Raw genomic sequence first — 55692 nt, 5'->3', positions numbered from 1 at the left:
CTGAACCAGTATCTGAGGTGAGAAGAGGAGTAACATTGCATTGTAAATAATGTGGCATTGCATAGTCTAAGAATTGTGGGATACAGGAATAAAGGTTGAACCAATAAGAGGATTTATTCTGCTTCACTTTTGAATTTCCTTGTTCTATTTCTAGATTCTGTAGCTAAACTAATTCAGAAGCAAGTGAAATCAAATGAAAGTTTGAAACTTGTGCACGTGTCACAGAATGCAATTATTTCCCCAAGACTCTTCTCTTCTTTATTTGATGTTTTCTTCTTCTCCCTTCAGGCCCAATTAAAATATCTCCAGTGCATTGCGATTTCTTGTCCTTGCAGCACAAACCAGTGGAGAGGACGAGGTCTGCATGTTTCATTTTCAACACACTAAAAGTTGTTCATGTTTCCAGGTCTTTCAACAACTTGGGCGTAATGAAGAAGCGTTAACTTGTTTACCCCAAGTAACAAGGGCTCCTGGATGAGCATTCTGCTTCCCACAGACGTGTTTAACCTTGTCAGATCCCCTCACCATACAGAGAAGCACACACAGCACTGTGTAGGACGTTGGCTTCTTTATTTTTTAAATTTTTAAATTTTTTTACAGGTAATCCCATTGGTGCAGACACTGGTGGTGCAGAGCAGCTGTAAATGCTCTCCAGCCGAGATCTTGAGAATGGAAAGAATTATCCTGGATGAGCTTCAGCAGGATCTTTACACAACACCACCAATGGATTCCTTAAACACTGTAAGCACTATGTTTTGCAACTTTTTTCTTTAAAGAAACAACTCCTTATCAAATAAGACTAGAAAACACAGATGCACACACACACACACACACACACACACATCCTTCCCAAGATGCTCTGCAAACTACCTGTTCCTACCTATCTGCAAGTCTTTTAAAGAATATTGCAGTAATTTTCTTTTAAAATTAATTTTTAAAATTTTCTACTATTTAAAACCTTTCTTTTTGCTGAAAAAAATTTACTCCTGTCTTTAAAGGACAACTAAAATGGACATTAAAAAGATTCTCATAATGCACAACTCTATGCCATTTTTATTTTTTTAAATACACGCTGCAAAAATATTTCTAACTATTTCCCTTCTATTAATACTGTACATAGAAAGCTGTCAGAGTTTTGCTACATTTCACACACAGGTTTTTCCTTAAATCATTTTCCTTTTCATCCCACTAATTATTTATGCAATGAGACTACCCCGATCTGGCACTTAGTTCACATTGCAGTTACTGAACATTTGATAGAAACAATTAAACTTTATCTTCAAGAAACGATCATGTGCTGGTAAGGCAAAATTCATGTGATACAAACACATCCTGGATCCCTTTTTTAAGGTTATGTGCAAATATCGAGCCATTAGAGGCTGCTGATTGTGAAAACTGCCTTTTGCAGGTGCTTGTTTCCTCGGGAAATTCAGAGTGCAGTTGGAATTACTGGTTTTGCTGGATTTGGAGCTGCTGGCCTGAACTGAATCTCCTGGGCAGCAATCTGGATAACGTAGAAACTTCAGAGATTGTTAGGAAACACAGACCCTGTACATTCATTATCAGTTCAATGATTGGCAAGTACAAACACAAAACACAAAGAAAAAGGTGGGGGAAGCCTTCGGGTTTCCTGCTATGAGATGAAATTCATCTGTACTTCTGGGTGATGATATATGAAAACATATCAACTTCACTGACCTCTGCTTTTCTTTGTATATATATTCATATATATATATATATGTACACTCTCTCTTCTCTCCAGTCCCATGCCATGTGGTGTCCTGCTGGCCCCATCTCCCCCAGCTGCCTCAGAGGAATCCTTCCCTCCACGTCGCGCTCTTCACCAGGCAGCTGCAGCACTGGATGGCCTCCCACCAGCTCGTGCAGTTCAGGGGCTCCACGCTGGTCTTGGTGATCATCACCTTGGAGCTGGAGAGGCAGACTCCTGGCTGGCTTTGTGTTACTACTGACCTGCTAAAAAAGCACAGGTAGGAAGCAAAATGGCCTTTGGTCACAAATGCTGAGGGCAGGACACGGTAAGTGAATAAAGGTGTGTGTATTAACAGCCTGCACTGCACTTCAGCAGCTCCTGAGACTCGTGCCTGTGTTCTGCCTGTGCTGCAGACCCTGCTGGTGCTAACAAAAGGGAACAAAACTGCAACTCAGGGGTGGGACTGGGGAGAGGGACATCCCTTTGGCAGAGAAGGGAGGTTTCCAAATTCTTGGCCACAGATCCTGAGCCAGGAGAGATTCTTCCATGATGAGAGAGTCTGAGAGCACCTAGAAACCTGCCCAGTGTCCCCAGCCTCCCACTGAACACTGCAAAAAGTACAGTCTAAGCACAGACACTGCTTGTAAAATATAATCAGTTTGACTTCTAATGACCAAAGGCAAGATCAATTTTTTCATGGATTTTTTTCTACAGCTTTACCCCAGTTTTGTAAAACACATAAAACTGTCAGCTTACTGTCCACCCATTTTGTGGTCTAGAATTTATGAGAAATAACCTGGCCTCCTGCTGTCCTGTCCCTCCTGCCTGTTGTCTCCTAAAGAGAGGGAGCACTTGCCCACCTTCTCTGTGGTAATTCCTGGTTAAGTGTTTTGCATCAGGACCAACAGCATATTGCTGCTATGCCTTTACTGGGGCATTCAGCCTGCCCCTGCCCTCCCCCTAATTACAGTGACAGCAGCAGTGGCCAGACAAGGAAGCAATTTATCCTGAACTTACAAAAATCTGCATCTTTCCTTACAGGTGAACAGTGCTGAATTCATCCAGAAAGAGCCTGTGGATCAAGAGCTAACGTGCCTGCAGCCACCCAGTGCTGTTTGTGTTTTCTATCCCATCAGCCAAGCTGTCCAGGGCCATCCCAAGGCAAGGCTGCCCTGCCACCACCCTTCTGCATGGAAGAATTCCCATCAGGGGAGGTTGAGGGTCACTGTAAGCCAGGCTGTTTCAGCACCTTTCCCACCTACTAATCCCGAATTCCTGATGAAGCCATGGAGACTGATGAGTGCTGGGATGGCCCCCCCTGCCCAGTGGGGATGGGAGGCATGGGTGGCTTGTGCCCTCAGCTGCCCATGGCCTCCCTTACAGCCACTCCACAGGCTCTGGTGGAGAACTACTGCCTTGGCAGGACCCAGCAAAGAGAGCAGCCAAAACAACAGGGGAAAAGCATCACTGTGCTTCTCAGAGGATAAAGACAGTTGGTATTACCTGTCTGTTTTTATGTCCCTCCTAAGCAGTGTGTGTTCCCCTCAGTTTTAATGTCATTAGATACAACGAGCTGGGGAGAGGAGGGACTCAGTCACAATCAGAGCTCAGACTCAGAGCTCCAGCTGGCAGGCAGCTACACACTGCAGGGAGAACCAAATGCCTCCGTTTATTTTTAAAATAGCCATGATGAAGTTTGACAGATGGAGCCTTTCATCCAGCTCACACCATTGTTCTCTCATTAGAGCTGATCTGGCTCACCCCGTGGGAGCCTGAGCAGGAGCTGCTCTCGAGGAACAGGGAGTCCCCACTGCTGCCTCTGGAACAGCTCTGGGGTGGAACCAAGGTTTTGGGTCAGCAGTGAGAAGCCTCAGTCAAACCTCCAGTTTTCCTAAGGCCTCACCCTGGAACCCAGGGGTCTAGAGTCTGTGCTTCTTCCTGGTTAAACCATTAAAGACCCAATCACAGTTCCTTATGATATGTCTCCTTGTCCACAACCCCCATTGCCCTGGGCCCTCACCAACCAGCACATGCTGGTCAGTGTTTTTTAAATTTGTTCTGTCTTAGCAGACTGGGCAATACAAAATGCCTTTAATTAATTCCTCTCAACCACATTATTTCTTATTAACTGCTAATCTTCACAGCAAAACAGTTTCACAAAGGTCAGATTAAACCTCTCTTAGACTTTTAAAAACCAGCTTCACACATTGTTTTCAAACAAACGGGATTTTGGTTTTGTTTTAAATAATAGGGCCAGTGTTTTGAGGTGGTTGTTACCCTACTTAGAAGGTGTAATCCAGCCAGTACAGGATGGATACCACCACACCTGCAACCCTGTCACAGAATGGGAAGGGGTTCCACATGGACTGGCACAGGCTAAATACTGGGCAGGTGTCTCATGTAATGACATGGGACAAATAATTTGGGGACAGGGATGGGACAGGAGCAAGGAGACCCTCATGCTGTGTAACAGCAGAATTCATCAGTGGAGGGAGAAAGTTTCTGGCCTTCCTCCCCTTCCTCATTGTCTTACCTTGCAGGAGAGGAATTCCTGACCAGCAGCCTTGCAGGACTGATTGCTGAGAGCTGTTCACGCTTTCTGAAGTGTTAAATCTGCCAGAGCTCACTCTGAGAACACAGAGAGCTCTGTGTGTGTGCAGGGAGAAAGCCACACTGCTCTTCCAACTGCCAAGAGAGTGCCAAGTGTTCCAGAAACATCCAGTGCTGGAGACAGTGCAAACAACACGTGTGGAGAGACACGACTGGAACCAGCAGTGGAACCCAGGGAATTCCCACGAGCCAAGTCAAAGCTGCTGCAGGCTGTGACTGTGAATGCTGCCCTGAGGGGGCTCTGCCCAGGCCAGGGGTGCTGCAGGAGCAGGACTCGGGGTGCTGGGTTAGACCAGACGAGGGTCCCGAGGTCCCCGCACACCCAGGCCAGGCAGCACCACGTCTGGGACACGGGATTTATTCATCCTACCCCAGGGAAGGTGGTCATTTCATGGTAGGGCTCCTCCCCCTGAGCAGCACCTTCCTTTTCTCCAACAAGCCGTGACTTGACTGCCTGTCTTTTGGAAGGAGGCAAGTTGTCTTTTGGAGTTTCCATGAAATAAAATGTAAGCTTGGTCTGCACCTGGAATAGCCCAGCCAAAAGGTGATGCCCACGTGGATCACTGCAGGAAACAGGGCTGTGACTGGCTCTGCTTCCCTCCCATCCCTTTGCTCTGTCTCAGGATTCACCAGCTGTGTTAACCCATGGAAATGCCAGCAGAAAAATCCCACACACAGTAATTAACATGCTGTAACTTTATCCCACAACAATCACAACCTCGTGTTTTCCCCCAGCTTTGAGCCTAGGGGTGTAGTTTCTTGCCCATGAGCTGGATAACATCTTAAAACCCATGAACAAACCTGCTTTTCAAAACCTCTGCAGATCTCTATGATCAACATTCAAAAGCTAGCACCAATGTGAGTTAACTCTAAAAGACAAAGCCAGTGCTGAAAGGCCCATCAGGGCCCCTTGTTCCCAGTTGGGGTAAGATGCCATAGTGGGATGGGGACAGTTCACCTGGAGCCTGCCTGCTCTCCCAGGACATGCTGTGTGTTAAATTCAATTTGAACAGTACTTACAGTTCGATTCTGCAGGAAGGCAGAGGGTGCACTGAGATGGAGCGAGGCATTAACTCCTGGCAGGTCCCAGAGCTCCCCCTGTTCCTCCTCAGCAAGGTGTGCAACTGCAACCCCGCTGTGACCGAAGCATAGCCACGACAAACAGAACTTAATCAACCCTTCTGAGCAATTTGGAAAAAGAACAAAATGCTTTTATTCCCAATTCACCTACCCAGCTGGAATCTGACTCGACAATAGCTCCAAACCGGATGAAAGCTCTGCCAAAGAAATTAGACTGGTTGGCCTCAAAAGAGAACACAGGCAAGTTTAAAAGTCATCAAAGCAGCAGCAAAGGCTGTTTCGAGGCACAGCTCAGCTCACACGGGGCTCCAGCTGCCCCCTGCTCTGTGCAGGGCACCACAGATGTGCAGACAGACAGAGCCCTCCAAGAGGACCTGCAGCTCTGAGTTCACAGCCCCCAGGACACAGCTGGGTCAGAGCCTGGTGCTTCCCACCCGGTCCCACTGCCCCTGGCACACGTGGGGCCTCATCCCTGCCTGTGGCAGCAGGGCCAGGAGGCCCCAGACCTTCTCCATGGGCCCAGCTTGGGCATCTTCAGGCCACAGAGCTGTGATAGCTGAGATTTATTTCCAAGTTCTAATTTATGCCAAGGGCCTCCAGAGTTTGAGTAGCTGTCAGTACCACCCCCTGGGCACAGGGCTCAGTGCACCAGCCTCTCCACCTCGGCAAACTCCTGGTCACAGAGACACAACTGCCCTGGTAGCCTGGGGGACTCCTGCCACACTCACCCACCCCTGTTCCTGCTGCTCCTCACCCCACTGCAGCCTCACCCTCCAACACGAGGCAGGGGCACAGGGAGCTCCCTTCAAACCTCCTGCTCAGGACTGGCTTTGGGCTGCTCCCACCCCTGAGCCCCAGGGACAGCAGGGACAGCAGCAGCCTGGGGAAGGGCAGGAGGCTGGGGCAGCAGCTGCCCCGACACGAGGCTGCACAGGGGACATCTCACTTCAGTCACAGGGCAGCAGGGTTAATGAAGGGACACTGGGATCATGTGAGGGTTGTGAATCTGGCCAGAGCACGTTGTTGTTGCAGTGGTTACACCTGCATACAAACCATGGTTTTAACAGATGTTTGTTAAACAAGTCAGTTTTGTTTTTATTAAACCCAACTTTGGTACAAGTAGGTCATTCCTGAGATTCGTTTACAAGGTTGTTTAAAACAAAGATAAACTGGGGCCTCTCCCTGTTCCTGTGTGAAGTTACTGAGGCACAGACATCACACTTTGTTTTTCCCCCTTCCTTTTTTTTTAAACAAGTATTTGTGTAAGGGGAAGTCAGTCTGTAACAAACACAGAACTCACATCAGGAACACTGAGATCCAGCTTTAACCATCCCCCCTCTGTTAATATGTAACATTTAGTTGTCCTTTAAAAGGGTTCCCTTCTCACCCATCCCATCCCAGTGGGATGAGTGGAGCCCAGGCAGGTGGGAGGTGGGCAGGGGGCTCTGGGAAAGGGGTTCCAGTGTGAGACAGCACGTGCTGCCCTCAGAAAACTCAACAGAGGGAGGTTGGGGGGGTTTGGTTACAAAATCTGTAAGCAGACAGAAGAAAGCTGCACAGAGGAGTTATTGCTATGATAGGTGAGAATCCAGCTGAAAGATTAAGGAGTCAGGCTATAGGTGTCAGGTTAGGGACATCAGGTTCTCCAGTTACACCCCAAAACCAGACAGGAGAGGACCCGTGGGACCCTGTTACTGTGGCAGCTCAAGCAGCAAAGCCAAAAGCCCCTCACACTACCCCAGCTTTGTCCCTCATCTCCCTGCAGTCAGTCAGTGTTAACTGCTTTGGAGGGGCTGTCACTCCAAAATTAGCATTCTGGTTTTAGTGCCAGCCATGCAGCAGCCTGAATTAGCAGTTTACCTTTTGGCAAATATCTTGGATTTCAACTTTACCAAGAAACCTGATCAAGCAAACTGTTCCCCGTCAAAAGACACGGCGCATCTTAGTCCTTGCTACATATTCTCTTCTGTGCAATGTATTGCAAGCTTAAAGGTGAAAGCACCAATTAATTTCTTCTGCATGAGATGTTTTGGCCTTAATAAATCTTCTAATTAATATCTTCCTGTTGTTATGGAGTAGGCACTGGGAAGACTAAAGAAGCTACAGAAAGAACAAAAGAGAATCAGTGTTTAAGTTTCAGTTATTTACATTGAGTAAAGACAGCATGAAAGGTCAAAGCCCCACTCTAATGTAGCTGGGGCTGGGCACAGACACTGAACTTGGAGAAGCTCTCCCAGCTGCCAACATCTTCTTCGGAACTGGTAATCAGGGGATTGATTTAAGTTTTCCTGAGGAAAGGCTGCTGATGGAACACCTGAGAAGTCCCATGGGATGGAGAGCTGGGATGGGAGAGCTGAGGAGCTGTTCCCAGCCTGGCCAGGACTGCAGGCACTGCCAGCCACACAGAGCTGGGCACACAGAGCTGGGGCAGTGGCTTTGCAGCCCCCTTGCCTGGAGCCATCTCTCCCAGCTGCACAGTCCCCATGGAGCAGCCGAGGACAAGGAGACCAGGCAGGGCTTGGGTTGTGTCCTGAGGGAAAGCACCAGCACATCCCAGGGCCTTGGCTCTGGGACTGTAACACACGGGCAGCACCCACCTCACTGCTGAGCTGCTGCCCCAGCAAACCCGTCTGGTTTTGTTCCTCACCTGGGGCTGCAGAACAAGCTCCCAGAGAAGCAGCACTGGGGCAAAGGCTGCCTCAGCCCAGCTCCCCGTGCCAGCCGTGTCTGAGCACAGCACCCACCTCAGTCCAGCACCAAAAACAGCCCAGGGGGCCCAAAGTCACCTGCACACAACTTTGTGTGTAGCACTGACCCCGAGAACAGAGAACAGGCCTTTGGGTAAAGTTGCAGCTCTCTCTGAAGGCAGAACCCCAGACCAACACTGTGCTCCTTTGTTGGCCTCACCCTAAGCACAGGATGTGCTTCTTCAGAAAAGGACACAGCTCTGGAAGTGCCCCCTGGAAACCCTCCAGCTCTGCTCCCTTCTCATCCTACCTTCCAATCACCTTTTTGCCACCATCACATCAGCAAAGCTGCTGGTAGAACCTGCTCAGCCACCAGACCCCACAAAGCAGATGTACCAACAAGCTTCAAGGCTCCTGCCCAAACAGGGATGGCTTTGGAATTAATATCTTAGAATTTCTCCCCAGATTACAGATGAGGTGCATTTCTGCATACTCTATGATTAGCTAGTTGTTAATTAATTAGCTAATTATATTTTTGAATGTTCCCAATAGTCACAAGACAGCCTGTGACTGGTAAGATTTGCAATCATGACACAGTATTATTTTGACAGATAATACAGATAATGACTGGATAGCACAGAAAATGCACCACCAAATAAACGACACCACAAAAACTCAAAATACATGTGAGATTTAATAAAAGAAAAAAAGTACAAAGTGAGTGGAAAGAAATGAAAGTAAAAAAAACCAAAGCCACGAACCCAAACACGCTGGGAATGACAAAGCAAAGGGATGCAGCACGTCCCAGAGGGTTGTGTCCCCCAGGCAAGTCCCCAGGAGCCTCCACGACCCCAAACCACCCACCCCATCTCCACTCTGGGGCACCCACCACAGCCAGGTGTGTACCCCCCTCAGAGACCCACAAAACACAATTTAAATTAGAAAGCAGACAACATACACAATGGTAAATGTTTAAATGATAAAAACATGGATAGTTTTTCCCATTAATACCAATCTTTTACAGATAAATGTATAAAACAGCCAAAGGACGTGTAACTGAATGGTTTCAGTCATTTCTGAAGGGTTTTCTTTCACTTCTTCTACCCTACCAGATGTAAGTCTTCAGACTGGATGAGATTAGAATCACCACATATTTGTAACTTGTTAAATAAAAATAAGATACAGAACTACCCTATATACCACAATATTTAAATCTTGTCTCAGCCAAAGGACAAAAGACCAGTACTGGGGAAAAATATATGACTGAGTCCCACTGGGGAGAGTGTGATGTTGAACAAGCAACTACAAGGACAAGGACTGTCCACCACAACATAAAGTCAAAGTAATATAATAATCATAGTCATTAAAATATTCTTACATACATTCTGAATGTCATCTTCAGAAAAAGCTGTAAATTTCTCTGCAATGCCCATGGATTTGAAGGTTTTTTACTCTTTCTTTGTAATCATCACTTTTCTTAACTACCTGTTATTCTAGGAAAAAAGAATTGATCTCTGATGAGCCAGGGCAGAGAGAAATCATTTGCATAGATCTTGCTGGCTGCAGCATGAGATCAGGAGAGAACTATCGACTGGGGACACACTGGTGAGGCAGCTGGGGGCACACCAGTACCACCAGTCACTGTTTCATGCCAGCATTGGCCTTGAGAAGCAAAACACTGAACCAAAGAGTGCTGCTTGCTCAGGCAATTAGTGCACCAGAGTTTCTCTCATTAGCAAAAATCAATAACAAATCATTTGCTACATGATTGGACTGCAGTCAGAGGTGAGGTGGAATTGTCTTCTTGCACGAAACAGAGGGTTGGGTTCCTTGTCTGGGTTTGAGAAAACCACACTAACCCTCCCAACGTTTGACAGTTACTGTTTAAAACACATCTAACCTGGAGGCACAGCCTTAATAATTAAATGTTCAGCTTTCAGCAGACTCCCAACAAGTGCAGAATTTTTACTCTGAAGAACAGCCTGTTCTAAAAGGTACCGTGAGGTCTTGGTGAGGTTCTTTCCTACGAGCATCAAGTAACACTGACAGGACTGTCAGAATATCCATGGGAAAGGCCAATGTCCATAGGAAAACAGTTTAACACCTGAGCATGTATTCAGAAAGGAAAAACAAGCTGCTTTAATGGGATATGCGAGGTAAAGAACCTCAGAGTGCAGCAAAGCCCCTGGACAGTCGGGCCCAGGCCCTGCCCCTCCTTCTGCACGGCACGGCAGGAGTTTGCTGACAGCCCAAAGACAAGTCTGCAGTAAAAACCACATCAGAAAAATCCTGCAACATTAATAACTAAATAAAAACACACACACTCACAACTAACACTTAGCCAGCCAGTGTTTTTATAAACTCTAAAGACACTATGTGAGGGTTAATATAAAATATTTCCTTTTGTTTAGCCTGGGATCTGATGGATGGATGGAATTGGGTCCAGCTATTTTTCCATGACAACATAGCTAGTAACTCTGTTCAGTTATTGTCCTGCCTAGTCACAAAATGGTTTGAGTGGAAAAAATTAATATTGATCCTAATTATTCCTCTAAGCTCAGTTGCCCAGGAAAACAAGGCTGTGATTTCTAGGCATGAGGAGTGTCAAAGGAAGCCCCTTCTAAGAAGAACAGAGCCTGTCAGCATAAACACAGAGCACAGCTCAGGAGCAGGGGTTCTCCTTATTAGGCACATTGCAAGTTTAAGGTTAAAGAGTAAAAGTAACGATGATGGCTTAAATAGTTTCCACAACAGTAAATACACTGGTAAGTGACAACTGAAAAGTTACACAAATCCTGTAGTTCCACATTATACAACAAACTCTTATGAAAACCTTTCTCTATAAATGTTCTATTTTAGCAGTAAAGAAAATTCAAAACATTGTCCCATGAATTTTATTAACCACTTTCTCTCTCTCTCCTTATATATATATATATTATAAATGATGTAGAAAGTGTTTAGAGTAATTCAGGATTAAATACAGAATTACTGGAATGAGGGTTACTCTAAGATTCCCAGGGCAGGAAGCCTAAGCATTCTGGTTTTTCTATCCATTCTAAAAATTTATTCGAGAATTTTGTTAGAAAAATAAACATTTCAGCATTTTTCATACCACTCCTCTCACTGTGCATGTACTGGGGAAGGTCAATGAGCAGTCACCTTAGCCAATTTAAAAAACTAAATGTAGAAAGCAATTATCAGCTGGTGGGTAAGATGAGTTCAGACAGTTACGGTCAGTTCATACTCAGCTGCTCAGTCGCTGGGTTTGGAACAAAACATCTTAACTTGAGGGATTAGCTGGCTTTGTTTAACAAAATGAACAGGTTAGGTCAGCTCCTGCAAACCTCCTGATAACTCTGCACAGGTGACAGAGGGTCACTGCCACCACCGGAGACGCTCATTGTCACTTTGGTCCACGCACACAGTGTTATGAGAAGGGTCACAGGGTGGGAAACTCAAGCAACTTAACACATGAAAGCACCAAGTCCACTCTTGGCCTGAAAGTCTGTGTGTGATTAACTGAAAGAAACAAGACATAAAAAAAAAAAAGCATGAATTAAAGTTATGAAAATTAAACAAAAGCAAAATGTAGCAAAATATGTTAAAACCAAGGGAGGAGGAGGAGGAGGAGGACAAACACTGCTGGGGCAGCTGAAGGCTTCAGACGAGAGCACCCCCCCAAGGCCCTCTGCACAGCACCAACACTCTGCTTTCCCCCAGCACCTGCAATCCTTCCATCACCACCTTTCAGGTATTGAAGCTGCCAAAACCACTGTCTTGAACCAGGAGATGACAGAGGGTTCAATTAGTTCTCCTAAATCTAGAAGCAAGGAAAAACACCCCTCCTGCAGTCTCACAACACATTCCCAGTTCCTGTGAAGTCCCCACATGTTGATCCCAAACTCCCAAACCTCCATTACCATCCCATCCCATCCCCGGGGGCTCTCCTGGCAGTGATGCCCCCCAAGGACCTCTCTGGGTCCCCCTCCCCTCCCCTCTCTGCCCACAGCCATGGGCACAGCCCCAGCCATGGGCTCGGGGGGGGAAGTTTGGCTGCTGGTACTGGGGGAGAGCACTGCCAGCCACCAGCTCACCAATCCCAGCTACTTCCAGTCTGGTTGGATGGACTGATCCTGGTAAGAAACCTGGCAAAGATATCCCAGATGAAGAGGGGGCCTGGGAAGTCACACCACTGGCAAAGCCAAGGGGAGGCACCTTCCTTTGAAAGTTTTATTACAAACTTTGTTATTTAACTTGAGCAGAAATCCCCAAAAAACACACTAGCTCACAGGTATGCAAAAAAACCCCAATGCAAAGCCATCCTGGCCATGCTGCACCTCCTCCAGCTGCAGAGCCCCAGCAGTGTGCAGGGTCCCCCCTGTGCAGAGCACATGCTGTGGGTGCCCCTCGCACCTCTGCACCCCCCGAGCTGCCTCCTCCTGACCATGGCTGGTGTCCAATCACCAGGCAGCAGAGGAAGGGTCCAGACTCACATCTCCAGGAGGGCTAAACCCAGCAAAGCACAGGAAACCCATTTCTGCTGCAGCCAGAGGGAGCTGAGGGGGAGCTGCAGCGTTTCCTGGCTCACCTGCACAGTCCATGCCCACCACAGTGACAGTGTGTGGCTCAGCGTGCTCACCTTCCCCAGGGCAGCCCTGGGCCCCAGGAGTCAGCCTCTAACTCACCAGTGAGCTTAGCTGGACTAAACCCTATTTTCAGCAAACTATTTGACAAACCATCTGGACTCTGTGAGGTGGGCCATGCCCAGAGCATGTCGAGAGATCTGCAGAGGAGAGCGCTTTGGTTTTAACACATTTACACTCCAAGGAAACACTTAAATAATCTACCCTGTTATCTAACACAGGCAGAAACAAATTACTAGGATGTCAGTACACAGAAGGAGCTCCTCTGGTGCTGCAGTTCACAGCAGGGAAATGACAGAGCACAAGATCTCATCAGCAACGTGAAGCCAAACGCTGTGCTGTCAAGCACAAACTCAGGTGTTGCTACTCTCTGTGGTGTTTTTTTCTCTTGCTATCATTAAGAGGCTCAGAAAGCCTTGTCACCAGTCTGTTCTGGGTTTGACAGAATGCAGTTCAGGCTCTTGAGCTCCTTCATGCAAGGGGAAGTAACAAAAAGTGCTGGAATAGCAGAATTACCAGCTTGTATGATGGTGTATCTCATTTTGCTCCCTGGCCAGTGTTCCTCAGAGACTGGCTTGAATGGAAGCAGGATCACATCCTCCACCTTTTCTTTTAAAATCTGTTCTCCTCCTGCTCTATCATTACACAACCAGGTGGCTGAGCAGCATTATTTACATGCCCTCACTCCTGCTGGCTTCAGCAATGCCAATTAGCTTGCAGCAAGCTAAGATAAGGGTTCTGCCTTTAGGGGAAATGAATTTTCTTGTAATCAGAACTGTGTCTTGGAGCCCCATTTCACATGGAGCCCTAATGAATTGCCAAAGCATCTTTACTCTAAGCTGCTGTTTCCTTCTTTACAGTTCTGCCTCTAAAAATAAAATAAGCACACTCTCTGAAGAGAGCCCACGGCCTGCAGCAAAGCAGTGAGTGATGGGGACTGCATGCAGGAGACATTACAGCTGTGTCAGGGTTGTCCCCACTCCTCTCTGCTGGGCAGAAGATGCAGATTATTTCCAGTCCCCTTCCCACTTGTCTCCAGGAGCAGACAGCTTGCAGGACTGCCTGAGCTGGTTGCCCCAGAGACAAGAGTGAACCCACAGAACCACTGGCCTTCTGACAATGGCCACAAATTGCAAACCCCTCCCACCCGCAGCTGCCCAGGCTTCTCCTGGGCAATGCTGGGGCACAGGAGGGTCCTGTCTCTCCTCTGCTTTAAGCAAAGAGTCAGAAGGGTGGGAATTAGGATTCCAAAATCCCCTTTTCCACGTGCTGTCCAAGCAATTGACCAAACATTAAAGCATCTGAGCAGACCTCCAGCTTCCCAGTGGCAGACTCCAGTTCAGACACTTACTTTTTCTTGTCTTTGTCCTTCTTCAGTGGCTGCTGTGAGGTAGCCTGCAAGGATTGGGACTGCAAGGTTTCCACCGCCACTTTCCGCCTGTTGAAGGCATTCATCTCGTCCTCCAGCTCCCTCCTCTTCTCCTCCACCTTCCTTTTCTCCTCCTGGTGTATCCTTTTCAAGTGCTCAAATTTCTCATGCAGCTGGCAGGAGACAGACCCTCTCAGCACCTCCTCCAGCAGACACTGGGCTGTGCTCCCCTGCCCCAGAGCCCCTGTCACACCTCCCACACGAACCCCCTGCCCCCAGGGTGCTGGCAGGGTCTGGCACCCAGCACCCACCAAAGGCAGGAAGACACAATAAATTCAGCTCTACCTGGTGCCCCACAGCAAAGCAGGAGGAAGTGTGAGCCCTGGAAGGTGCACTGAGGATCCTGGCTCACCTGCAGCCCTGCACGGGGCTGGTGACAGTGGCCTCTGCTGTTCCTCTCTGGTTCTGAGGATGGCCCAGTTAATTCTTCCCCAGTCCCAGCTGCCCCTTTACTCTGCTGTCCAGAGGGCTCAGGGGGGAAGTCTCCCTGACATGGATGCTCCCCTAAGCATCTGCCACTGCCTTTCTCTCACCAGACAGCAGCCAAGCTTCCTGCACATGGCACAGGGCAGGGAAGAGGTTTCTGAGGGACCTAAACCAGGGATACATGTGTGTTTGTGCCTCGGCTGAGGAGTCTCCTCAACAGCTGCATGTGCTTCCAGGACCCAGACACTGCCCAGACCCAGATTCCCTGCTGGCTGTGTTCTGGGCTCCTCACAGTTTTTTGGCACACCCACCTCTCTCTCCTTCTCCTTCAGCTCTGCCTCTGTCTCCTTGACTTTGTTAACAAACATTTGTCTCATTTCTTCCTCTTTCCTCTGGAGCTCGCCCAAGAACTCTTTCCTTTTGGTCTCGTACGTTTCTTGGAGGCTGGGGAAGAAAGCAAATGAAATCCAGACTCTTTGGACACCGATGAGTGAGGGATGGGGAAATGCATGCCTGTCTATGTTGCTATAAGACAGTCAGGGAAGGGAACATCCGAGTCAGCTGCAAAGTTCAAACCCAGTGCTACTATTTTCCAGCTCCGCACTGTGGATACCCCCGACAAAGCTCCCACTTTTTGGGGCTGTCAGTACCAAACTATGGCTCTAAATTGATGCTAGATGTAAAGGCCTCTCACCTGAAGGGCTGGCTGTCTGGGTCTGTGTCCTTGAAGCCCATCTCCTCCAGTTTGCACCTCCTGTACAGCTCGTAGTGGCGGGTGTGGGTCTGCTCCCGCAGATCCTCCATGTTCACCCGGATCAGCATCTCCCGCAGCTTCACAAAGTCACAGTGACTCTCATTCTCCACTGAGGGAAGCGAGGGGACAAGTCAGCAAACTGCAGGCACGGTGGGGGAGCACAAAGGTATGCACAGATTGACTCTCCCATCCCAAGGAATTCTGCTCAGGGCACAACACAGCCCCTTGGCTGGAGGGATTCCCACTGACCTTCCTACCTGCTGGTAGGAATGGGAATTGAAAGGAAAGATTGTCCAACCCTTGAAGGCTGCACAGGATGAATCTGCACTGTTGAGCAGAGCGGCTGGCAGGGCCAGGGCTGGGGTGGGGGTGTGTGAGCACACGGGGTTGGGGTGGGCACCCTCACCTTGCACCACTCCCCACGGGTACTGCCGAGCCCGCACCAGCTTGTTCCCAACCTTCACCTCCTCCGTGCTCCCCACCACGGCAAAGGGCAGATGAGCCTGAAACAGAGCCAAGGCAGGGACTCAGAGCATGGGGCAACCCCCCAGAGATCAGCCTGACCCTGAGACCCCCCTCCCCCAGGCACAGGATGTGCTTCCATGATCCTCTCTCCGAACCTCCCGATCCCTGACACTCGGAGCAGTCGCTGCCATGACCTGGGATGTCGCACCAGGAGCAGTGTGGGGCCACAGCACAGCTCACCAGCAGTGCTGGCTGGGGAAGTGTTGTAGGAACACCATGGTCACTCCTGCTCTCCTCTCTCCCATCTCTCAGGCTGCTCTCGCACGTGCCAGGCGTGGGGCACTCCCTGTCCTGCTGGAAGCACAGCCAAGGACATCCACACACGGGCCTTGGCACAGCTCGGGGTGTGTGGGCACTGCAAGGGATGTGTGCAGCACACAGTGTGTGCCTGCTGCTCTCCAGGTCTGCAAAGCACCAGGCACAGGGAGGAAACAGGGCATCATCCCTGGGATTGCAGGGAAGAGCCATGGAGTGGGTGCTTGGGCAGGGCAAGGCTGACAGAACCCTTCACAACGAAGAAGAAATGGATCCAGAAGGGTGGAACTGGGAGAGAAGTGGCCAAAAATATTTTCATTGGGGAAAGGAAGGAAAAAAAAAAAAAAGCCAAGCAAGCATGACACCAGCTTTTCTCTCCAATGTATACAGCTTGCAATTATTAAAAAAGAGTGAATCCTCCAAATTTTCTATGAATTCAGCAAAAAAGAACTATTACAGTGAAAATATATATATAGATGACCCAGAAATTACCGAATTTAAAAAAAAGGAAAAAAAGGGGGGAGGAGGGTGAAAGAAAAGACAAAGCATTTAATCAGAAACAGCTATGCAGGAAAAAGTTCATTTTGATAAAAAGATGCTTTTGATGTATAAAATTGACATGGAAACATGTCAGCTGTTTCTACTGCAATAGCTGCACTCTAATTTGGGAGACAGGAAGCTTGAAAGTGTTTTGCATGTGCTTCAGCCAGGTCTGAATTTGATCTTTGAATTTCAAAAAAGACAAAATAGAAACTAACAATTTTTCTTCTTTACTTTAAATTGGGTTTTCTCTGCTTAGCCTCCTTAAGTCAGAAGGCTAATATAAAATCTTAACTGTCAAATTTTTATTCAAAACTTCTCCTTCCACAAACATAAAGTAGCCTAAGAGCAGACAGAATGGATTTTGAAGAAAGTATTTTTCAAAAATTCAGTAAAACAAATTCTCTGGAGTTTCTCCAGAGAGCCTCAGATTAAACATGAGCCACATTTTAATTAATTCTGTATGCAACAGCCTTCGGCATCTGTCAGACCCACAGCTCGACTTTCCAACAGATTCAGTGTCTGGACACTCCCAAAGACACTTGCCCTTCAAATGCATCTTTGTGCAGCAATTTAATTTGCCCCAGCTCTTGGCAGCATCACTCACATTCATCACAGAGTTGATCTCAGCCACTGCCTCATCGTCCGTGGGGAACTGGTAGATCTGCACTCCATTGCTCACCAGCTCGCTCATGATCTTGATCTTGAACTTGTGCAGCTCGCTCTTGGAGATGGTGTCTGCCTTGGCAATGATGGGGATGATGTTCACCTGAGCAGGGAGGGAGGAAGGACACACCCCCAGGTGAGCAGCCGTGTCGGGGTGACCCGGGTCCTGCCCCACTGGCTGCTTTACATTTACACTTCCCATTTCCCAAAACCACCGCGGGGCTGTGTTTGCTCAGGAGCTGCAGCCCAGCCCAGCTGAACACTAGAGGGAAGAGTTTTCCAGCACGATCAGGCTACAAGGCTTCAGACAAACCACCCACCCTGCTAAGTGCACAAGAGCAGATCAAAGCTCTGCTCTGCCCATGTATCGTGTTGCACACGTCAGAGACAGGGGAACTGTCACATTCCTGCTGTCACCCCTCCACTCTGGCTGTGCTGACAGGCCCCTTTAGCAGGCAAGCACAAGGCTGAAACGCTGCACTGAGCTGATGGAGCCTGCCCGTGCTGGAGCAGAGAGAGCAGGGACTCCTCAGGTTTCTGGCAGTACCTGTGGATCCTCCCCAGGGACTCCCTGAGCCTCTGGGAGAGAATCACACCTCGGGCACGCTGTGTGGGTTACATGGACCACTCAGGGGAGGTGCAGAGTGCCACACAGCAGACTGGAGATCTGCTTTCATGCTGCTCTTGCTCAGCTTTGGTTTCACATCAGCCAGCAGTCTCCATACCCCACACAGCTTCATCAGCACAGGCTTCAAAGCCACCCACAAGCTGCAGGGTGGGGAGGTCCCCCTGTCCCCAGTACCCACCATGATCAAGAGTAAATGAGGGCCACATCCCACATCCTTCAGGTGGGATGGGGCTCACTGTGGCCTCATGCTTGAGAGAGCTACAGCAGGGCAGGACCTGTCACAGGAACCTCTGTTAGACAATGCTGCTGTGCCCAGAAAAGCCAAGTGTGATACTGCAAACCCCTGCTAAACAAACAACAACAGAACTCCTCTGTCTGAACAGCAGCCAAATTCAGAGCAGTAAAACACAAGAATTCAGACAAATAAGGGGAAAGTCTGATTTGCCATCTAACATTTCCCGACAGCCAACGCTTTTTGTCCTACAGAGCTGAAATTCATAGCAGCCAGCTGGTCTCCAATGGGTGCCCATTAAAATAAACAGCCTCACTTTCCCAGCTCAAGTTCTCTTTGTAGCTCAGTGTTTTTTCCATTCTCCTCGGGTTCCCCACCCCCGGCTCTGCTTTAGCACTCAGAAACACAAGAGCATTTACTTGCTACAAATGAAGATAGTCTCAGTTTGCTCACTGCAAATTTATCTGAGAGACTAAATTCCTTTTTCTCAGCCACTGACCTGGCCTCTTTTACCAAGGACCACAAGCCCCCCAGAACAAGGCCTGCTGCTCACTGCACTGCTCAGCAGGTCGATGTCCTCCTTACAAGGGTAACAGGGCCATGGCCACAGCTGGGTCCCTCGCTGGCCTGCTGAGGGCTGAGCAGGAGCCACATCTCCTGCAGAAAAAGGGTCAGCTCAGGGCTCACGTTTCCCCCGCTCTGGAGTGGGATCTGCCAGGGGACAGGCACTGCCAGGGAGCTGGGCTGGGCACTCTGCAGCCAGCCAGGCACATCCCATCTACCTACAACCACTTCAGAAGATACTTCTGCTCTCTGCCTGTAACTAAATATCCCAAACAACAGCTGGCCATGAGCTCAGCCAAACAGATATTGTTTTACAGTACAATGGAAGATTTTGTTTACAAAACAGCTTTACCCAGAAGGGATTTTGTAAATTTTACACTAAAAGTAAGATTTGTTATTGAAATCATCACACAGATTCAAGAGCCTGCCCAGCACCTGATGCCATGCCACTGGTGGGCTAAAGCAAAGGTGGAACCGAGCCAGGGCCCTCCAAACTCTGTTAAACCAGGCTCAGAGGCTGAGCCAGCAGAGCACAGGCAAAGCATTGCCTCTGATCCACCTTTCACCTCCATGGGCTCTGCTCTTCAGCTGTAGAACAGGGCTACCAGCCACGTGAAGCTGCCCAAGAGGCAGGCCCGGGGTCAGGAGTGTTCCACAGCAGGGCATGTCCCCTCTGCTCAGCCACAGCCACCACTCACTGTCACCACCCAGAGGGGACAGAACTGCCTGGGGGCTGCTGGCACCCCCTGCCCACACTGCCCCAGCACCACTGGGGAGTGCAGGGGGGAAGGGGCACGGGGCTGCCATGCACAAGCCTTTAGGGAGTGCCTGGAAAGCACCCCAGTGACCTGGGATGACACTGGTGCAGAAACGCAACATAAATCCCAAAAATATCAATGGGCTCTACTTGCTCATTCACTTCCACGTGCCCGCCTGTGCGAGGCCACCACAGCAGGAAACCCAGGATGTTCTCATGCCGTGGCAAGAAGGGATAAAATGACTCCTGAGAGGTCTATTTAAGTGGAAGTTTAGAAACATAAAAAGCTTGCGTGTGCACAAAGTTTTCATCTCTGCACAAGTACAAAGGATTTATTTTGGTACTACCCAAGGACCACATTAAAGGCAGCCACAGGGAGATGTGAAAAGTAGGGAATGCAGAAGGAAAAGAAGAGAAATGCTTTGTGGGACCACCAGCACCAAGGGGAATCGTGCAAAAGCTTTCCTCCAAACATATTTCTGGGAACATGTAATGCTGGCACTGCACCAAGAGACAAGAGTTTATTAAGGGAAAGTTTTTGGATTCCTGATGAAGTCAGTGTAACAGGCACTACAGTTACAAACAGCCCACTGCAATGGGAAGCCAGTGCCTGCTCTGGGCTGGGGCCAAGGAAAAGCAGACCTGAGCCCCAGGCAGGGAGGGCAAGGAGCAGGGACTGCAGCAGGGGGAACTCTGCCTGCCAGGAAAGTCCAACAGAGCTGCACACGAACAGCAGCCAGAGAAGAGAGTGCTCCCTCTGTGCAATCCAGGGTCCTGCCCTGCCTGACCTCTGTAGGGTGATCAGCACCTGCCACCTGAAAGGAACCACCTTGCTGCCAAAACACTGCTCTGAAAGACAGGAAACTCTTGAGAAGAAAACAAGAGATGCTGCTGCCACCAGTGACCTTTGAAGCCTCCTGCAGCTCCCTAGAAACCAGCTGGAACACCCAAAAGTGTGTCAGAAACTTGCTCTGAGCTGCAGGAACATCAGCAAGTAGCCAGTTAAATAACCACTGCCCCGCAAGGCAGAACAGCTTATGCACAAAGAAACAACCCCCAGCTAGACCCTCTCATGACCCACTTTTAGGATTCCCATGACCTTGAGAATCCTCACCCTATTTACACTTTCAGAAGACACTGTGATCTCCTATCCAGATCACCTGGAACTGCCAGCAGTGACAGCTCACACACTCCCTGTGCACCAACACACACAAATCTTCTCCTCAGCCCTTGTCTCCTCAGCACTGACCACCACCTTAGGACATCTTCAGTTTTGGTGGCTCCCAGCCCCTCTGTCCCTGCTGACAGGTCAGGACAGCAAAGGTGGCTCCAGTTTCCACAGTTCAGTTGCTGGAGCTGGAAGGCTTCCTCACCTGCACAGCTGATAAAGCTGCAGCTGATGGCTTTATAAATACCAACTAATCTGGGTAAGATTCTTACAGAGAGGGACGCTCTAGAATTTACACAACCAACCTGAAAACAGGTTTTTCCTGACATTCTTCAGAAAAGTCTATGAGAAAACAAGCACAGGACCTCAGCAACCACCAGCAGACAAAGCTTTACCAGAGTCCTAAAAATGGCCCAGCTGCCATGCAGGAGTCCAGCACTTACATGAAAGGAACAAAACCTTCCACGTGACAATCAGGACCAACAGAAGCGTTCCAGAAAGAGAGTCCGTGGTCTCCACTGCCTTACCTTGCTATCCAGCTTCTTCATTGTCACCAGGTCCAAGGACTTGAGCGAGTGCCCCGTGGGGGTGATGAAGTACAGGCAGACGTGGATCCTCGTGTCGTGGTAGTTGAAGAGGGACCGGCGGATCTTCAGCTCCTCTTGCAAATAGTTTTCAAACTGCGTATCAATGTACTCTACGATCGGCCTGTAACTAAAACCAGCCCATTAGCAACCAGAGACTGCAACAGCTTAAGGGCTTCAGGAGTTCTCCTGGACATTCCATGGCGTCACTTAAAGTGGAGTTACGAGACTCAAACAATTTAGCCTTTCAACAGGAAATGTGTGGTGTTTACACACAGACCTCATAATCCAAAGGTTGCTGGAGATTCCTGAGGCTGCACTGCAAAGTCTAAGGACAGTGGGGCATGGAAAGATGACTACTTGCCCAGACCAAACTCTGCCCACATCTCAGGGCTGAGCCATCTGGCTTAGCAATGCAACATGACAAGGAGAGACCTTGGAGTCCCAGAAGCCTTTACCTGGGGCTTGAACAAAACATTTGTGTAATTAAATGAGACAAGTCCAGAAACGCCAAGCACTGCCACAACAGATATTTCCTGACCCTGCACTGAGGACAGCCTGCTAACTGCTCACACTGCTGGAAGACACCATTCCCTGCTGGAAAGACCTCCTACGACCTCTCTTTTCGGCTCTTCACCCAATCCCCTCTACGTCCAGCCCCCAGCCCCAGAGCCAGCACTGCTCTGGTACCAGCAGCAGCTCTGCAGGGCTGCGAGCAGACCCGCGGGCAGCCCGTGGGGAAGCACCAGAGGAAGCCCCTAAAGGCCGAGCAGATGGCACGAGACCTGCCTTTCATCTTTATTGATCTGATCCCCGAATCCGACGGCGTCCACGATGGTGAGCTTCAGGTGCACGTTGCTCTCCTGCAGGTCGTAGGTGCGGGGCCGCAGCCGCACCGCGCTCTCGTAGTGACTCGCCTCCTCCGTCTCAAACGTGGTGTTGAACAGGGTGTTCATCAGGGTGGATTTCCCAATGCCAGTCTCACCTAGGAAGGACAAATCATCGGCTCACTGCAGCATGGGTTCGTCACAGGTACCTCAAAGCACGTTAATTAGAGAGCAGAGTAATTTATACTGTGAAAGGTGGCTACAAATCACTCGTGGACAGACAGGTAATTGTCACACGGGATCTGCCCTCGTGAAGGCCTCCCATGCTCAATGCAAAGCCAGCACAGAACCAGTGAGTATCACAGAGCACAGCAAAACACACCATTTTCCTCTCCGTGTTCCCCGACTTTGCTTGGGACTCTGCACTAGAGAAGCTCCGGAGAGCACAATTTTAGGAGCCATTGAAGGATGCCTGGGATGCATCACAAAAAGCTACATCTCAGAATATTTGGCTGACAAGCTGTTTGTGAGCCAGAAAGGCTTTGAACTGCTGGTCCTCGTAACAAAACCAGACTCTGATCATTTCCAGATTGGCCAACAAGGAACCCCATTTAAACTGCTCCTTCCCTGCACACAGAACCATTGGCCACAGCAGTGAACAGAGGCAAAACCCAAGGAGACAACCTGCTACTCCCTGCTCATTTCCCAGGCAGTCCATCCCGCTACCACTTCAGCAGAGACAGGCACTGCTGAGGAGCCCTACAGCAGATATCCTGCTGGGAAAGCAGGAGGGGGAGCAAAGTTCCGTTCCAGGGAGATGCCACGCCAAGGGCTTTGGATCCTTTCCTTCTTCCAGCACCACAGGCTCTGCTCTTTGCAGGAGGATAAACACCTCACATTGCTCAGAGCAGGGCAGAGGCACATACTGCTTCCTACCAGCTGTGGCTGAGAGTTGTGCAAGAAAACAATGCCAGCTGGTGCTCCAGATTATTCTGAGAGGAGATATATGGAGAATTCACTACTGATGTCAGCTGCATTCTCCTCTTCAGTTGTGGGCACTGTTGGGAGCAGGAACTGGCAAACAGGGTGGAGCTTTTTCTTTCTTGTCCAAAAAAACCCCAAAGGCCAGATGAGAATGTAGGAGTATCCATTCTGGTACCCCCAAGAATGATACTGATTAAAACCATATTGCCCACTGCTGCAGTTACCCTTCTGCTAAAGAACAAGTCTATGAAGTTCAAGACTGTGATTCCAGCCATGCTCTTTACTTGTGGTGTGGATATGCCAGAGTGGCTTGGGTATGGCACAGGCACCTTCTCAAAGCTGTCAGGTTGCCACTGAACAGTTGACACAAAGCCACAGGAGCTGCTGTCCCTGGATATATTTTTGCTGGTCTAGCAAGTCACACTTCAGACCCCATCCACCATACAAGAACCAGCCAAATCAAAAATAACGCTCATCTCATCACTGGAAGCAATTTGCCTCTAGTACTCCAGGCAGGATTGCCTGCTAGATCACATCAATACCAAAGGTAAAACCCATGAATAAAATGAGGTTATTTTAAAGTCAGCCCCTTGCACTCACTCACAATCTCCCAGATAAATGCACTACAATCAGCAAGAACAGGAACACTCCCCCTCCCTTTCCTAGCATAGAGGTGACCATGCTTCAAGCCCTCTGACCCACCTGGGAAGGCACTGACCAGGCACAGCTCAGACACAAACCTCTTATTCCCAGATTTGGGGTGCAGGTTTACACTCAGAAATGACCAAGTTACCAACCAGCAGCTCTCAGCTAATCCATGGTGCATCTGACTGCATCTATCTGGACATCATATTCACCAAGAGCTGCTCATGCCAGCCACCCCAGTTTGCAAATGGAAATACTTTACTTGCCATACACAGTCTTCCCTTAATTCCTTCCTATTGCAAAGCTGCTGCAATGGAGGGGATGAGCAATTCCTCACTGGTTACGGAAATTCTCCTGCTTTGACTCAATGTGATTTTAAGGGAGTTTGGCATTTCTGACTCGCCTAAGTCACTGCCAAGGCTTGTGGCACAGCAGGAGACACCAGAAACCCTGGCCCCAAGCTCAGCCCGTGTGTGCTCGCAGAGGACTGTGCTCACCCACACAGAGGATGTTGAAGCTGAAGCCCTGGGTGACAGACTTGCTGACCAGCTGATCCGGGAGGCTGTCGAAGCCCACATGGCCCCCCAGGGAAAGGTTCCTCTTCTCTTCATTCTGGTAGGGAGAAGAAGCCAGATTAGCAAACTGCACTGAGGTGGCAAATCAGGTCGATGAGGCCCAAGACCAGGATTACCCACCCTCCTGGGCACCGCACAGCCACCCACACAAACCCCAGCACTGCCCTCAAGAGCTTGTGTGCTGGCACACCACAGCACGACCCCAAACAGCCACCAACAACAGGAGAGAGGGTGTACAACACTGATCTCTGGAGGGAACTGGGAGAACTAAGCTACTGAGATCCAAAGAAAACACCAATGTGAGCTCCAGCTCCATGCGGCTGGGAGGGATCAGCAAAGGACACCCCACCACTGCGTGTTTTAGCACCCATTTCTCCTCAGCTTTTTTGATTTCATTTTCTGAAACCTTCCAGCACTGAATTCAACTTGACAGCCTCTGCATTTCCCCCAAGCACTGATCTTCTTCCCTCTGCTGTTGCCACCACAGCATGCCCTGTTTGCTCAGGGGGTGCTGCTCCCGCAGGCGGGGCGAGGAACCCTCTTGCTTTACCATCTGTGACCACGGTTTTCCACCGTTCCTCTGCTGTTCCTGTTCCTGCCTCCCCCGTGTGCACTTTGTTCTCCCTTCTGTCTCCTCCCTCCCCCAGATCACCTGTAGAAGCTTTGCTCAGGAACTCAGACAATAAAATCTGAGGAGACAGCCACTCTGTGACCTGTGCTGTACAGAAAGGCAGAGCAGAGCAGCTATAAAATCCAGCAGCTATAAAATCCAGCAAAAAGGAGCTGACAGAAGGATAATTTCTGTTTCCAGTGGTTAAAAACAGGAAAGTTTAGATTTGCACAAATACATCAACAGATTTGCCACCTCTGCACAACCAAGCAAGGCTGTCCGAACCCAGGGGCCAGCCCACAGCCCCTGCAGCCCCTCAGGCACTCTCACCCATCCCTGGAGAGGCAAGGAGAAGGGATTTCAGAGCACCATCCACTCACCCCCACAGTTTCTTCGGTAAATGACTGTTTTCCTTAATCACCAGCACACAGAGAAGATGGGGATGGAAAAAATGTCTGCCCTTGGCCTAGCTCTGCTTCTTCTGTCTGTTCCTGACAACTGGAACTTAACGTTTCAGCACTAAGTCTGTGAGACAGGACCATCCCTGAGAAGAGCCTAAGCTGCCTGTCAAACTTTAAATTAAGTCAAGAGGAAAATAAAAGAACTGACGTGATAAGCCTTGCCTATTGCTCTGTGCCTGCAGTAAGATTGTTAAACAAAACACAAACCTTTGTTCAACTGCATCTCGAGTCAAAGCCTTCTTCAGCTCTGCCTTTGGCAGAACAAATATTCTCAGCTTTGTAAAATAAACCATTTAAATCACAAGAACAACTTGTGAACAGCTGAAGCAGCTCTATGCCTCACAAACAAACCTTCTGGCTGTCCTGGTTAGCATTTGGTACCCATTTTCAGATGATTTCAGCCCGGTGCTCTCCTAAGGGACTCCCTGGACAGAAACACAACCCAATCATAGCTGGGCTCCTGTGATCCAACCTGTTTCATCCCACCAGGACTGATCACACTCACTAAGCACAAATTGCAATCAGTTCGAGGGCAGCAATTAAGGTTTTAAGGTGCCAAGAGTTTAGGTGAATTAAAAATAACAAAAGGCCCCTAAGACAGGGAGATCTGCACGTTTAACTTTCTTCCATGCATCTGTCAGCAGATGAAGATGCTAAAGGTCAGATGCCAGAGCACTGGGAGAAAAGTGAGCCTGTGCTGCTCCAGGCAGCCCAGTGCTGAGCTGTGCATGTGCCATGGGATGGTGCAGTCACACAGGGAAGGGGAACTGGGGACACATGTGTGCTGGGGAGGGACTCAGAGCTGTTCAGGTTTGGTTTTCCCCTCAGGGAACAGGCTGTCACAAGGCACAGGAAGGCACTGCAGGCACCAGCAGAGCTCGGGGGGCTTCCTTGGGCTCTCAGCCCATTCCCTCAGCCCCCCCTTCCCCGTGTCCCTCTGAGCCACCACCGTACAGAGCTTAAAATGCCAGTTCCCACCACTGCACTGCGGTGACAGCCCAGAACCGTTCCCACAGAAAGTCACCCGGTTTGATGGTTACACTTTGTGTCTTTTCATTTGAAATAATAAACAAAAACAAGCAAACAAAAACACAAACTAGAAGCCTGGGATGACATTTCGGATGGGAAATAAATAAAGGCTGCCGATGGCTATGATTAGGCTGAAAGTGCCCGAGGCTGGGAGGAGGTTTCCAGGCAACAGGCAGCACCACTGCTCGAGATTTTAAAATAGGCTCCAGCTCAGCAAGGCTGCATTTAAATAGGCTCCAGCCAGGCAAGGCTGCATTGAGAACTCAGTCATGCTTTGGCTGCTGGAAACCCAAACGTGGCCACACAGGGCTTCTTCTCTTCTTTTTTTGGCTTTCAGTTGCTGTTCATTACGGGACAGGAATACACTTACTCAAAACTGCTCTCATCTCTCAAAGCTGCTAAACCAACGAGACAGACCTCAATGAAACATTTCTGCCAGTGACCTTGAAATGCAGTTTCCTTCTATTTCTGTAAGCAGCAATAATAATCTGGTTCAAGTTCAAGGCACTGCCGATACCAAAGCAGAAAACCATTTGCTGTGCTTGCAGGGCGTTCAGCTGTCACTCAGCTCCAAGGGGATTTTGCTGTGTTAGGACAAACAATGCTAACAGCTGCTGGGAAGTAATAAGATTAAGAAAAGAAAGAAAGGGAAAAAAAGTTTTCACTGTTCTATTCTTTTCCTCCAATCCATTGAGCTCACAAACCTGAGAGCCTTGTGAACACAACCACTACTTGTGCTCACTGGTGGTGTTTGGTGTGCTGACCTGCCTGGGGAGGAGCCTGGCCACCATCCTGACCAGCCACCCCAAGTGACCTGCCCTTTTGGCAGCTCCCACACACCCAGGGTGGCTCAAGGACAGCTTGACACAGTTCACCTGCTAGTAAAGACAAGGTCACCTCCACATTGAATCCTTTCCAGCAGAAGCAGCCAGCCTGCAAGGCTCAGCATAAATAATCAATCCAGAGCACAAATGCTGCAATAAACGAGGGCAGCAGTAATGCAGCAATGTGTGTGTGGGGGGGGGGTTTGTTGGTTTTGTTTTAAACAAAAGGTAAGGATTTCAGTGGGAGTTTTTCCACACTTTGTGCCAGCAATGAGACTGCCCTGCAGGACAGGAGCTGGCAGGTTATGTGGCAGAGCCAGATGGGATCAGCCATGGCAAGAGCCAGGCAGGAACACAGCCCTGCTCTTTCCAGTTGCATTGCTCCCTGCAACATTCCTGCCCTCCCCAGCACCTGATGAGAACCAGGTCCCTCATCTCATGGTATGGGGAGACCACTCTCCTTCTTACCAGGCAAGAGCCCATCCTGGGGCTGCAAATAACCACGAGGCAGCTGACCTTTCCTGAAGCCCATTCCATCATTACACAACACGATAATTAAGAGTTTGCAATGGCTCCGAGTGGGAACTCCCACCACAAACAGCCACTGCAGCCCTGAACATCACTTCTTGGGTCACTAATGATGGGCATCCCATGATGAGCAGCTAGCAGGGTTTAACTTGCAGCCTTTGAACGTGCTCTTCAAAGACTTCTGTGCCTTGAGCTGATCTTCAGGCTTGAAGCAGAGAGCCAAGGGGATAATTCATATTTTGAATCTGGAATTTTGTGGGAAATGAAAGATTCATCATAAGGTCAGAGCAGAATTTATGTATTTTCAAATCCAAAGTCCTTTAAAATGTTTTCACAGACGCTCTGTCCAGGCAACAGGCACATGAATGGCTCCTGTGGGCACAGCCACAGGAACAACAGCCATCCCAGAGGGACAGCGATCTTCAGCTCTGGTTTGACAGAGACATCACAGAACCCTCCTCTTGGCATGCAGCAGAAACACACACATGCCCTCGGCAGCACAGATGGACACAATTAGCTGAGCACCCAGGAACTGAACCAAAAACTCCAAACACAGAGCTCCCAACCAGCTGCAAGGCACCAGCACCCCGGACACGCTGCGCTGGAGGCTGGGGGTGCATTTGGGATGCACAGTGGCACACTGGCCCACTCCTGTGGCATCAGCAGCACAAAGCTGCCCAGGGAACCAACAGCTGCACTTGGAACCCAGCCCAGCCTCCCAGGGCCATCCCCAGCAGGGTCCCCCAGCCGTGCCATGGGTGGCAGGGCTGGGACAGACGGAGCAGCGTCGCCGTGGGCAGCTGCCACAAACCACATCCCCAGAGATGACAGGTTACTGGGCCCTTTACTGCAAGTCACACAAGAAAAGGCAGCAGAGAAGCACAATCAGAGAGAACAAATCCAGATCCCTGTAAGAAGGTCAACACAGTATCATGTACTAATTAGGCTCTTCCTCGTAGACAGAGTGATTAAAGAAACCTGTGAGGAGAAGAGCACAGGCTACAGCAGCAAACTTGTGCCTACGGTTCTTCAAAAAACAAAACCTGCTCACGGTTTCTCTTCATGCTTCACCTCCAAATTGGCACCAGTTTCAATCTGCATCGTTACAGTTTTCATGGCTTCTTCCAGGAGAAGGGGTTTTATCACTGCCTGCACAGCCCAGGGGGATGTCAGCAGTGGGACCAGCTCCATGGTCAGCTGCCCCTCAGCTGCAGAGTGTTCTTCGCTGGGGCTCCTGGTACAGAGCAGGGCAGCTCAGTGCTTTTAGATGTGCTGCCCCTGCTCTCCTTAATTTCACCAGGAGCACCATGAACAGACTGGACCTTGGATAGAAAAGGCCACTCTGACATCAGTTGGTTAAAAAATATAAAATAAAATAGATGTCTAGGAGTATCACCTTTCAGTTAATCTCACCCAGAAATTCTCCCTGGTGACATATGCTCGTGTTTCCTGCTCAGACAACCCTCGGGTCTGTTTTCCTGAGTGACGCAGGTGACAGCATATGGGTAAACAAAAGTGTAATCCAATGCCACAATCATAAATGGGGATTTTTTTTTTTTAAATGGTGATAGTTATTTTTAAGAACTTGGCATGATGGGAGCTGTAATGTAAACCCTGGGCCCAGCTACAGCAGACTCATCGGCATACAAGCAACTGGTGAATAGAACCACGAGGGAAAACCAAAAATCACATGGGTTAGCTGACAAACACTGAAGACTCCTGGATTTTTACCCTGAGGGACAGCACAGCACTTTTCTGTATCTGAGGTGCCCTTTCCCATTTCTACATCACAACAAAACATAAATGAGAAAGATGAACAGATGACTTTTTCCAAGGCCAAACAGTGAAGGCCTAGAGGGAAACAGGAGGGAAATTCAGTCCTTTCTTCTTTTTGCTACAGGAAAAGGGCTTACCCTTGAGCAGTGACCTTCTACCCAGAGGTGTCTGGTGCTCCCTAACAGTTCCTTGGGCACCTCTGTGCTGCCAACTTGGTGTCTCCCTGAGCTGTGTCCAGGCTGCAGCTCCCAACACCAGCCCCATGCAGCTGGAAGCACAGCAGTTCAGAGGAGAACTTCTGTCTTCCAAGAGCTCACTAAGCAGATGTATTTCAGGTCCTTCTCTTCCCAGACTTTTTCCATATACATTTTCCACATACACTCAGAAAACAGCAAGAGGCAACAACACAACGTCTGCGTGGCACTTTTCCACAGTGCTTCAATTCCCACCACCAAGGCACACTTGTGTTTCCAAATTCCTCAATCCTGGGTGACATCGTGACTTTACACAACACCAAATCCTCCAGCACTTACAGCACAGGTTCCCCTCCCACCTGGGTGCAGTGGGTATCTGTGTCACACCAATGCCCAGCACTGGGTATTCCCACGGGTACATTGCTTCCCACTGCAGCAGCACAGGTCTGCAGGCAGACCTGGAGCCATGGGGCAGTGTGCCAGGCCTCCTGGAGCCATTGGGCAGCGTGCCAGGCACCCCAGAACCATGGGGCAGTGTGCCAGGCACCCCAGAACCATGGGGCAGCGTGCCAGGCACCCCAGAACCATGGGGCAGCGTGCCAGGCACCCCAGAACCATGGGGCAGCGTGCCAGGCACCCCAGAACCATGGGGCAGTGTGCCAGGCACCCCAGAACCATGGGGCAGTGTGCCAGGCACCCCAGAACCATGGGGCAGCGTGCCAGGCACCCCAGAACCATGGGGCAGCGTGCCAGGCACCCAGCAAAGCACAGAGCACAGACTCCATTTACAATCAAATCAAATGAGAAAGATAAACCAGCAGACAGATTGCAGCTCCCTGATCAGTGACTCAGAGAGCAGAGAGGAAGGCAGGGAAGGCTCTGCATGGCCAGGACACCCTGGCACAGCTCCCATGGCAGGACGGGCGGGCAGCGCTCCGAGGGGCCGGCTCAGCACCCGGCACAGCTGGGACTGTGCTGGGCACAAAACAATGACTTCACCTTCTTCATGCCCTGTCCACAATCCTCAACAGTGTGTGCAACACAGAGATTAATACATGTACCAGTGGGGTTTGGAGGATGCTACTCCCTTGTCTCCTGAATGGAAGTGCATGGAATCGGCAAATTATTCAGTCCTGGTGCAGGGAGTCTCATTTTGCAGCTGAGCACAGAAAGGACTGAGTGAGATTTGGCTGTTTGTTCAGTCCAAACAGAGCAAGCTGGTCCCATGTACAGGCTCACCCGTGCTGGCACCCAGCAGCTGCCCTGCCAGCCACAGGCACTGCCTGGCCCCTCTCAGGCCGGGCACTCCGGGCAGCACTTCCACAAACCACGGAGCAGAGGGGGCTGCTGCAGGGTCCAGCACGAGCAGGATCCCCAGCCCAACCCCATGACCTCCCAAATGCCCACCACTGTCAGATTCCTTATAAAGGTGCTTGTTTCTATCATCCTTTCACAAGTACATGCAGCCATGGAGCAGTTGAGTACTTGCCTAGAAACCTTTGGGCAAACAGTGTCAGAAGCCAAATTCAGCTTCTTTGTCCAAGCAGGCACTCCCTGGGGCCTGGCCCAGCTTCCGGATCAATGCAGAAAAATCTGACAAATCACCTCTCTCAGGAGATCCTCTATATCTCTGAACATTGGCTCAACAAATGCCACTTGACATTTGCAAAGCGACAGCAGCGAGTGCAGACTCACATTTCCATGAAGAAAACATTCCTTTTTCTTGCTCAGAGCTGAGGGGCAGTTACCAGCAACATCACACCTGATGTTTGGAAAACACCTCTATGGTGCAAGCAACATTCAAAACAGATGCTATCACACAGCAAAATATTATCTGTCTTGTACTCACAGGCCAAAGACTATTAGATGTATAACAGCACCAGTGAATGAGCTTGCACTTTGCAGTCTACTAAGCCAAAAGAGATAGCCTCAGAGAGGTAATGAGACCAGATTTTAGGCTGCCTAACGACAGTCAGAGGACTCTGAGCACAGTAAATTTTAACAGAGGGCTTCAGTGTAGTAGGCATGGCCTCATGGGTGCCTTTGGCACTGGAGATGAAATGAAGCACCCTCAGCTGGGGCTGGCCAGAGCTCTCAGCACCTCTTAGGCTAAAGTTGTCATATCTAATGCCACCTAATCTCGGATTTGCAGAGTGCAAGCACACATTCCACCTTGAAGGTTTTCAGTTAATCTAAAGCATGTGCTTAAAATTTCAGATCCCCATTGTGAAGCACTTAATAACAGGCTGGGAGAAGAAAAAAGGAACTAAAAATAAGCCCACAGAGAAAGTTTTAGGTGCAGGCTTTGTGTTGATTTACCACTTGTCTTGCAATAGTAACCCACTGTGCTTCAGCTCCTCTGGTGCCTCTCACTCCTGCCCACTCTGTGGTGGGACATGGGCAGTCAGAGAGGACACAGCTGAGATGGTGTGAGCAGCTCTGCCTTCACTGTGCCCGTGCAGGGAGGGCAACAGTGGTTTCTCCCTGCTGTGGCAGCCCTAAAGACCTGTAAAAGGTGAGGCTGTGATGCCTAACATTGCTCTTCCCTCCAGCAATGGCAGGGCAGAGCCCCAGTGCCTTCCCTTCCTTCTCTTTTCCAAGACATGCTGGAACACAGCCACCTGAGCCAGCCCTCCACACACAGGACACTGTGTCAGCCAGACATCTCCAGTTGCTGCAAGCTCACAACAGGCTCCCAGCCCACACTGAAGTCCCCTCCAAAAAACCTCACACTAAACCAACACAATCCCCAGCCCCCCTTTAAACCACTCTTCTAAGAATGCCAAGAATTTTCCCAGACACTCGAGCCTTTATTCATATCCCTCCCGGCTCCCAGCTGCACTCCAGGCAGGCAAAAACATCCCTGAAGAAACCAGATATGGAGTCACCACCAAGACACGCCAAGTAAAAACTAAAGCCACTTTACATTACAGAAGCAAGAAGGTTCAAGGGAGGAGGTTCCTGCCTTTAAGTAAAGGTTATGTTGCCTGATGTGATGCCTTTCTTGAAAGCTTTTAGACCCGTTTTTAAGAGCTATTCATAAACTCTAAGACCAGTGATTGCATTGCAAAGAGCAATGCTCAACACTCAGTGAAAACAAATTTAACAAATTTCAACCCCCCCTGGTGTGGTGCCAACGTTTCCCAATGTCCCATGTGCCCCAGGCCAGGCTCAGGGAAGCCCAGGCCCTGCTGCACACCCGGGAAACCCAGTGGGACACACTGCAGACACCTCCCTGAGGAGCTGGACAGGGATTCAAGTGAGAAAGCCAAACTCCCTTGAAGGGAGGAGCTCCTTAGGCAAACTCCTTAACTGCTTTCCTGTATCCAAGGAACTGGTGCCAGAGTTTGGGTTCCCGGGACACACCTTGTGCTGTATCGCAGCTGTGGGTGATGCTGGGCACTCCCAGCAGCCGGGCAGGAGCAGGGACCTGCACACTCCCCTCCTCCCCTGCTGCACCAGCCGGCTCCCCCCAGCACTGCGAGCACACAGCTGAACCCAGGCCACTGCCTTCGGCTTCCTTTCAGCCCCAGCAGCCTTTCCTCCCTCAAAAAACCACAACAAACCACAAAACATAAAATAAAAATCCTACACACATCTACACATCAAGTGGCACGGGCTTAAAACATCAGTTTTTGCTGACTTTCAGAGCCAAGTCTGAAGGGAGAGTAAAGCTCCTCATCTTTTCTCACACCACACACATCCAAGATGATCCATTCACAACCTGTGAATGCAACATCAGTTCTAATTTTCTGCAAACAAACTGACTGTTTCTGGCTTGAATTCCTCTCTGACTTTTTACACTACAAGCAAAATTCCCACATGCTTCCTTAAGCTGTTATTTAGCAACTTCCCTATAACATTTATAAAGCTTACTTAATTAATTTTGAGGTCTTTCTTAATCAAGAAAGGATTAAACATGCATTTTGTCCCTATCACAAGTGCTGGACGAGATTTTACAAAGCAGCAAAGCAGGATTTACCAGGCATTATACACACAGTGTTTTGCAAACATGGATGTTGCCTTTGAGAATAAGGAAAGTTAGTTAAAACAGAGAAAACTATGGAACCAAAAATGAAAGACATTTCCTCCAAAATGACCTTAAGGGATGAGAAAGTTCAGCTCCTTGGCAGTCTGAGAATTCCATCTCCCATATGCTATTCAAAACCAAGCAAAGTCCAAAACACAATATAACTTTTTAAACAGGCTGAAGGAAAAGAACCTAAAACACAGACAAACAGGAACACCCCACACTACCCTGTCAGTTTTGCTTAAAAATTACTTATTCAGAAGCTTCTAAGGTTTTGAATTTAATGGACTTCACAATTAACCCTGTCAAGAGGCTAATCTTAGCACCTTATCTAGCAGAGACTTTCCCAAGTTCACCCGAGGCAGCAGATGCATTCCCAGCTTACACTCAGCTGCTCTGACCAGCAGAATCTCTTCCCCACCATCCCTCCACGAGGAAGAGGAGACACCTGGCAAACACAAATGGCTGTGGGACCAAGCCAGGAGATAAACTGAATGCCTACCCCTAAGAAGGGGAATGGAAAAGGTTTGGGGCAGTTTAAAAGAAGTGTTGAAGAGGGGAAAAAAGATCCGAACCCCCATCGTGCCAAACGAGCCACGTTGGATATCAGCCACCAAGATTATTTGTTTTAGTTACCACTTAAAATAAACATGGCCAATTCCCACATACGTTTCCAGAATTTATTGCCCAATTACACTAAATGGTATTATTCAGTATATTTTTAGAGAAGGGAACAGAGATATAATGGGAACCCAAGAGTTTTGGTCAGGACTGTATGCTTTTTCCCAGTTTGCCTCATGCAACCATCCCACAGCATCTCCACAAACAGCTCTCCCAGCCACTGACCAAGTCTCCTTGTAATAGTACCTGGAAGACACCAGAAAGAGAACATCCCACAATGTACCACAGCCACTCAGCACTGAGAGCTAACCCACAGTCATCATGCTAATAAAGCTGACTGCTATATATCCTATTAACACATGCCTCCAGAAAGCCTCAAAGTGTATTAGCACAGAATACCTTTAAGCTGAAGAATCAAGGCAATGGAAAAAAAGAAGAGAAAACCACTATCTGAAAAAATACATGCAGGAAAAAGCTAAGCTGAAAGGACTGTGTATGAAAACACAGGATAGATGAACTGGAAACACCTTTGCTGCAGCAGACAGGGCAGGGGAGCGCTGCTGGGAGGCACTGGCAGCCCTTCCTCAGGCAGCCCTTTTCCTGTGACCGAGCTGACAGCCAGGATCAGCGTGGATTAGGATGGAAGGCCCAGCCCAGCCTGCCATAAGCAGGGTCTGGACCAGAGACGCGGCGCTGCCCCTCTGCCCCGAGCTGCCCCCACACCCCAGGCACCCCAGAAACACTCCCAGGGTTTGGCACAGTGTGGATCATCTCCTGTCCCAGCACCCACCTGAGCAACGCGGGCTGCTCCGGAGGGTTCCATCTTCCCGCTGGGAACGCGCTCCCTGGCAGCCCAGAGCCAAGGGCATGCCTGTGCAGTGCTCTGCAGGCAGAGGGGAGCTCAGGCGAGCAGAGGCTCAGGGATGTGTCCTGCCTGGTGCAGCCAGAGCACTCGGGATGCATTCCCAGAGCACTCAGGATGCACTTCCTCACACACATCATGCAGGGTGGCACAGCCCCATCACAGCACCTTGTGCCCCCTGAGGTGAGGATGGGACAATCCCGGCCCCTCCATGGAAACCCGGCTCCCTGTGCCAGCCTGGCTGTGAGGCAGTTGGAGGCAGAGAGGCAGGAGCCCCGAGGCAGGGTGCTCCATGGGAACCAGGGTGCTCCATGGGAACCAGGGTGCTCCATGGGAACCAGGGTGCTCCATGGGAACCAGGGTGCTCCATGGGAACCTCGCTCTGGCTGTCTGACATCTCCGGAATTTCGCGTGTGTGGGAGACGGACACTTCTGTGTTTCACAAAGGAATCTGAACATCCAAACAAAGTGGTGCCTCCACAGCCCTGACCCCAGGGGCCCTGGTCAGCCACAAGCCGAGAGTGGCGACCAGGGCTGTATCCAAGAATCCTGCGGTTCCCACTGACACCATCCTCCTCTGGAAACCTCCCGTCACCCCATTTGGGAGGGGGGGGCCCGACTCCCTGTTTGTCTCCACCTTCTGCACCCAAATGTCACAAGTTGGAGGTGAGCACGGCTGCTTGTGCCAGAGAAGAGGCTCTGGAAGAAAAGCACATGGTTGGAACTGAGAAGAAGCAGCACTTTCAGGATTTTTTTCTCACTTGAGCTGCTCTGGGAGAAGAGATGGGCTCTGTTAGCTGTCTGACACTTCTATGATATGTGAACACAAATGCAAAGCTTCAGCTACAAACCCAGAGCTTGGTGCAGATGTGGGGAAGGGGAGAAACAAGCAGGCTGTGCATGAACACAAGGTCCACCTCAACAAAACACAAATATGGGACAGGACAACGTTATTTCTAAAGGTTGCAGCTAATCTGAAACAAACAGGGCAGCTTCTCCTATCCACATCCTGAAGTGTGTCCAAGATACATTCTGAATAATCAAAGTTAATCCCATAAATGTGCCTCTACCCTACAGAGGAGGGTTAAGCAGCGTGCCCACACCCTGCATGTTTCCCTCAGTCCCATCACCTCCCAAATTCCTCCTAATTGCACAACCCAGGAAAAGCCAATTCAGCATCATGCCAGTTTCTTCCCCTCCCAAGCTCAGAGCCAAAGGAGCAGCAGAAGGAAAGGAGAGGAGTGGAGAAGCGTGGCTGCTCCTGCAGAACAGCCCAGCCCTGAGCCCTCAGCTCGCACGGCGGTGCCTCGAGCCGACAGCGCTGGGGACAGGGGGGCACCCGGAGACAGGGCTGTGCCTCTCCCCGCAGCTGGCTGCCTGTTCTGCCACACAAGATAATATTTAGGGAGCTTTTGGCCTTCCAGCAACGCTGGAGACTGGCTGACAGCTGCCACCACAGCACTGACAACAAGCCCTGACACCGGGCTGGCCTCCTGAAAGAGAGTTATTCTTCAGGCTTTCATTTGTTTTGCCAATGCTGAGGGCACACACAGCCTCAGCCTTCGCCAGCTCATGGCCTTCCACCCACGGCCTCTGCCTGCCTGCCTGCCTGCCTGCCTTCCACCCCCCCACGGCCTCGGCCTCCCTTCCACCCACCCCCCCACGGCCTCGGCGCTCGCTGCAGTTCCGAGTGTTCAGAGCAGCTCTGGAGCTCCCACGCACAACAACATGTTGCATCTCTGCTGCAAGAAGAGACTGACAGCAACAGCACCATGGCAGGGAAGGGGAAAAAATGCAAAAAATCTTATTCTGGGCAACATTCATTCACAGTGCATACACAGAAAATTAGTGTTTCACTGTGATGGGCTGTGGGTGAGTAACTGGCCCTGTGGCTGAGGCAGTCAGAGATGGCTTCCTGTGTGAGGACAGGCGAGTCTCCCAGGGAGGCACTGCAGGGCTTGGAGAGGCAATCACCAATTTGTCCCCTGCAGTGGAAGACCATTTTTGCCATCGCTCCTTCCCAAAAAAGCATACGCTACAGGCAGAAGAGCTGGCCAGGGCAGGGAGGGAAAGGGCTGCTCCTGCTGGGCTTGCTTCCTGGTGCTTGCTACCAGCTTGGAGAAAAATCTGTCACTTGTGTTCCACTCTGCATGGGAGATTGCTTGAGTTTTTCCAGGCTAAAGGTGAAGTAACTGAATGGCAAAAACAGACAAGAAAATTCAATCCTGGAGCTTCCAAATGGTGCCTCTGGCTGGGCAAAAAAATAGAGCCAGGGGAATGTCAGAAGTTAAGTCAACCCCATTTTCCACTGGAATTAAGCCATGGAAAAGTTTTCCTTGAGAGTCTGATTAAAATGTAAGCCTGTGCTTAGGACCTGCCGTGATAAGACTTCTGGCAACCTCTCTGCCCTGGTCACGGTACACAGAGCTGTTCTCAGCTCACTCCTCATGCCCATCTTTCACAGATTAAGGTGTCACACTGGCCCCTCACAGGGAGGAGCAGGTTTAGGCTGTGCAGTCATTAAGTGAAACCCTGAGCTTACAGAAAACAGCAGCAACATATGAAAGTTCACACATCCCTGTCCGTGCATGCAGCCACAGTGTGCACACCAAACAATCAGCCACGACATCTTCCAAAGTCAACTTGTCATGTTGAACTGTTATCTCAGCCCAGCCCTGAGGCTGAGGACACCTGCTCCTCCTCACAGGACGCAGCTGCTCAGCTTGGAGCCCAAGCAACCGCCTTTGCACCTCCAACTCAGACTGTGGGTTAATGCAGATAGTTAAGGAACAGCATTTTGTGAGGTCGATGGGTTTTATTTAAAAAGAGAAAGCAACAGATTTGGGAGTTTTGAAAAAGCTTCTTAAAAGCAAAACAGTCTTACAGCCTCAGTCTCACATCTCATCCCATTTACTCTCCTACGCACCTCCAGTCGCTTCTCCGTCACTCCTTCTCCTTCCAGCTTTTCTGGCTTCCTTCAGAGCTCCTGCATTTCCCTGCTGCACTTCACACACCTTCTGGCTTCCGCCTGCACGTGGTGCTTGGGCTGTGTCCCACTCAACATCCCAAGATCCTTGCTAATGCTGCCAGTGTCTGCTCCAGCACACAGTCACTGCCTGTGCCAGCTCAGCACTGCCCAGGCCAGGCCACGGAGCAGCTCAGAGTCTCGATGACAAAGTATTTCATAACAGAACCAACTATCAGCTTTCTCCCCACTCTGCTGATGAGTATCCTTGGGTCTCCAGAAGTGATGCCTGCAGACCAAGCCTGAGTAAGGCATTGCTGAGCCACATTCTCACAGCAGATCAGCAGAGAACTTCAGTCTCCAGGGCCTGAAGCAAATCTCTCTCCCAACACTACTTTCACAAAAACAAAGGCGGTGTTGAGCACCATTGGTGTGATCCTGCTGCCTCAGAGGCAGCTTTCCACGGGAGAGCTTCCTTTCATTTGCTTTTGTTGGTCATTTCCAACAGCAGCACTTGAAGAGAACTTTATTGTGCTGGAGACAGAGGCATTCTGGAGGGCTGTACAAGGGAAGCGTGCATCTGGGGAGTTTTCAAAACACATTATCCAAACCTAAGGGTCACTACATTCCAGGATGTCAGTGTCAGCTGGACACTTATAAATAGCTTCAACAATCTGAATAGCAAGACCCATTGTGTGTCAAAACCCTCCTTCAGAGGCTTTTTCAACATTACTTCCCACTGCAGATACAAACAGCTGGTAAAAATAAATGAACTTATCATCACTTTGTTTGGCAGTAACGAGCTGCTCCCACGCACAATTTATGCTCAGGAAACTGAGGCACAGTGATCTAAAGTGGCACCGAGAAAGCTGTGAGCCCTGCAGAAAGAGCAGCTTAGAACACCTGAATCACGAGATTTCCATGGTACTGCTGGAGGAACAGCATCAGAGCCGAGACACATCCTGAGGGTAAAGGAAACAGCAGCTGGGACAGACCTCTGCCCCATGTCAAATGGAAAAGAGACATTGCTGCCAGGCGAAAGGCAAACTAAGACCATCACATCAGCAGATCTACTGGGTCTGCAGATCCCTATAAACTCTCCCTGCACAAAGGAAGCAGATTTCCTTCTAATGGAGTTGGGCACTCAAGCCATGCTGGAGCCAAGCCATTTCCCTTTGGTGCCCAAATGAGAGCCAAGCACCTTGGGAGCTCTTTTTTTTCCTTTCTTTTCTTAAAAGAAAAGTGACAGAATACTGATGTAAGTACTCCAAGCATTCTTTACCCACACCAAAGAACACAAATTAAGCTTAATGTTCTCCGGAACTAGGCAATATTTTAGGTTCCTGTAACACCTATGAAAACCTGCACAGGTGGCAGCAGGCACACCAAATTAACATTAAAGGTATTTATATATGATACCAATTCAGAAAGAATTGCAGTGAGACAGTCATGGTGTTTCCATTCCCTGCCATTGGCTTTACCTTAATCCCCTCCTCCCAGAGCCCAGAAACATTAGCTTTCTTAAATGAGAACCTCAAATCAATTTTCCTTTATGCAAGTTTTAACTAAGTTACAGTGTTGTAAATTCATTCTTGAGCTGGAAACTTTTGGGCCAGGATTCAAAGAAATGGAGTTCGAGACTCTTGGCCAAAAGTAGCTTTCAAAGAAAACAGTAGCAGGGACTTGTTTGTTCTCAAACGGCATCCCAATAATTCAGACAGCCACCACTGCTGTTCCCATCTATTTAGTAATATCACACCAGACTTTTCTGACTTTGGAGAGCTACGCTACTTAATGCGGTAAAAATGTTTTTAGCTCTACAAGGCTACAAGACGCATCACCGAGCTATTTCACGAGAGCAGCCTTCCAACAACAACAGAAAATTCAAGCGGTAGACAAAGAATAGTTTAGAGCCGACACAGATTTTAGCCAGATTGACTTCCGATAGCAGTTATACAACATGTGAGCTGCAGAGAGGCGGCTGAGCGCGGGTCACGCTCCATATTTGCTGTACAGCATTCCTTACCCCGGGACCAGCCAGCCCCGAGGGGCTGCTCTGCCCGCCTTCGAACCCCGTGTCTCCCGCAGCATTACACACACACCGCTAAGCTACTGTCGCAGAGTGTTTGGATACCAGCGCTGTGCAAACAGTTCGTGTTTCGGAAGGTCTGACCCCCTTTCTGTGCTGCCCGCCCGCAGGCACAGGCACCGGACACGCTCCGGGAGCATCCCGGACATCCCGGCAGGAGCCCCCGAGCGCGGCGGGACCGCTCCGGCTCCAGCCGCGGCCCCTCCGCCCGCCCTTCCCTTCCCTCCCGCCCCCGGCGCTGCGGGACCTTCCCGCAGGGACTGTCCCCGCACCCCGGCCCCGCCCGCGCCCTCCGCAGAGCCCCCGTATCGCCCCGGCCCCGCATCCCCGGCCCCGCATCCCCGGCCCCGCATCCCCGGCCCCGCATCCCCGGCCCCGCCCGGGGGAGGCAGAGGGCCGTGCTCACCGAGAAGCGCTCCAGGTCGGTGGCAGCCATGGCCGGGAGCGGCGGTGCCTGCCCGCGCGGGAGGATGCGGGGAATGGATCCAATATGGCCACTTCCTGGAACTCCCCCCGCCCGCCGCAGGCACCGCCCGCCCGCCGACCGCGGGCACCGGGGCCGGGCGGCACCGCCGGGGCGGGACAGGACGGGACCGCCCCCGGGGAGGGACCAGCCCGGCCGCGCAGGGGGACCGGGCGGCGCGGCCCAGCCGGGGCGGGCGCGGGGCCGGCGACGAGCGGCGAGGACCGAGCACCGAGCACCGCGCACCGAGCACCGCGCACCGAGCACCGAGCACCACGCACCGAGCACCGAGCACCGCGCACCGGCGGGAGCAGCGCTGGGAGCGCCCGCACCGCAACGCGGGGAGAATCGTGCCCGAGGGCGGCCGTGGGAGGGCTCGAGCACCCCCGGCAGGGTTCACACGGCCCCGTTTAAAGGTCGGGCTCGATGACCTCAGAGGTCTTTTCCAACCTCGCTGATTCTGTGGTTTCCCCGTGTCGGGAGGCTCCCCAGCGTCCAGCAGGCTGGCAGGACATCGCACACCGCAAGACATCACACACCGCAGGGCATCACGCACCGAGGTGCCGCTGTCACACGCGGGAGCCGCACCGCCGTTGCGGGCACAGCGTGGGTTCGAGCCGGGACACGAGAGCTCACGGCCCTCAAGCTACCTGTGTTGGTGTAAGTTAAAGTGTGCAGCAGAGGACTGGCGAGCCTTTCTTCATCATTCCTTCCCACAGAAAGCACAAAGCCAACCCCATGGCCTCGCTCTCTGGAGCCGCACAGACACTGGTGTTCCATGAGCTGGTAGCACAGAGCGGTTCCTGTTGCTTGCTGGTGCCCTCTGCTGCAGTGCAGCCCAGGCACAGCTCCCAGAGCCACGGCTGCTCCCAGCCGTGCCACTGGATCCCTAGACCAGACCTGTACTCCTAATCCTAATGGGTTCGGATTAGGTATTAGAAAGAAATTCTTTCCTGTGAGGGTGGTGAGGCATTGGAACAGGTTATCCACAGTGGTTATGACTCCCCAGCCCTGGAAGTGTTCGAGACCAGGCTGGGTGGGGCTCGGAGCAACCTGGTCCAGGTGCAAGTTTATATAGGAGCAGAGTTAATTTTCCAGGTTGCCTTTATATATCACAAGGAAGCAAAAATAAACAAATAAAACCACGAAACCGTTCTGATGGTGGGGAGATCAGCAAGAGTTGCTTTACCTCTTCATGTTGTGACCCAGGAACAGGCAAGGAAAGTGAAGTAAATGCTAAAACAGCCCCTTGGATTTCACAGGCAGCCACAAAGAACAAGAGGTCATCCCACTTGCCACACGAGTGCAGCAGCAAGATCAAGGCCTTTTGAAGATGGCTGCATCTTCCAGGGCTGAGTAAAAACCTTGATCTTCAAATCTAGGTGGTGCAGATAAACAGATCTCCTCCAGGGTTTTCAACACAGGCCAGAGGAAGCAGTTTATTAGTAACTCCATACTCCTCACAGTGTGTCCTGGGGATTATTAGAAACCAAATGGTTTATAGCTACACTTTTAGCAGCAGCACCACCAAGCACTTTATATTAAAATTTCACTGGTTATACTGACAATATATGGAGCACATAAGGCATTTCTACAGAAATGCTACCCTTCTAAGCTGAAAGCCAATAGGAGCCAATAGGAGATACATGGTAAACTGCATTTGAACAGTTGCTGTTAAGAAACCTTTTCTGAACTGGTTACTGAGGCCCTTGAGTTAGAGCTGAACCTTGCTCATTTATGAGAAAATGTCTTTTATCTGTAAATAATCTTCCCCCCCCTTCCTGCCCCTTCACAGACTTTTGCTCAATTGTTTATCTATGGAAGGTTACTGCATTTCTCCATGGAACAAAGGAAGAGCTATTTTCCCTCACAATGTGTGCTCTTTGTTTCACATGAGGAACATACCAACAAGGAAAGTGGAAAATCATGGGCTTTGTTATTCTATTTATTCTGGGAACCCCGATTTCATTTTGGAGGAAAGTAAGTTTTTCCTGAGGTAAAAATCCCATCTGTAGTAAGTAGCACCTAACCTTCACCTTTCTGCAAAGCAGCAGCATCCTGTCTGACAGGGACTATCCCCCACATTCCCTTTTCTTCCTCTGTTGCTTCCAACCTGGCACTTTGTCTCTCTTGAGGCTCTGAGAATATCATGTGGGAAGGAGCAAGACCTGGGATACCATCTCTGTCAGTTTTGGTCAGTAGAAACTTTGCTCTGACTAGATGCTGTGCTTGATCTCCCACTTTATTTCCCGGTTTTGTGTGGTGTGGATAATTACAGTCATATAACCTTCACCTTCTACCCCTGAGGCAGTGGGAAAAGCCCCCAGGTTCACTATGCAGTTTACTTCACTGTAATAATGATAACCTGAAGGTTTGGGAAGCTTCTTCACGAGAAAGGTAACTCTCCTCAGCCACATGGTTATAAATAGAGGCCAGCTCTCTATAGCCTGTGATGCAGAACTAGCAAACTGCAATATTGGTGTTTAAAAAAGTAGTAGTAAATTAATTTAATCGTGGGATTCTGTACATTGTTCTGTAAACTAAAAATATCAAGACAGTTGGCTTGAAATCTCCTACAAAACAGCCCACGATATTCTGTAAATAGCCCTGCAAAAAAATACTTGCTTTGTAGGTTTTTGGTGACACAGAAAAAAAGGCAAAACTTCTCACGCTTTTTAAGGCTGGAAATTTCACATGACTGATAAGCATAACACCCATAATGCTCCAGGATTTTATTACCTATATTAATAAAATTCATTCAGTTTAATTTCTGCTGCATAATCTGATCAGAGTGTGACCAGCGCCCAGCAAACTAAAAGATGCTCTCTGGGAGCTGGTACTTGGCACTCATCCTGAAAGGTGGGGAACCAAAAGGCATTAACAGCCAAAAGGAAAGGCTGGCAAACATGATGTGCCCCATGCTGTGGTCTGGAAATCCTATGGAGGATTAGCCACAAGTGTTGTTTTTTCCTTTATTACAGAAAGTATAGAAGGCTACTGTGGGTGTTCAGCTACTAACACCCACTGAGAGAAAGACTGTGAAGAGGAGCACAGGCACATGCTACAGGTTGCACACGAAGCGAGTGCACGTGAGACAGTGGCTGGAGGCATTACCTGGGTGAAGAGGTCCTTGGGCAGAGTGGTTAAACGAGAGCAGCCAGTTCACACTCAGCATGGCACGAGGTGCACGTGTAGACATCCTGTCTCCTCCTCTCTGACCTCCTGGGTATGAGCCCTTCTGCTCTGCAGCCATGAGAAAGGGATGCCAGGACCTGCAGTGGGGAACAGTCTCAGTAACTCCTCTCTTTTTGGACCGTGACCCAAAGCAAGCCCCTGGGGAGGTGATGGGACCTCAGACCCAAGGCTTGGCTGCTGAGCAGTGAGGTGTCCCGGGAGCCTGGTGCATGGAGACCCCTGTGCAGGAATGGTGCCTGGCTGGGGATACAATGAGTGGGATGTGACACCTCATGTGCACCCTCATGGTCTTAAGGATACAGGGGTGTGATGGGGTGCAGTGAGCCCACTTGAACCAAATCAAGCAACAGGAGCAACTTCTCCCTTAACATTTGTAACATAAGAAAACGTTTTTTAGAAGAGCCTATTCTTCTGAACTATTTTCACTCCTCTCACTCATTTGCAGATATGATCTGTAATCCTTGGGTAGAGCTGAAAGTTTGCAATGCAAAAATCCCAGACTGCTGAGATTTTCTTATGCCTGCAGTGGATTCTAGTAAGGATGTGAACAGTGGAAGCAAGGCACAACAACTGATATTTGGATGCAGGCTCATTATTAGGTCTCTGTGTAGGCTGGGCAGACTGTGGCAATGCCACCAGCTGAGAGCAGTGCTCATACAGCAGAGGGGCTGCTCAGCGAGGGCGAGGCTGCTGTGTGCGCCACGGGAACAGGCAGCAACGAGAGGTGTGCCATTCACATGGAAACGCGGAGCTACTACAAGAAGATTACACACCATTATGTGAAAGAGCATTAGAGCAGAAAAATGATTTTAAGGAACTGGCTTGGCACCGGCTCATTAGCAAGAGATGAAATAGTTTTTCAGACATTTGCACAAAGAGAGAAGGGTAAAGACTGCCAAAGGAAGACTGAGCTATCTGTGGGAAGTGGCTCTTCCACCCTCAGTAAAAGGTGTGAAGAAGCAGAATGGAGGTCAGCATGAGCAAGGGGGGAGAGAGATGCACTGGGTGGGGGATATGACAATATATATACAATAATATATAGCATCACATAGAGGTGAGGATATTTCAAAAAACTGACCCATCCACCAATCTTCTGACTCATTTTGAGGCATCAGACCCTAACCTAGCAGGATCGCAGCTCCCGCAGGACACCAGAGGCTTCTCCGGGAATGGAGACCGAACTCTGCGGTGATTTCTACCTAAAGCTGCTTCCACTTATTTGCTACTCAAACAAACAAACAAAACCCACTCGTTTCAGGAAGCATGAAGACGAGTAAATCGATGAAGGGTTCTCCCCCGCCCGAGGAGTCTCCGGAGAACTGATACCCAGGGCTCCGTTCCCCGAGGAGGACATCAGTGCAGCGAGCGGCCGGGGACAGGCTCGGCTCTGGGTGCGCTCCCGCCGGCCCCGCCCGTGCCCCGCGCGGTCCGGCCGCTCCGCGGGGCCGGGGCTCGGAGCGGTGCTCGGCGCTCGCAGGCGGCGGCGGGCGCGGAGGTGCGCGGAGGTGCTCGGGCCGCCCTGCCCCGCCCCGGCACCGCCCGCACGGGGAGAGGAGCGGCCCCGGCGCGGCACCGCCCGTGGGGCGGCACTGCGGGGCCGGCCCGAGCACCTCCGCGCACCGCCGCAGGTGCCGCCGCCTGCGAGCGCCGCGGGCCCGTCCGGCAGCAGCACCTGTGGGGCGGGATGGCGGAGCTCGCCCTGAGCGCGGAGGCGGTGCTGGGCTTCCTGCGGGAGCGCGGCGGGCGGGTGCGCAACGCCGAGCTGGTGAGCGCCTTCCGGCCGCTGCTGGAGCCCGCCGGGGCCGGGGCCGGGGCCGGGGAGGCGGCGGAGGGGCGCGCGGAGCGGCGGGAGCGGTTCAAGGCGGCGGTGAACGCCGTGGCCACGGTGAAGGACATCGACGGCGCCAAGTTCGTGGTGCTGCGGCGGGAGCTGCGCGCGGCCCCGCCTGCGGGGGGCGCGGTGTTGCCGGGGGGCGATGCCGGCCCGGCCCCGGTGCCTGTCCCTGACCCCGGCCCGGGGCCCGGCCCCGCCGGGACGCCCCCCGAGGAGCCGCCGGGGCCGCGGGCGGTGTCGGAGCTGCGGGGCCTGTTCCAGGGCGGTGGCGGGGGGGTGCCCCTGCCCGGCGGCGCGGGGGGGGCCCGGCGGGAGCCGCCCCCCAAGCCCTGCATGCTGCCCGTGCGCTGCGTGCCCGTCCCCGCGCCCGGGCCAACCGGGGAGCCGCCGGCAGCGCCGTCCGAGCCTCCGGCAGCGCCGTCGGAGCCGCCCGCAGCCCTGTCCCCGCCGGCCCTGGAGGACGAGGCCGGGTCCCGCTCCCCGGGGCTGCGGCGGGGGCCCAAGGCCCACCGGGGCAGCGAGGAGACCGTGGTGCCGCTGGAGCAGGCGGAGCACCAGTGGCTGGTGCTGGCGGCCGGCGGGCAGTGGACGCAGCAGCTCCACGGGCTCCTGCTGGGCGACGCCAGCCTGGCGGCTCGCAGGGACTTCGTGTCCGGCTTCACCGCCCTGCACTGGGCCGCCAAGAGCGGCAACTGCGACATGGTGACCAACATCATCCGGGCGGCCGAGAAGGGGGGGGCCCGGGTCAACGTGGATGCCCGGTCGCACGGCGGGTACACGGCCCTGCACCTCGCCGCCATCCACGGCCAGGAGAAGATCATCACCATGCTGGTCTACAGCTACCACGCCAACACCGACCTGAGGGACTACAGCGGGAAGAAGGCGCACCAGTACCTGAGGGAAGGGACCTCCCTCGCGATCAGGCGCCTGCTGGGGGACCCCAGCCTTTCCCAAAACATGGAGCACTCCATGCCCATCAAGAAGTCCACAAAGCTTGCAGCTTCAATCTTGAGCTCCACTAGCACCTTCCTGGGGGTCATATCCGATGACATGGCTTTCTATGATCTCACCAAGGGTTTAAGGAAGCCCTCGACTTTAAACAAGCTTCTGGCTGCCACTACGGGCCCGAGGAGGAAGCCAAAGACCAGAGGGGGCTTCCCTTCGTATTCCTCCCTCTCCGAGGTGATGGAGGAAGAGGAGGAGGTCGTCATGAAACGCAGACCCGTTTCTGAGCTGTTCTTTGGCCACTAACCTCTGCCTTACTGTGATCAAAATTGTTCAGTAACGTGGCTGCTGTCTCAGTTTTCTCTCGCAGAAGCAGTTTGGATTTCTTCTCTCCGTGTGTGTCATTTTGGATGTTTGACTAAATGGTTGATACGGTCTGGATCCAAAGTCCACAGGATGGAAACCCAGCTCCAGATGCCTGTGGGAAGGGAGCTGCCAGGCAGTGTTGTACATGCTGTCTGTACCATTGTGCAGAGGCACTGGGGGAGACCACAGACTTAATGCTTGAAAAACTAAAACAACCTCTGTGTGTGTAGACAGGTGAAAATGCTCGAGGTACAGCCATCTTGATGTGTGTTCCTGGGTTGCAGAGCAGAAGAGAGGTGAAGGATTGCGTATTTTACACTGTGAACAGCAAGCTGCTAGCTGGCTACTTTAACAGGGCTTGTTATCTAGCACTTAAATTATCAGAGGAAAGATACATAGTTTTCTATGATGTTTCTGATTATTTTGGTAGAAGAAGAGGGATATTTCTATTTACAAAAATTGTGTACTTTTTCAAAACAAAGTTTCTCACTATCAGAAATACTAACAATCTCAGTTGTTGCCTTATGCATTTCTTTAGAGGAACAACTTAAAGAAAACAGAACCCAACCTTCAGCACTCAAGTCACCATGACTTGTCTACCTCAGTTTGGAAGCTTGGTTGGCGTTTTAATTTTTTTTCTCTTCCTGGAAGAGTTTTTGACCAGGTGGTACTAACCACGTCTTGATGATACTGTGAACATGTGACTAGAGTTCAATCAACTTAATCTGAATAAAACCCATGTTGATAGTGAAAAACTGAACTGAAAAGCTGGGAATCAGAATCTGCAGAGTTTCTAAGTAGCCAACTGGAAACAAAGTTGGGCTTGTATGTCTGATTCTTTTTGTTTAAAACTTGGCCTTTGATTTTGACCTATTTACAATAAATGTTTATAAACATTGGGCTTTATGTTAAGTGTTTCATGATGGAATGTCTGCATGACCTCTTGCAGCGATGTTTATCTTAACAGCATGATTCACTGACCTAAAACTAGCTCGTCTTTTGTATGATTAACATAATTGTTCTATGTATAGAGCTACACGTAGCTCCAAAAAGCATGCTAACTGCAGGTTAAGTAGTATATTTGCAGTGAGATTATTATTTTTTTAATTACCATTTGGTTAAAGGTAATGCAGGGAGGCAGAGCTGTGAACAGAAACTGTCCAACTCCTGGGGCCAGTCTGCTAAAACAGCATGTTTTCTCTAAAAATGTGACTAGAAACCTGTATAATTCTGAGGTGATGAAGGTGAGAGCAGTGCTGTGCTGGCTCTGCTTTGCAGCCCCATCAGGTGTTTTGGTTTCCACACAGAAACACTTGTTTGCATGCTTTACCTTTCTGTCCCAGTCAGTGACTTCAGGAATGTGGTTTTTTTCTGCCTTGAATTAAGCCTAGTACTTGTAACTGGCTATAATTGGCTTGTCCCAAATGCTCAGCAAGGAATGCTGTAGGACTGAAGGTGGAGGCACTGCCCTCTTTGCTTTCAAGTGCTCTCCCTGAAGTCCCTGGAGTTGGTTGGGAGCGTGATCAGAGCTTGCAGGGAGCTCTGGTGCACCTGTTCTAGGAAGAGACTGGATTATTCTGCACTGGTCTGCTTCTGTATTGAACTAATTAAGTTGTTAAGCAAAGGTTAATGATCAAGCACCTCATGACTTCTATATCTGGAGTAGGGTTTAAAAAAATAAAATCCAATTTGCTGCGTAGCTGTTGGTGTGACTGTTGGCCAGTGTGGTCCTTGGAAGCCTTGATTTATGCTGCACTGTGTCAGCTCACAGAGTTCCACATAGAAAAGGGCTCTGTTTCAAAGTGTCTTGCTAAGTGTATGGACATGAAACACTTTTTGTCTGTATTTCCTGGAACACAGAAGTGTGTGTGTGCATTCCTGTTACCTGAGGCACTGGCAGGGCTGGTGCTGCCTTGGTTAAAGTGTTTGTTTCTGTGGGAATTGCAAACACTCTCCAGTTTGCCTCGGTCTTACGGGGAAGTTTGTTCACTGGTTATGGCTGTGGGCTTGATACCTGTTCAAACAACATTGCTGAACTTTTAGTGCTCCCTCTGAATAAAGCTTACCTGAGCTGGAGGCAGGGTTCAAGGATGGAGTGTTTTGTGTTTAAAAAAGCCCAGCTGACTAACCTGTAAAGCGTGGTTGTGACTTCATCTCCAGGAAAGTCGGGAGGAGGCTTCATTGCTCCTGTGTTGTTCTGTCAAAGAAGTCATAGTTGAGATAAGACTTCATTACAACATGTATCATCAAGGAAATTCTGCACTACTCCTTCCTCAGAGGCATTGCAGGATGAGCTGGTGTGATAGGACAATGCCCAGCAGCAAGAGCCCTCCCAGCAGTGCCCAGGGAGTGCCCCAGGCTTGGCAGGAGCATTGGGACACAAAGGTGGGGCACTCCACAGTCCGTGCTGTGGGCTGGGCTCAGGCTCTGCCAACAAGTTTGTGCTGTGACTCAGCTCATTCCTCTTCCTTGTTGAGCAGATGAAGGAAAAGATAATCTCCAGGCAGGCTGGGATTAGTATACCCAGAGCAGTACAACTTCAGGTGTAGACAGGTACTGGGAGGTATCGAGAAGGCACCGCTGTAATCTTAAAAATACATATAGTGCCTTTGGTTTGAAGTAAAACCAGTCTGTCAGCTTGGCTGGGTTTTGCTTTCCTGTGCTGTCCTTTACACTGGGGAAGGGACTCTGCAGGATGATCAGTGATTGTGCGAGTGTTTTCCTGCCGGAGACTGAGGCCAGGACTGTTTTATGAATCCCTCAGCTTGACTGATTCTCCTTAATTTCACTGTCAAGCCCAAGTCTGGCTGAACACAGTGGAATTTTCACCTGAGTGAATGAGAGCTGTGGAGTTTAGCCAGGATGCTGTCACAGGGAACAGCTGAGGGAGGACTGTGGCCCCCTCAGCAGCCTGGCCTGGGGCAGGGGCTGTGCCATGGTGTGCCATGGGCTGGGCATGCAGCCTTCTGAACCCCTGGCACAGCCCAGAGCTGGAAGCTGCCTTCCACTTCATCAAAGCTAATAGCAGGAAAGGTAAAAAAATAACCTGAGCACCCTGAGCTCTGCTTCTGCCCTGTGGAGAGGTTTTAGTGGTGGGGAGGGGTGGCAGCTTCAGGAGGCTGGCAATGGAAGGCACAGATAAGGCACAGGAGCTCAGGTTGCATTTTGCCTTGGTTACTACCCTGCCTACTTGCCACGTCTCAGTTTTCCTGCTATAAAATGGAGATAATCACTTTGGTCACTTCTTTAAAGCACAGTCAGTGCTGCTACTCCAACTGAAATCAAGATAAGGTTTTTAGAGCTGGAGGCAGCACGAGCAGTGTCATTCAGTGGAGCACCTACACAAATAAAACCAGCTCAGATTTTAGTTCAGCAGCACTGGAGATCAGCAGAACTAATGTTTGTCTGACCCTGGCTCAGTCTGCTAGGGATGACTTGGTTTGTCTGTTCCTCAGACATTTTGTTCTGACGAGTATCAGCTCACAAACCTGCTCTGAGGAGCTCTGCAAACAAACCTCAAGCTGTGATTCTGCACAGAGGGGCAGACTTTGACCTCCTGGATGTGTTTGAGCAGTGTGAGGCAGCACGGTCCTTATCAGGCTCACAGAGATTTCTGGCCATCTCCATTCCCCTGTGAGTGCTGCAAGAAGAACCTGGACTGGGAAAGCCATGGGAAATGCTCCTGCACTGCAGAGGAGTCTGAATGAGGTTTCAGCTTCATCACAAACCCAAGCTCCAGTGGGAGAGTTGCTGAGTAACTCCAACAGACCAACAGGAGCTGCAGCCACCAGCTGGAGGTGGAGGAGGCCTCCTGAGAGTCCCCTGGTTCTCCAGTGCTCATCCCTTGCTCCTACTCCTCATGTCTCACCATGACCTACATTCCTTGGATGCATTTGTCTCCTGATTTGCATATTAATCTGAGTAAAATGGCAACATGGCAGTTTTTGCTCTTTCCAGTCATTTGTGCTATTGTGGGACCCCCAAATTAAGAGGTTGTTAACGAGGACTTGGCCAGAGTGTAGCTTGGGCATGAACAGCCTGGTGTTTGTTTGCTGCAGGGGGAGAATGGGGACAGAGCAGGACAACACAGATCAAAAACTCTGCCTCCTAATGAGGAGCATTTCTATTCCAGTTCCAAGGTTTGTTTCACTAATTTATAAGACAAAGCAAGTCAGTAAGCACATCAAACCCTTATACTGTGTGTAACCCCAAACCAGGCAAAATAGATCCATACTGTCAATATTAGCACAGCTTTAGTATGTCTTCTTCCCCTTCTGGGAGGAAGAAAAAAGAGATGTGCACAACAAAAATGATGCTGCCAGTGTTCAGCTTTCCCTTCCTTGGTAGGAATTCTGCTCTGTGTTTGCCCCACTTAGAGTGTTCCTTTTCTTCATCTGAGAGCACAAGTTTCCAGCCAAACCCAAACCACCATTTCCCAAGAGAAAAATCATCCATCCCCATCACTTTGAGACCCTCCAGACAAGGTAAGAGACCAGCTGAGAAGCACAACAAGTACTGTGGACTCACTGCTGACACAAACCAAATAACCTTCATTTCCACAGAGTGGAACACAAGTCCCAAAATGCACAAGCCTTTGACATGAGGTTGTACTGGGGTGCCAGGCCCGGCCCTGGTTGTCCTCACCCAGTGCCTCCTGCATGAAGCAGATGGTCACAGCATCAGACTCACCCACACACACCGTAACAAACTGCAGTGGAACAGGCACACCTTCTCACCGTGGGTTTTCTGTTGTACTTTCTTCCATCCCTCTCCCACAGGAGTTTCCCCCTTGGCAGCAAAGCAGGACAGCTCCACTCTGGGCAGGGTCAGCCCCGGCTGGAGCAGCTCGTGCCTCCCCAGTAGCCCCTGTGGCCCTGCAGGACACTCACCTTGTGCTCAGGAGGGAGCAGCTGCACCCCAGACAAGGGTCCTGCAGGCACCAGCCGTCGCACAGGGAGCTGTCACAGGGATCTCGGGAGGAATTGTTTCACAAGTGGTTCCCATTTGAGGTAGTTTGGGATGTTCTTGCTCTTCCACCATGTGCTGAGCCCATTAGAAAGACCTCTGGCTCTTCATGCATATTTTTAGAAGTGTCTCTTATTCTCTAAATCAAGACTATTTGTGCAGCCCATATTCTCTCTCTGTGGATTTATCTCTGAGATGACTCAGCTTCAAGGCTCATGTGGTATTTTAGAATCTCTCTGATAACCTTTAATGCCTCTCTTTGTTTAGCAGTGAAATTCATGTGCTGCTTCTCGAGAGCCTTTTGTGAGCCCCAGAGGTCACAAAATGATTCCTTCAGGCTGATTATTCTTTAATGTCTACGTGGGCTCCCTTCAGGCACAGATTAGTTTTGCAATTCTGCTCTGAGTTTATTTTTAAAAATTATTCAGATGGTTGCCATGAATTCCCAAAGCAGAGAGAACATCTTTTTACTTATTAAATGCAGCTCTCACAAGCACCAAATAGATCTTTTGCAGAGTACATTTGCATTAACTCCTGCAGCCCTCCATTCCTTAATTAGTTCTACACACAAAAGTTCCTCAGCATAACACGCCAGTGAAGAAAAATGAGACTGGGGCTTAAAACAAAATAATTAAGATCCTTCAGTTTAGTACCCAAGAGGCTGAAACAGCGGCTCCTGATCCAGCAGTGACTCTCACATATTGCAGTGGGCGTTAAATGAAATTCTAAAATGCCTAAAATCTTTTCAATTGCTGCCAAGACAGATGGGCAGGATGTGCTCTGCTTCCACTGACCACTCCTCCACCCCACACCGGTGCCACGGCTCCTGCTTTGCCTCAGGCCATGCAAGTCATCTCCTGATCCCAAACCAGGCCCAACTTCTGCTCAGCAGAACAGAAGGTGCTGCTGTTCTACCCCCACTGTGCCCGTGTGTGGGTGGCCAAAGGAGCTGCAGAGATCTCCTGGAATCCCACCAGCCTTCCCCACCACGGGGAGATCCAGGCTCCTGCATTTTACCTGTGCCACCTCTTCCTCCTCCTCAGCACTCCTCTTTGGCTCTTCCCTGGGTGTAGCTGTCATCAATTCACCCCTCAGCTCACCCAGGGCTCAGGTAGCAGTGCTCCAGTGCTGGGTCACGGTACCTCCTACCTGGCATGTTCAAGTATCAGCTCACAGGCTGCAACAGGACCCTGCAGGGCTGGGCAGCAGCGGGGATTCCCTGCCTGCTCTCCCAGAGGGCCAGGGGCCAGGCAGCTCCTCCATTCCTCACATTCCCCAGCTCACACACACCTGACTTTGCTCACAAAGTAGCTCAGCAGGTCTCAGCACGGGGGAGTTGCCATGGCCCAGAAGCCCCTGGAAGCCAAGAGCTGCCCAGGGCCCTGGGCAGAGGTAACTCGGTGTCACTGCTGCACAGGTCACCGAGGGGAGGCTGGTGAGGAGGAGTATGAACAGTAACAATGTACAAGCACTGCACAGGGTTTCATTTCCAAAATCCTTACATTTGCAAGACTTGCTTCCCCAGGAAGACCACCAGTTACTGCTACTTACAGTTCAGGTCTTACATTTGTCTTCTGATGGTAAAGGGTCAGAAAAACCTGTCTGGAGCAGTGTGAGATCACAGCGTTGTAACTCAAAGATGCTCTGCATTTCTGGCCATCTTGGCTTCTAAACCACCTGGCTTGAAGTTGGGAAAAAAGCTGCCACAAACAATGGTTATTGGTATGGGATATAATCAGTGCTCTAAATACCAAACCTTCAGCAAAAGGCAGTAGGATTCAAAAGCAGGCACTCTTACCCTGTGTAAAACTGGCTGAGCCACAGGACCATTCAACATCTCCATCACTGGGACAGAGTCCTGCCAGCCCCACAAACAAGTTCAGTTTGTAAGTTCTACATGGAGAAGAAATTTTAAGTGAATAATGTAAACTGATGTGAAGACAAGAAGATCAGCCAGGGGATGTGGACACCACCTGCCTGACGTGGTCCTGTCTCCCAGCAGCCAAGAGAAGTGCACTGGCCTCCCCAGAGGGGGTTTGTGGCCAGCACATGTCTCCATGCTGCTGAAGGGACATGCAGCCCATCCTTAGGAACAGGCTGGCTCTTTATCCTGCAGGTAATGACTGCAATATTGAGCAACCAAGGAGTGTTTCACCAGTCCCAGAGGTGCCCAGGGCTGCTCCTCACCATTCATCTGGGAGTAGGGAAATCACTATTTGCACATCAGATGCGGGCTTCTAAAATCACAGTCTGAGTATGTTAGTGTGCCAGGAATGCTGCACATGGCTGCAGCCCAGAGTGAACTATCACCATCACCCTCATCATAAAGCAATAACAAACCATCGGGATCAAAGTGGAACCCACCTGACAATCCAGATCTGCCCCTGCTTCACAAAGGGGGTCTCTGCTTGCCAGCAGAGAGGTTCTGGTGCCATCACTGTGTCCATTTTCCACTTTGCCTGGAATTCACAGTTCTAACAGAGTAACAGGGAGTAAAGAGATGTGAACTGTTTGAAAGCAGAGTACAAGTTATTTCTAACGTTGCTCTTTGAAGCATACCTGTGAATGCTGGTGTGGAAGGAGCAGCAGTCACTCTCCCATGACACCAACCCCCAAAAAGAGATGAGAAGCTAAACAGGGTAAGTCTATTCTTCCCCTTAAAGGCAAGCTCTAGCTTCAATTACTCAACATTTATTTCCAATCAGATGTTTTTCCCTCAACTAGGAATGATAAGAATAAACTGTACCTTTGAGTCAGGCTTCTCAAACCATGCAAACAGCTCATTTAACATTGCTCATATTTTTTAAAATTCTCCACTGATTCTGTCAGCATCACTTCTGTTATTTTAAAGACCATTTTCAAAAGGCAGCTTTCAGATTTACGTATTAAAAGCCTGTCTTTAGGGCCTTCTGAGAACCACTGAGCAGATCTACTCACAAGATCTACAGTGTCTGGCCATTTTCCCCCAGGTATTAAGGCAATCACCACAGCACACATGGCAGCTTGGTCTCTGTGCTCCTGGAGTTCTTGTGCCCAGTGAAATGCAATTCCAAAGGATAAGATGCCTCAGGACCAGCTTCTGTCAGTGGTGATGGTACTTACTGTAGTCAGGACACACACCACTAGTAAAACATTTCTTGGTAAAGCCCAACATCCTGGGACAACGAACATCTATTCTGGCTCTGGAAGAAACCTGAGTTCAATTAGTGCTGCCTTATTCATGGTCTAGGTATGTAGCTCAGATGGAATATTGTTCTCTCTGAATACTTACAAACAAGCAAAACAGTCAGATTTTAAATACAGCAACGTCACTGGTCTGACTCAACACACAGCATTTGTTTAAAAGATGTTTGCCAGGGGATTTATATAAAGTCTCTCTGAAACCAAATAACCTCCCCCAGGGCTCCCACCTGCCCCACGCTGCAGCAGAGCTCTTCCCCCTCATCCAGGCTTCCTGTGCACGCTGACAACTGCAAACTACCCAAAAACAACCTCCTGAAGGTGCTGCTTGAAAAACAAGCACTTCAAAAGCACAGCAAGGACTTTGCAAACGACTGTGCAGGAATAAGCTCAGAGTTTATGATTCCCAAAGCCGTTCATGTGAGCTGGCTCCGTCACGGAGTGGCTCTTTGATGTCAGTGAGGA

General features: G+C 50.2%; 2 protein-coding genes across 6 annotated transcripts; one reads left to right on the top strand and one right to left on the bottom strand.

The window, feature by feature from the left end:
- Positions 1-549: 549 nt before the first annotated feature.
- Positions 550-40792, bottom strand: SEPTIN8 (septin 8). 5 transcript variants are annotated; one of them, XM_027747602.2, is made up of 10 exons: positions 40686-40792; positions 24213-24327; positions 22049-22244; positions 21203-21389; positions 17268-17429; positions 15747-15843; positions 15281-15449; positions 14898-15030; positions 14083-14273; positions 550-1974 (listed from the first exon to the last, which is right to left on the bottom strand). In XM_027747602.2, the coding sequence occupies exons 1-10, from the start codon at positions 40713-40715 to the stop codon at positions 1809-1811; spliced, it is 1446 nt and encodes a 481-aa protein (XP_027603403.1). In that variant the 5' UTR covers positions 40716-40792; the 3' UTR covers positions 550-1808. The 5 variants fall into 5 exon arrangements, with proteins under 5 accessions (XP_027603403.1, XP_027603404.1, XP_027603405.1 ...); XM_027747603.2 differs by having other exon boundaries at positions 550-1971; XM_027747604.2 differs by having other exon boundaries at positions 21203-21383.
- Positions 40793-45547: 4755 nt separating this feature from the next.
- Positions 45548-49170, top strand: SOWAHA (sosondowah ankyrin repeat domain family member A). Its single transcript, XM_027747634.2, has one exon. The coding sequence runs from the start codon at positions 45622-45624 to the stop codon at positions 47020-47022; it is 1401 nt and encodes a 466-aa protein (XP_027603435.1). The 5' UTR covers positions 45548-45621; the 3' UTR covers positions 47023-49170.
- The last annotated feature ends 6522 nt before the right edge of the window (positions 49171-55692 follow it).

This window comes from Pipra filicauda, unplaced genomic scaffold, assembly GCF_003945595.2.
Source record: "Pipra filicauda isolate LSUMZ 115617 unplaced genomic scaffold, ASM394559v2 scaffold89_size2521313_pilon, whole genome shotgun sequence".
Taxonomy (NCBI): Eukaryota; Metazoa; Chordata; class Aves; order Passeriformes; family Pipridae; genus Pipra; species Pipra filicauda.
Note: the sequence above shows the minus strand (reverse complement) of the source record. Positions and strands in the feature narration are given on the sequence as shown.

What these genes read in the sequence shown, in the direction of transcription:
- SOWAHA (XM_027747634.2), top strand. Translation starts at nt 45,622, where the DNA reads ATGGCGGAGCTCGCCCTGAGCGCGGAGGCGGTGCTGGGCTTCCTGCGG.
- SEPTIN8 (XM_027747602.2), bottom strand. Translation starts at nt 40,715, where the DNA reads ATGGCTGCCACCGACCTGGAGCGCTTCTCG. An exon ending in CTTCAACATCCTCTGTGTGG is followed by an intron (nt 22,245 to 24,212) that starts GTGAGCACAGTC and finishes TGTCCTTCCTAG; the next exon opens with GTGAGACTGGCATTGGGAAA. An exon ending in TGAAGAAGCTGGATAGCAAG is followed by an intron (nt 17,430 to 21,202) that starts GTAAGGCAGTGG and finishes CTCCCTGCTCAG; the next exon opens with GTGAACATCATCCCCATCAT.